General features: G+C 31.9%; 7 protein-coding genes and 1 long non-coding RNA gene across 10 annotated transcripts in view; all 8 read right to left on the bottom strand.

Moving 5' to 3' along the window:
- LOC110626160 (proline-rich receptor-like protein kinase PERK1) overlaps positions 1 to 2410 on the bottom strand; it is a 2699-nt gene extending 289 nt beyond the window's left edge. The window contains exons 1-9 of one of the 2 annotated variants that reach the window (XM_021771931.2): positions 2230 to 2410; positions 2019 to 2078; positions 1834 to 1893; positions 1292 to 1627; positions 1089 to 1193; positions 940 to 1010; positions 746 to 819; positions 488 to 647; positions 114 to 296 (exon numbers count right to left, since the gene is read on the bottom strand). In XM_021771931.2, the coding sequence (XP_021627623.1) occupies positions 114 to 296; positions 488 to 647; positions 746 to 819; positions 940 to 1010; positions 1089 to 1193; positions 1292 to 1627; positions 1834 to 1893; positions 2019 to 2078; positions 2230 to 2296 (1116 nt within the window). In that variant the 5' untranslated portion in view covers positions 2297 to 2410. The remainder of the gene's footprint in view (positions 1 to 113; positions 297 to 487; positions 648 to 745; positions 820 to 939; positions 1011 to 1088; positions 1194 to 1291; positions 1628 to 1833; positions 1894 to 2018; positions 2079 to 2229) is intronic. The other variant, XM_021771932.2, reaches the window with a different exon arrangement.
- A 17610-nt stretch (positions 2411 to 20020) lies between these two features.
- Positions 20021 to 23196, bottom strand: LOC110626213 (putative serine/threonine-protein kinase). 2 transcript variants are annotated; one of them, XM_021771996.2, is made up of 9 exons: positions 23048 to 23196; positions 22743 to 22775; positions 21696 to 22016; positions 21503 to 21607; positions 21342 to 21418; positions 21026 to 21102; positions 20769 to 20928; positions 20462 to 20644; positions 20021 to 20299 (listed from the first exon to the last, which is right to left on the bottom strand). In XM_021771996.2, exons 1-9 carry the CDS (start codon positions 23112 to 23114, stop codon positions 20174 to 20176), a joined length of 1149 nt encoding a protein of 382 aa, XP_021627688.1. In that variant the 5' UTR covers positions 23115 to 23196; the 3' UTR covers positions 20021 to 20173. The 2 variants fall into 2 exon arrangements, with proteins under 2 accessions (XP_021627688.1, XP_021627690.1); XM_021771998.2 differs by lacking the exon at positions 22743 to 22775 and having other exon boundaries at positions 23048 to 23193.
- A 3255-nt stretch (positions 23197 to 26451) lies between these two features.
- Positions 26452 to 36907, bottom strand: LOC110626262 (proline-rich receptor-like protein kinase PERK13). Its single transcript, XM_021772069.2, has 15 exons — positions 36670 to 36907; positions 36175 to 36552; positions 36001 to 36084; positions 35810 to 35880; positions 35378 to 35457; positions 34979 to 35114; positions 34580 to 34735; positions 34321 to 34411; positions 33502 to 34017; positions 33317 to 33409; positions 33150 to 33220; positions 27681 to 27742; positions 27468 to 27594; positions 27217 to 27375; positions 26452 to 26684 (listed from the first exon to the last, which is right to left on the bottom strand). Exons 1-15 carry the CDS (start codon positions 36719 to 36721, stop codon positions 26634 to 26636), a joined length of 2127 nt encoding a protein of 708 aa, XP_021627761.1. The 5' UTR covers positions 36722 to 36907; the 3' UTR covers positions 26452 to 26633.
- On the bottom strand, positions 29253 to 30633 carry LOC122725060 (myosin-10-like). Its single transcript, XM_043961523.1, has 2 exons — positions 30548 to 30633; positions 29253 to 30466 (listed from the first exon to the last, which is right to left on the bottom strand). The coding sequence occupies exons 1-2, from the start codon at positions 30557 to 30559 to the stop codon at positions 29306 to 29308; spliced, it is 1173 nt and encodes a 390-aa protein (XP_043817458.1). The 5' UTR covers positions 30560 to 30633; the 3' UTR covers positions 29253 to 29305.
- A 711-nt stretch (positions 36908 to 37618) lies between the features above and the next one.
- Positions 37619 to 43577, bottom strand: LOC110627073 (calcium/calmodulin-regulated receptor-like kinase 1). The gene is made up of 15 exons (XM_021773307.2): positions 43408 to 43577; positions 42907 to 43290; positions 42741 to 42824; positions 42533 to 42603; positions 42310 to 42389; positions 42000 to 42135; positions 41591 to 41746; positions 41388 to 41460; positions 40338 to 40709; positions 40139 to 40234; positions 39988 to 40058; positions 39475 to 39536; positions 39168 to 39294; positions 38608 to 38763; positions 37619 to 37878 (listed from the first exon to the last, which is right to left on the bottom strand). Exons 1-15 carry the CDS (start codon positions 43445 to 43447, stop codon positions 37798 to 37800), a joined length of 1989 nt encoding a protein of 662 aa, XP_021628999.1. The 5' UTR covers positions 43448 to 43577; the 3' UTR covers positions 37619 to 37797.
- Positions 43578 to 51931: 8354 nt separating this feature from the next.
- LOC110626359 (proline-rich receptor-like protein kinase PERK3) lies at positions 51932 to 55993 on the bottom strand. The gene is made up of 9 exons (XM_021772201.2): positions 55784 to 55993; positions 55292 to 55672; positions 55118 to 55201; positions 54911 to 54981; positions 54481 to 54560; positions 53352 to 53484; positions 52955 to 53110; positions 52743 to 52821; positions 51932 to 52221 (listed from the first exon to the last, which is right to left on the bottom strand). Exons 1-9 carry the CDS (start codon positions 55833 to 55835, stop codon positions 52016 to 52018), a joined length of 1242 nt encoding a protein of 413 aa, XP_021627893.1. The 5' UTR covers positions 55836 to 55993; the 3' UTR covers positions 51932 to 52015.
- A 1689-nt stretch (positions 55994 to 57682) lies between these two features.
- Positions 57683 to 59700, bottom strand: LOC110627181. The gene is made up of 3 exons (XR_002489847.2): positions 59542 to 59700; positions 59239 to 59271; positions 57683 to 58397 (listed from the first exon to the last, which is right to left on the bottom strand). It is a non-coding gene; the product is annotated as an uncharacterized LOC110627181 (long non-coding RNA).
- A 1226-nt stretch (positions 59701 to 60926) lies between these two features.
- On the bottom strand, positions 60927 to 67689 carry LOC110626283 (proline-rich receptor-like protein kinase PERK2). Its single transcript, XM_021772103.2, has 15 exons — positions 67494 to 67689; positions 66993 to 67376; positions 66826 to 66909; positions 66610 to 66680; positions 66387 to 66466; positions 66077 to 66212; positions 65663 to 65830; positions 65449 to 65521; positions 63974 to 64489; positions 62632 to 62712; positions 62466 to 62536; positions 62256 to 62317; positions 62049 to 62169; positions 61797 to 61955; positions 60927 to 61268 (listed from the first exon to the last, which is right to left on the bottom strand). Exons 1-15 carry the CDS (start codon positions 67531 to 67533, stop codon positions 61218 to 61220), a joined length of 2097 nt encoding a protein of 698 aa, XP_021627795.1. The 5' UTR covers positions 67534 to 67689; the 3' UTR covers positions 60927 to 61217.
- Between the last annotated feature and the right edge of the window lie 2986 nt (positions 67690 to 70675).

Genomic DNA, 70675 nt, shown 5'->3' with positions numbered 1-70675 from the left:
ACATACAAAATTATCAAATATTTTTATATATATACACTAAATTTTTAAATTATATGTAAATATTTTATTCACGAAAACATCCAAAAATAACTGATTTATTTTTGTGAATTTACCTGACTCATTTGTGGCCGTAACTTTACTGGTTTATATACACAAGCAACAACACAATAAATCATTCGGATCATATCATCTTTCTCATAATTGTTCTGTAATTTGGAATCAAAAAGATCTTTGCAATTTTCTGAATCCAAATCTTGGTTGTCTGCATCCAATATTTGTTTCACTAGAGGCATGGCCTGTGAATAATCCAAATAGATGTACGAAGGTCAGTTGTCAATACAAAATATTAAATTCTCACTTCAGTTTTTATAAAAATTAAAATTTTTGATTTTCGATTGTTGAAAAGATATAAAAATTTAAATGGTATTCAAATAATATTGAATTCGTAAAGGAAATTTTTGTTAATTAAAAAAAAAAAATTAAGTACCCAAATAGCTAAGCGAATATATTCCTTGCGTTGCTTTTCAAAAACGGCTAATTTCCCAGTAATTAGCTCAAGAAGCACAAGACCGAAGGAGAAGACATCGGACTTGTCGGTGAGCTTTCTATTTTGGCCATCTTTGTTGTAATACTCAGGGGGGACATAACTGCACTTAGAGAAAGTATTCATCAGATGAGGACAACCTATTTGATGAATTTTCTCTGACAAAGAAAATTTAGCGAACAAATATGATACGAATCTTACGGAGTTCCCCTTGGATCAGTGGAAACGGGAGTTGCTGAATCTGTAAAATCTTTGGAAATTCCAAAATCTCCAATCTGAAGAGTAAAAAGTCGATGGAAGTAATTTATTTTGTCATTCAAATTAATATAACATAAATTAACAATTTTTATAAATATATAATATGATATATAGTAAAAATAATTATATTATCATACCTTAGGATTAAATTTATCATCAATGAGAATATTTTCACTTTTAATATTTCGGTGAATGATTCTAGGCGTACCTAAGATATAAAATTAAAGTGTGTAAAAAATAAAGAGCATAAAATTCAATATATAAAAAAAATGAAGTTAAAACTTACAGTCTTCATGCAAATATGCCAATCCTTTTGCAGTATCCAAAGCAATTTTCATTCTGGTTGGCCAATCAATCGGGACGCTCACCGTTTCCTGCTGTCTTCTTCCCACTTGTGTAACCAAACAAGATGGCTTAATCATTTAATTCTCATGATAAATAAATTATAAATCCAAGGAGAAAGCGTGTGATAGTTTGAAAAGTACTCACCGTACAGATGAGATTTCAAAGAATTGTTGGAAACGAACTCATAAACAAGCAATCGATCAGCTTTTTCGCTGCAGTATCCGACGATCTCGACAATATTCCGGTGACGAATGCGGCCAATGGTTTTAACCTCATCCTCGAAGTGAAGTTGAGCCATTTGCTCTATCTCAGGATCTGAATGATGTTTAAGCCTCTTAACTGCAACTTGTTTACCATTAGGAAGTGTTCCTTTATAAACTTGACCAGAACCACCCTGCCCAACACGGTTGTTGTTGGAGAAATCACCTGTTGCTTTTGCTAGCTCTTCAAAGCTATACTTGGGAACACCTGGATCAAATGCTTACCCAAGTACACACATGAATTATTTTTAGTATTATAAGGTTTGTTTGTTGATTTTGTTGCTGTGCAATTTAGTGAATTAGAAATTATTTAGATAGATGCACAATATCAGAAATTAACAGAAGACATATCAAACGTAAATTCCACACATAAGCGAGATGTTTGAAATTTGATATAATATGTTTAGCAATTAACTTGTTGCATACCTTTCTCTCTGCTGTCATCATCAGTTGCTTGTATTGGAATAGCTGTTTCCTCTGTTTTAACTAATAGGAAATAAAAGAGAATCAATAAGAACTCTTGTCTTTTTTCTTTTAATACTTTTAAGTCAATAATTTGCCACTAAAAGTCAAGCAAAAATAAGATGTTAAGCAATTCCCTTGTTACATACCTTCCCCTCTGCCGTCATCATCAGTTTCTGGTACTGGAATTGGTTTTTCCTCCGGTTTTGCTAATTGAAAACAAAAGAGAATCAAATGAGAAGTCCTTTGAGTTCTTTCCCATAACAAACAAATCTTAATCATATAACGGTGACACCCAAATTAAAGCTTGCTGTTTATCTAACAATCATTCATATATAGATATGAGAAGAAAAGAAATACCTCCACTGTTTTGGCCATTAGCGTTTCCTTTCTTATTCCATAACCCGCAAAAGTAAGATCCAAACATGGCTGCCCACTAGGTTTCTTTCTGAATTCTGATACACAGCCCTCGGATGAGAGAGAGAGAGAGAGACAGAGTCAAGCTGGAAAATGAAAAGCCAGGGGTCTTTGGTGTCATTAGAAGGTCGGAATATATATATATATATATATAAGAAAATATTAAAGGAAACTAATTAATTAGTTTCATCCTACTATAAAAATTAAAATTAATTATTTCTAGTTGAATTATTTTAGCCAAAATTAACTGAATAAAATAGAGAAGAAAACTTGAGCAAGCAATCTCCAGACAGCACCCAGGCTGTCATGGCATTATTAAGAAGGTTGAATTATTAATCCATTGAGGAAGTTTTAGTCTTGGTCTGTGTATTATAAAATCGACGTATCAAAATTAATTAATCGATGATGAGTTCCAATTACAGATTAATAAATGAAGAAACTACGAAGTAGTTAGTCTGACTTTGTTAACCAATAATACGAGGGTCAATTTTTAAAATCTTGGTCATATTTAATATAGAAAACGCGTAGAAATAATTAAAATAATTTATTGGTGAAAAATTTATAAGAGAAAGAAAAAAAAATTTTAATATAACTGTTTTACAGATATAATAAATATAATTTCATAGTAAAATTCATATAAAATTGACCAAGATCATCTGTTGAATTTTTAATTCTATAATTTTACTCAATTCTAATAGCAGCAGTTAACTCTTAATTAATTTATTTTATTAAAATTGATTTTGTTTATTAGTGGTTATACTCTAAATTTTTAATTTTATTCTAAATTTTCATAAAATAATAAATCTATTCTCATTTAATTGATGATAATTTTGTCATTTAAAAAATTTATAGTAACGCAAACAAGATTTCGATTAACTTTTAAGAAATGGTAAACGATGTTTTGCTAAATCACATGTATCACAAGGTATAGAATTAGCTAAATCACATGTATCACAAGGTATGGAATTAGGGGTGAGCAAATTTAAACTAAAAAAATTGATCAAACTGAATTAATTTAAAAAATTAATTTGATTTTTTTATATATTTTATTTCGATTTGGTTTTTAATTTTAAAAATTTCAATTATTTCAGTTTGGTTCGGTTTTGATTAAAAAAAATTAAAAAAATTAAATTAAACCGATTAGTGATAATAGTATATTATTTTTAATAATATATAGAGAGATTAGATCATATTAATATTAAAATATTCTAATTAAATTTTAAAATACTAAAAATAAAGTGTAAAAAATAAAAAATTTATTAAAAATTCAAACCGATTAAACCGAATCAGACAGATTCAATTCAATTCAGTTTTTAATCAAAATCAGTTCGGTTTGATTTTTATAAATACCAAAATTTTAATTTTCGGTTTATTTAGTTCGGTTCGGTTCAAATGCGCACCCCTAGAACCGTAGATGACACTCATTAGAAAAGAAATGCACATTGATCTCAGATTCACTTGTAAGCTAATTAATTCAGAGAGAAGGTTATGGTTGAAGGTAGGAACAAACAATACCTTGTGCAGTGTTAGTGAAGGACTTAGATGACTATCTCCGGTCTTGCTTGCCAATTGACTTGATCCACTAGGTAGTTGGATAGAACAAGGTTTGAGTAAAGATTTTAAAGAGGTGAAAAGTGTGTGATTGGAACATATGAAAATGTTGCACCTATATCAATAAGTCAAGTTCTTATTCTATATTATTCTTGCAAGAACCATTATAATAAGAGATATTACTTGCGAATCTAGAGAATTCTACACGATTAGCCCCATTCACGGACTTGCCTTTCAGAATACTTATTAGCTTCTGTTGGATTAAGCTTGTCAGTTGTGCATTATTGGTTTTAGGTCTTTTAACAACTTCACTTGCTTTTACTTCAGATCCATCATCATTGTGAGTTAGGGCATTTGCAGCTTGCATATTCTTCTTCTGTTTGAACCATTCAGGATAGCAGATCAACTTGAAGCATGACTCCCTAACCTGGCTATTGTTATTGAAGATAGGTATTGCACTTTCATTTCCATTCTCCTTCTTTGTGATCTGAGCATTTGCCAATATTGTCTAGCCATTATTCACTCCTCCTATCAAGCTGTGAATTTCCCTTTATTTTTCAACTCTCGGCACCAGGAGTGAGCAGTATTCGATTCAACTAAAAAAAATTGATTAAATCGAATTAATTTAAAAATTCAGTTCGGTCTTTTATTCATTTCGGTTTAGTTCGATTTTTAATTTTAAAAATTTCGATTACTTCAGTTCGATTCAGTTTTGATAAAAAAAAATTGAAAAAATTAAACTGAACCGATTAACGATAATAATATGTTATTTTCAATAATATAGAGAAATTAGATCATATTAAAATTAAAATATTTTAATTAAATTTTAAAATATTAAAAGTAAAGTGTAAAAAATAAAAAAATTATTAAAAATTGAAATCAATAAAACTGACCGAATCAAATCAAATCAGACCGGTCGGTTTGATTTAATTTCTGATCAAAATTGATTCGGTTTGATTTTTATAAATACTAAAATTTTAATTTTTGATTTATTCGATTTGATTCGATTTTAAACCGAACCGATCGAATGCTCTAGAATAAGTTTTATTAATAGAAGTAAGAGAATCTGGTTCTTCACATGATCATAGATTGATGGATGTCGAATCCATCAATTAAAACGGATTCTCCTTTTATTGATTTAATAGAATTTATAGATAGAACGAATGAGTATCGATTCTATCGAAATCTTAAAATTGTTTAATTTAAATGCCAAGTAAAAAAAGAAAGAAAGAATTGTTTAAAAGTGAAAAAAGAAGAAAGTTTTCTATTAGAGAAATTAATTTTAAGAAAAATTAAAGAAAATAATGAAATTGGAATGATAAAATAAATAAATAATTTTAAAAAATTCAGACAAAAGTAGTCAGAGTTAGAAGTTTGCAGTTGATCACTGATTAAAAAGATGATTCATTTAATTGTTTAGTATTTGGTTATAGTGTTTATACAAGCAATCCCACCAATTCTTTCTCAAAATTAAATTAATTTGCTTAAATTAATTTCTAATTAATTAATAAGTCTATCCAGTGCTTAAATTAATTCCTAATTAATTAATAAGTCTGTCAAGCGTGAAACATAATCAATAATTGCAAGCGAATTATTTAAACCAAATCAATTAATTTCTTAATATAAATAAATATGCTAATTACTACTTGTGTTAATCCAATTAAATAATTACGTATTTATTTAGATTAATTAGCAATATATTGTCTTTTTAAAAAATTCAATAGATCTTTTGAATTCCTAAAAGACAAACCAGAGGTGGTGTTCTTTATAAACAGAAAAAAAAATGAAAATAAAAATTAATATGAATATAAATTAAAAACAAAATCTCACAATATAAATAAATCTCAACTTGATTAACTTTCAATTGAAAAAATATGTTTAGTCAGTAAGAATCATAACAAAATTAAAAAATAAATAAAAGAAAATAAAGAAAGGATTCGGCTAGAAGAAGAACCGAAAGGAGAGAATGAGAGATGAGATATATTTTCCACTTCTAAAACAGTCTTTTTATAGGATTTTTCTAAACAAAAAAAAATAATTATTCAAAATTTAAAAAGAAAAAGGTAAAATAAATCTACTACTCCTATAATTATTATCCTAATCCCGATCTGATTATATTTGTAACCATCTCAAATAGGTTTGAACTCTGTATAGCTGGCAAAATAGAAATCTTGCAATTTATTCGTTAAGTTTAGGTCACAGCATTGGATAAGACTGTACCTTCCAGATAAAAATAGCTCGAAAACAGTATCTTTTAGTTCTTTTTTACACTTTCAGCTCAAAATCTGTGCAAAATCAAAATCAAAGTAAAAAATCAATTGTTTATATTAAAATTATAGCAAAATTATGAAATTTAATATAAAAAAAATAGTGAGTTTTGCAACTCATCATAGATGTTGTCGGGTCCCATTAAGAACTGAATCACCTTGTCCCCTTTGTCAATTTCTACTTATTCCTTTGCAGCTCCACCATTGCATGTAGGACATAGCCATAAACGTGACATTTCGTCTCATAATTTCTTTAGTTTTATAAAATTCACCATAACAATCATATTTCCTTGATTAAGCGTGTTCATTTCCTCTTGATTTAGTACATCAGTAGTCCATTGCTTTTACAAAGCCGATGTGCCAATTTATTCCGTAGATCCTTGGCACTATGCGCATAGAAAAGCCTCCATAATTTCTTTGGAAATTGAGTTAAGAATGCATGAGGTTACCATACTATTAACTTTGGCTTATTTCTTAAATTTAAGTGAATATCCATTGGGTATTTTACACTTTTCAGTTATGAAACCTAACTTGTCTTTGGCTTTCAAAGTAATTAACATTAATCTACTCCAAGCTAAATAGTTGTCAACTGTTAAGTGAGCACTCATCAAATTCATACCAAGATTATTAGAACTTTGGAAGGTTAGTTTGATTTCTCTCCTTGTCCGCTTGACTACTACTTTATCCAGCCATTCTATGTGATCGTTTGCTTAGAGCGAGAGGATTTCATTGATTGAGTAAAACTGAGGAAAATCATACAGAGTACATATTCTCTATCACTAACTATTCACATATATATACAAGAGAAAGGCTCCCAAATGATCCATTTCTAGCTTATTTGCTCTTTCCCACAATCTTAACCACCTGTGGTTGACCGATATAATAACCTTGCAACAACCCTCGTGAATCATTCTTGCATGCTTGACATATTAAATTGTTGTCAGTGAAGTGCACCATTTCTAGCTTACTTGCTAGTAGAGCTTTTAGATCTGATCAATCAGACTCAAGAATCAAGTCATTTAACCGTTCAAAGCCTAATCTAGTTCAAGGAGGATAAAGATCTATTGATACCGAGTTTTGCACCTTCTGTGGTAAGAAAAAACACACAATTGACACTTGCTACAAAAAGCATGGTTATCCACTAGGTTTTAAATTCAGAACCGATTCTCCTATTGCAAATAATGTTGTTTTTGAAGATCTATTGAATGCAGCCATTGAATCTGTTCAAAGTGGTCCAAATACTCCAAATTTTATTCTTTCTCAAGATCAGTACCATAGCTTAATGAACCTATTTAAGGTCTCACAACTCAATACTTATGTAGCTTCATCAAGCTCATCACCTTCTCAGTCACAGCCTGCCTCCACCAATCTGGTTTCTTCATTTGATTCTCCATCAACAGGTACTCATTTCTCTTTGGCCTGTACTCATGGACATAATGAGTGGATTCTGGACACTTGGGCTACAGATCATACTACCTTTTCATTGACTAGCTTCAAATCCTACAAGACTATTTATCCTATCTTTGTTACTTTGTCAAATGGTACTAAAGTTTCATCTACCATATTAGGCACAGTGGAGTTCTTAATAGATCTCAGTCTTGATGATGTTCTTTATATTCCAACATTTCAATTTAATCTTTTGTCAATCACAAAGCTCACAAGATCTTCTCCCTGTTGTTTCATCTTTCATAAACATACTTGCTTTATATAGAATCTGCACGCATGGAAGATAATTGGTACAGCTGAGGTAAACAATGTGCTTTATACACTGCAACATCAGGTTAACATGCAACTTTTATGTCATCTTTATCTACCTTTGACATTTAGCATCAAAGATTTGGTTATCCTTCCACTGTCAGACTTCAAACTCTGCAAAAGCACTTACGTGGTTTTTTTGTTATAAGAAATAATCACTGTGATGTATGTCATTTTGCCAAACAAAGAAACTCTCATTTCCTATTAGCACCAGTAAAACTTCGAAGCCATTCGAACTAATTCATGTTGACATTTAAGGGCCCTTTTCTATTTCATCCATTCACAATCACAAATATTTCTTAACAATAGTGGATGACTATACAAGGTACACTTGGTTGCATTTGTTACAAGCTAAATCCCAAGTAAGGCAGTCTCTGCAAGGATTTTTTTTTCTATGGTTGAAACTCAGTTCTCATTACTGTCAAAATTGTGAGAAGTGATAACGTACCTGAGTTTGATATGCCCACTTTCTATGCAGCTAAAAGCACTATTCATCAGACTTCTTGCATTGAAATTCCTAAGCAAAATGCCATTGTTGAAAGGAATCATCAATATATCCTAAATATTGCAAGAGCTCTTCTCTTCCAATCTAATCTTTGTAAGTCCTACTGGTGTTATACTGTTGTATATGCAGTTCATCTCATCAATAGATTACCTTCCCCTATCATTTATAATAAGACACCTTATGAAATGTTGTTTAGAGTCTTTGACTCTTTTTGCTTTGCCACCACAATCACTGCTCAAAGAACTAAATTTGATCTTAGAGCTAGGAAGTGCATCTTCCTAGGCTTGAAGCAAGGCACTAACGGGTATATATTGTTGGATGTTCTTAACAGAAACATTTTTCTTTCCAGAAATGTAGTCTTTTATGAGAATATTTTCCCTCTTCATGTTCATTCCCAGTCTTTTCCCACTCTCTCTCTTTCTTCCTCAGGACACTTCTATTCCAAATGTAGATACTTATCCTTCCACCCTTCCCACCTCTACTCCTCCAATAGAATCGACTTCTTTACCTAGGCAGTCTACAAGACTTAGAAAGTCTCCAACTTATTTGCAAGATTATCATTGCAATTTATTTATCGACCATAACTGTTACTAAATCTCCAATTTCAGATACTCCTTATCCTTTAAGTTCTTTCATATCCTATGCTCATTTACCTTCTTCTCATGAACATTTTTCTCTTACCATCTCTGCTTCTTCTGAACCCAAAACCTATCATCAAGCTGTGAAACATGACTGTTGGAAATTAGCAATGCAGGCCTAAATCCAAGCTCTTGAGGAGAATTCTACATGGTAGATCACTGACTTACCACTTGGAAAGACTCCTATTGGCTACAAATGGGTCTTTAAAGTGAAATATAAAATTGATGACTATTGAAAGGTATAAAACACGTTTGGTTGCTAGGGGATACACTCAGTAAGGAGGGGATTACTTTGATACCTTCTCACCTGTGGCAAAAATGACAACTGTTAGAATACTTTTAGCCCTGGCTGCCATTCATAATTGGACTTTAGAATAGCTTGATGCCAATAATGCATTTCTTCATGAAGACCTCAACGAAGAAGTCTACATGCTTCTTCTCCCAAGATTCAAAACAGCCAATCCAAATAAGGTATGTAAGCTCCAAAAGTCCCTATATGGACTCAAACAAGCCAATAGACAATAGTTCTCCAAATTATCTCATGCTCTCATGTCTTTTAGTTATAAGCAATCTACTTTAGATCATTCTCTATTTGTGAAACAATCTGGTTCTTAAGTCACTGTCATCTTAGTATATGTAGGTAATCTCATCCTTGCTGGAACCAATCCCACAGAAATTCAATTTGTTAAGTCCTTCCTTGACACCAAATTCAAGATCAAGGACTTGGGGGAACTTAAGTTTTTCTTGGGGCTTGAAGTTTCTAGAACTCCAGTAGGCATTATACTTAATGAAATGAAATATGCTCTAGATATTCTCGTTGATACTGGATATTTGGAGGCCAAACCTGTTACAACTCCTATGGATCATAAAGCCAAGTTAAGTAAAGACACAGGAGATGTCTTAACTGATGCTCACAGTACAGACAACTCATTGGTAGATTGTTATATTTAACTTCAACTAGGCCTGATATTTCCTTTGCCATACAACAACTTAGTCAATTCATGGATAAGCCCTTTTCTGTACATCTTCAGGTTGCACACAGAGTCCTTCGATACATCAAAGGATCTCCTGGAACTAGTGTCTTCTTTCCAGCCAACTCCACTGCTCAGTTTAAAGCTTTTCAGTGATTCAGACTGGGCAGGCTGTGTGGATTCTCACAAATCTGTAATTGGCTTTTGCATTTATCTTAGTTCTTCCTTAATTAGTTAGAAAGCTAAGAAGCAAACTGCTGTATCTCATTTTTCCTCAAAAACTGAATACAGAGCTTTGGCTAGCACTACTTGTGAGCTGCAATGGTTGTCCTATCTATTAAAAGATATGTGTGTGCCTCATTATCACCCTGCATTATTATACTGTGATAACAAATCTACTCTTCAGATAACTGCCAACCCGACTTTTCATGAACGTACCAAACACATAGAGATTGATTGCCATATTGTACGAGAAAAGATACATGCTGGACTGATCAAGCTACTTCCTGTTCCTTCCTCTTCTTAGTTAGCTGATATTTGTAATAAGCCCTTAGCTACTGCTCCTTTTCTAGACATTCTGCTCAAGCTGGGTCTTGTCAATATCTACTCTCCAGCTTGCGGGGGGATATCAAATCATATAGAGGAAAATTGCACCAAAATTAGTTCCAGTTAGTTAAACAAAAGTTGGGCTGGCATTTATATTAGTTTCACGTGGTATTCTATAACCAAGACTGTTAAGGCAGTTACTTGCTCAAAAGTCTATTTATACTGAGCTTGAATGTATGTTGTACATATGAAAATAATATGAAGCAAAGCTTATCTTCTCCTTTCTTGTTAGTCATCTTTGTGCAAGCTGCAACAACAGTGATAACTTAGCTGTTTTAGCTGAACTAGCTTATTAGAATTGCGTGCAACTAAGATACTCCAAGGATTAATCAAATTCTATTGAGCTCGACTCATAATGATCATTTATTAAAGAATAACTCTGGTTATCAAATGATTGAAGAGTCGGGAGCAATGTATTTACGTAGACTCATTATTGCTTAATCTAGCAAAACCACCCATCAGAGTCATTGTTAACTATTGGTCAGTCATTGTTAACTATTGGTCATTAAGGTATATTCTCAAAATACTGATATGAACAACTGTGGCAATAGATGCATGGTTTAGTAGTATGCAATTTGTCTACTATTAATAGATAAAATGATTTATTTCACTTTTAGCATCTATCTCCCAAATGCGCCCTAAATATTTTAAAATATGCTCTTAGAATGTAATATTTTAAAGTATTTATATGCTCCTCATAGTCGGGTTGACAAGGCTTTTGGAGTTAATTCCAATAGGACTAGAATCTATTATAATTTATATTTCTTGAATAAATGAAAATTGAATTTAAAGCACAGCTGAATAAATAGCCGATTACACTCTGTATATGCACCGAATAGATAACACCTTGATGACAGGTGATTTATTTTCAGCATAATATATATATTTGTACTGTCTTTGGGACAGCGCTTGATATACAGACAGCCTTTGGGGCGTATGTCAGGTGGTCACCCTTTGGGGTAGCTCTGCACATGTGTATGACCAGTATTTTATTAGCTTTTAGGCCAAATTTGTCATCATAGAGCCTAAGATGCCAGCATTGCTTTCAGGCTGTCATTATTTTATCACACTTGAGATGCTAGCATTATCTATAGGGAACATATTATGAGTGTATGCAGATTCTATTTTTCACAGTTCATTTTATATTAATTGGATTAAACTGTATTTATTCAGCTGACTTATTTTAGCTAAATATTTGGTACTATTAAGTACCTAAACTTTATCTTTTCCCCTTTGTTCTTTATTTATCCGCTCACTGAGTATTTTGTACTCACCCTTATACTTTTATTATTTCAGTTTCTTTTCGGTGATCCGGTCAGCAGTCCGCATCTCCTAGTTTGACTTTCCTTGCACATCGTCCACTCAGAGTCTAGAGGAGGTCGGACCAATCCTAGGTCTTTTGTCATATCTTTTTGTAATTTTGAAAGATCATGTATAGATTGTACATTCTAGTGAGGAACGTATTTTGTTTAATGTAAATATATTATGAATTGACTAGAACAACCATCAGTTTTCTCTTATATGTTTAATATTTTAAAACTTATAGCAGGTTATATATATTTATATGCCTAATATTAGAGGGAACTCTGTCAGTTTTTTGAGTCATATTCATTTCTACAGATTAGAGAATGGGTGTGAAAATTTTTGGTATCAGAGCTTAGGTTATAGATTCTGTAGACTTTTCTCGAGTCAGTATTCTTAATTATATCCTGATAATTCTTTTCGTATTTTTCGTTTGTAGGACAATGCCGCCCAGAGTAGGTAATAGAAATCGGGGCCGTGGTGTTCGTACAGCTAGATTAGCTGATATTGGTCGACCTCATAGGGATCCTACAGTTACACCTCCACCTCTAGAAGGGGTGGCAGATCATATTTTACTTGAGAGCGGAGAAGGGCATGGAGATTTTGCTTCTCATGGTGTTGAATCAAGAACATATCCAACATCACCATCACCCCCTTCAGCACCTACAGTTGCACCTCGTGTTGCACCTGCAGTTCCACCTTTTGTTTCACCTGTAGCACCAGCCAATCCTTTTCAGATCAATGCAGACCTGGGTGCTTTTGTGGCACAAGTAGTTACAGCAGTTATTATAGCTAAACCTAGAGATCCGTGGGAGATAGTGGATCGTGCTAGACATTTGGGGGCTTATGATTTTGAGGGTTCTTCTGATGCTGACATTGCAGATAAATGGTTAAAGAAAGTGATAAAAGTGTTTGAATTAATGAAGTTGACTGATCCAGATAAGGTAGATAATGTACATGGATTGCTTCAAGGTAAGGCTGATGGTTGGTTTAATGGCATTCGTCGCAGACATGGAGTTAGACTGACTTGGGATCAATTTATATATGAATTTTGCCAGGAGTATTTATCAGAAAGTTACAGAAAGGGAAAACAGGATGCATTTTTCAGGTTGTTTCAAGGAAGCCTCTCAATAAGAGAGTATGTTGACAAGTTTGAAGACCTCTATTGCTTCGTTTCAGACATACTGCCTTCTGAGGAAGCTAAATGTGACAGATTCAGACAGGGTCTACATGTCAATATTAGATCATCTATGACTTGGTTCAGAGGAAATAATTTTAGAGAATTGGTGGAAGCAACCTTGAACGTTGAGAAAGTTAAGCAAAAAGAGAGAGTATGAGCAGAGGATGAGTAGGAAGCATATGCAGGGTTCACAGGGGTTCAGAGAGAGACCAGCTAAGAGAGGGAACAGTTCATTTCAGTCCAAAACTGAATACAGTGGTAGTGGTAGAGGTTCTTTTGTCAATACATAGTAGCAAGTTACTCGACCACAGTTTAGTCAGAGTTCAGTAGCACAACCGGTGGGTAGTTCCTTTGGGGCACATAAACGTGGACAAGGATAAGGATATAATTTTGGGTTTGAACAAAGGAAGAGACATTTTCCTCAATGTATCACCTGTGGTAAATATCATGCTGGGGAGTGCAGAAAATTTGATAGGGGTTGTTTTGAATGTGGTTCTTCGGGGCATTTTAAGAAAGATTATCCATTGCTGATAACTAAAGACAGTGGTTCTCAGCAAGGATCAGTGGCGCCTCAGAAGCTAAAGTATGGTAGGACACAATCACAGGGTGTACCTACGGCACAAGTTGGGCCTAGCTCAAGCAGAGCCAGTGGTGCTACTTCATCTTCTCAGACTAGACCAATGATGCAACCTGGTAGACCTCGCACTCAAGCCAGAGTCTTTGCTATGACACAGCAGGAGGCACGAGCATCTCCAGAGGTGGTGACTGGTATGTTAACCATTTTTAATAAAGATACACATTCTTATAGATCCTGGTTCTACTCACTCTTTCATATCTCAATCATTCTCTGAGTATGCTGATAGAGAATTAAAACCTTTAGATGGTGGATTAGATGTGAGTACTCCAGTTGGGGATTCTGTTGTATGTGAATATGTGTATAGGGATTGTGTTGTTAAGTTGGGCAACCATGAGCTGTTAGTGGATCTGATGCCTTTGTGTCTACAAGATCTGGATGTTATCCTAGGTATGGATTGGTTATCCCGTCATCATGCCACAGTAGATTGCTTTGAGAAATTAGTGGTATTTAATAGTCCAGAAGGGTCCAAGTTCACTTTCTTTGGGGAGAGGCGTTTACTTCCTTCTTATGTGATTTCCACCATGACCACTAGGAAGATGCTTCGGAAGGGTTGTCAAGCGCATTTAGCCTATGTGGTGGACAGTAACCTTGAAGGACCTAAATTGGAGGATATACCAATAGTGAGTGAGTTTCCTGATGTATTTCCTGAAGAACTTCCTGGGTTGCCTCTAGATAGAGAGATTGAATTCTCTATTGATTTAAATCTAGGTACAACTCCTATTTCTATGGCACCATACAGAATGGCCCCAGTAGAATTAAAAGAGTTAAAAGCACAATTGCAAGAGTTACTTGATAAAGGTTTCATAAGACCCAGTGTTTCACCTTGGGGAGCCCCGGTGCTATTTGTGAAGAAGAAGGATGGTTCCTTAAGGTTGTGTATTGACTACAGACAATTGAATCGAGTCACTGTGCGAAATAAGTATCCTTTACCCCGCATTGATGATCTTTTTGATCAGCTCCAAGGTGCTAAAGTATTCTCTAAGGTTGATTTGCGGTCTGGGTATCATCAATTGAAGATCAAGGAGTCTGAAATACCCAAGACAGCCTTTAGAACTCGTTACGGGCATTATGAGTTCCTCGTTATGTCTTTTGGGTTAACTAATGCATCCGCTGCTTTTATGGATCTCATGAATAGGGTGTTTAAGCCCTACTTGGATAGCTTTGTTATTGTGTTTATTGATGACATCTTAGTATATTCCCGTAGCAAGGAAGAGCATGAGATGCATTTACGGATAGTACTGCAAATTTTAAGGAATAAGCAACAATATGCTAAATTGAGCAAATGTGAGTTCTGGCTTGATCGGGTGGTTTTCTTGGGACATGTTATCTCAGTAGATGGAGTTTTGGTTGATCCTAAGAAGATTGAAGCAGTAGTCAATTGGGACCCTCCAACTAATGTTACAGAGGTTAGAAGTTTTCTGGGCTTAGCAGGGTATTATCGTCGCTTTGTTCAGGATTTCTCCATCATTGCAGCACCATTGACTAAACTCCTTCGAAAGAATGCAAAATTTGAATGGACAGATGAATGTCAAGAGAGTTTTGAGAAGCTTAAAACATGTCTCACATCAGCCCCAGTTCTTACCCTACCCTCAGGTACAGATGGATTTATGGTGTATAGTGATGCTTCTCATAAGGGTTTAGGCTGTGTACTCATGCAACATGGGAAGGTGATAGCTTATGCTTCTAGACAGCTTAGACCACATGAATTAAATTATCCCACCCATGATCTGGAATTAGCTGCAGTTGTGTTTGCATTAAAGACATAGAGGTATTATCTTTATGGCGTGACTTGCCAGATTTTTACAGATCACAAGAGTTTGAAGTATCTTCTCACACAGAAGGAGTTGAATTTAAGGCAGAGACGGTGGATTGAGTTACTTAAGGACTACGACTGTACTATTGAATATCATCCAGGTAAAGCTAATGTGGTAGCTGATGCCCTTAGTCGCAAGTCCTTTAGTAATTTGGCTTATCTCAAAACAGTTCGGCTTCCCTTGTTACTAGAGATCAGATCCTTAAGGGTAGAACTAGCAGTGGATGATGCAGGAGCATTGTTGGCAACTCTCAAAGTTCAACCAGTTTTGATAGAAAAAGTCAAGGAAAGTCAAAATCAAGATGAGCAGTTGAGTAAGATCAGTAATGAGGTAAGAGATGGCACCCGTACTGACTTTTCCCTAAGGGAGGATGAGACTTTAATGTTTGGTGATAGACTATGTGTACCCAGAGTGGAAAGTTTGAAGAAAGAGATTATGGAGGAAGCTCATTGTTCTGCTTACTCTATGCATCCAGGCAGTACAAAAATGTATAGAGATCTTAAGGAAAATTATTGGTGGCCAGGCATGAAGAAAGAAATAGCTGACTTTGTGTCCATATGCTTAGTTTGCCAACAGATTAAAGCAGAACATCAACATCCAACAGGAAACCTGCAACCGCTCTCTATTCCGGAATGGAAGTGGGAACACATTACTATGGATTTTGTTTCTGGGTTACCTCGTACTTCGCACGGATATAATGCAGTATGGGTGATAGTTGATAGATTAACCAGGTCAGCACACTTTTTGCCTGTCAGGATGGATTATTCTTTAGACAAATTAGCAGAGATCTATGTCCATGAAATTGTAAGACTCCATGGTGCTTCAATTTCTATTGTTTCAGATAGAGATCCAAGATTCACTTCTCGTTTTTGGCCTAGCTTGAAAAATGCTTTAGGCACCAAGTTGAAGTTTAGCACTTCCTTTCACCCTCAAACTGATGGTCAATCAGAAAGAACTATTCAGACCTTGGAGGATATGCTGAGAGCTTGTGTGATGGAGTTTAAAGGAAGCTGGGATAAGTATGTGCATTTAATGGAGTTTTCTTATAATAATAGTTATCATTCGAGTATCGGCATGGTTCCTTATGAAACTTTGTATGGGAGGAGATGCAGAACACCATTGTGTTGGAATGAGGTAGGGGAAAGACAATTAGAAGGTCCAGAACTAGTACAACACACTACAGATAAAATTCAGATGATCAAAAGTAGATTAAAAGCAGCACAAGACAGACAGAAGAGTTATGCAGATCTGAAGAGAAGGGATATTGAATATAATGTTGGCGACAAGGTATTCCTAAAGATCTCTCCTTGGAAAGGGGTTGTACGTTTTGGCAAACGTGGAAAATTGAGTCCGCGATTCATAGGACCATATGAGATTTTAGAGAGAATTGAACCAGTTGCTTATCGTTTAGCACTACCTCCAGAGCTATCTCAGATTCATGATGTCTTTCATGTATCTATGTTAAGGAGATACAGAAGTGACCCTTCCCACATCCTCCAAAAATAGCCTATCGAGTTGAGGGAAGATTTAACATACGAAGAAGAGCCAGTTGAGATCATTGCGAAAGAAGAGAAGGTTCTAAGGAGCAAAATAATACCCCTGGTTAAAGTTCGATGGAGTAATCACTCTGCTAAAGAAGTTACTTGGGAAAAAGAAGAGAGTATGTGAATTCAATTCCCACATTTATTCCCTTCACCAGATATGTAAAATTTCGAGAACGAAATTTCTTTTAGCAGAAGAGAATTATCACGCCCAGCCCATAAAAATTAAAAAGAAAAAAAAATGAATAAAGAGAAAGGCCCATAATTTACAAATATATATATATAAAATTATTATTAATAAAATAATAAGAATAATTAATAAAATAAAATTAAAAAAAAAAAGAAAAGAGAGCATTAAAAGCTCTGGTTTTGGGAAAGTTCCGTCCCGAAACCAGAGCGAGCTCTCTTCCTCCCGAAGAAAGCAGAAACAGAACAACCTCTGTTATTAAAAAAAAAATTCCTCTTTTAACCCAAATCTCCTTCTGTTCAACCCAATCAACCCATAAACTTCTAAAATTCTCGGCTAGATCCTATTTTAAACCAATATCCTGCTCATGAATTCAATAATTTCTTCCAGAGGCTCCAAAATTGGGTAGGTGAGTTTTATCCCTTTTATTCGAATTATTATGGTATAATTTATTTTCTCTACCATTAAATAGTGATTTTTGGTGATTTGAGAATAAAAAGGGAATAAGTTTTAGTTAGACCCAATTAATGGAATTCTATATTTCTTTTTAGATTGATGATTTTTCATAGATTGTTCTATATAATATTTATAGTTTATTGTGTATTTTTATTGAGATTGTGTATTTTGGGAGGTCTAGCTATGCCAAAATACTGCCGAATTTTTCTTAAAATTATATATATAAATATATTTAAAATTTTGTATTTTACGTTTTATATTTTCATTCTAAAATATTTATTTATTATTTGATATATTATTTTTTTCTTTTTAATTCTAGGAGAGGATCCAGCTTCCGGGATAGATAATAGGGGTACTCGTGCAATCTAGATTATTTTTATCATCAGTACTGATGAGTGGATAAATATATAACATTGATGCACTCCAAGGCTTAGCCTGGTGGAAAGTGCATCCTGTAGCCTTGAAAGGTCTAAGGTTCGACTCCCTATTTCAAAAAAAATATATATATATATAACATTGATATTTTTCTTAAATATATATATTTATATATATTATTTGTTTATTTAAGTTGGGAAAGGATAAAGATAATTTATATTTCTTTAATGAATGAAATTGAATTTAAAGCACAACTGAATAAATAGCCGATTACACTCTGTATATGCACCAAATATATATATATGTACTGTTTTTGGGCCAAAATTGTCATCATAGAGCCTAAGATGCCAGCATTGCTCTCAGGCTGTCATTATTTTATCACACCTGAGATGTCAGCATTATCTACAGGGAACATATTATGAGTGTATGCGGACTCTATTTTTCACAGTTTATTTGTATTAATTGAATTAAATTGTATTTATTCAGCTGACTTATTTTAGCTAAATATTTGGTACTATTAAGTACCTAAACTTTATCTTTTCCCCTTTGTTATTTATTTATCCGCTCACTGAGTATTTTGTACTCACCCTTATACTTTTATTATTTCAGTTTCTTTTCGGTGATCCGGTCAGCAGTCCGCATCTCCTAGTTTGACTTTCCTTGCACATCGTCCACTCAGAGTCTAGAGGAGGTCGGACCAATCCTAGGTCTTTTGTCATATCTTTTTGTAATTTTGAAAGATCATGTATAGATTGTACATTCCAGTGAGGAACATATTTTGTTTAATGTAAATATATTATGAATTGACTAGAACAACCATCAGTTTTCTCTTATATATTTAATATTTTAAAACTTATAGCAGGTTATATACATTTATATGCATAATATTAGGGGGAACTCTGTCAGCTTTTCGAGTCATATCCATCTCTACAGATTAAAGAATGGGTGTGACAATTATTGTTCATATTTTATTATTCCAATATTTATATATACAATTTCGGTTGTTATTATTATTGTTTTGTTATTTGACCAATAGAGCCCATTGTTTATATTTTCAAAGTGATATGTTGTTAGTTTAAATGTTTGAATTTCATAATTGCTTTTATTTAACAACAAGTAACAATTAGTGTAATTCATTAAAAAATTACATGATGTAGCTTGAACTCATCAAACGGTTTGATTTGTTGGTTACAATTGAGTCTCTCTAATTCTTAAAAGGGTTGATAAATTAAATTCAACATATGTTCTTTGGGTTGTTTGTTAACTAGGTTTAATTAGCGAACGTTTTCTAATTAATTTACACCTAATGATAAATTTGTTATATAGAGCGTATTCTATAATTAGAACTAATTTATTATTTCTATAATCAATTTTCAGAATTGAAATCAATTTTAATATTCGACTAGAATTTATCTGTATTGATTTAATTTTTTTTATTATTACTTTATTAAATTATCTTAATTTATTATTTTAAATAAATTTTCATCAAAATCTCGAATTTACTTTTATTGTTTATTTTTTTTCTACTTATTGATCGAAGGTTTTTAGTGTTAATTTTTTTGAATTTGATCATATTCACTCTATACACAATTTATATTTATTGAATTAGAATAGATTATTTTTTATTGCTTCAATCTTGATATTAATTGAATAATTTTATATTAATATTTACGTGTTTTTATATATATATATATTTAAATATAAATGTTCAATTTGAAATTATCAAAAGCTATTAAATTGTTAATTATTTTGTTGGATTCGGCTTATGATTTATCCAAAAAAATTTTCCATACATTTACCAATCATACCTATGTATATATATATATATATATATACATCGATATGTTGCACCTCGAAGGGACCCTCACTAAAAGAAATTATTATCTCTTTGTTTTAAAATAATACTTAATGGATATTATGTATTTTGCCAATATATATATATATATATATGAAAAATTATTCAATATCAATCATTATTAATATTTAAAAAAAGTTCAACACATTCTTATTAACTAATTGATCCCTTAGAAAAGCACGTGCATTTAGCAAGAACACATACTTTTTTGTTACAAGGCCAGGATAATTCATGTATTGGATAGAGCTCAAGAGCTGGAGGTTCCCTGAGCTTGAGGAAATGGAGTGTAAGGTGACCCTCTGTATAGGTACTTGCAATCACTTCTCACCCATATAGTTTTGGGTTCCAGATCTCCATTTAGTACTTTAACTATCTGCATCACAAAATCACATGCAATCACTCTCCCAATTTTTAATCAACAGCAAAATTATCAAATAATTTTCACGTACTTTTTAAATTATATTTCATATATTTTTACTGATAATCACATGCAAAGCATAATCCAAAAATAACTGGTTTGGTTTTGTGAATTTACCTTGCACATATGTGGGCGTAAATTCGCAGGTTTATATACACAAGCAACAGCACAATAAATGAGTCGTTTCATATCATTTTTCTCAAAATTATTCGGTAATTTGGAATCAAAAAGCTCTTTACAATTTTCAGCATCCAAATCTTGATACTCTGCATCCAAAATTTGTTTCAGTAGAGGCACGGCCTGTGAATAATGAAAATAGATGTACAAAGGTCAGTTAAGCATTCCATCAGGGAAAAAAATAATAAAAAACAAAAAACCTTGAATATTGAAAATACAAAATATCATATTATTTATTTTTAAGTACCCAAATAGTTAAGAAAATATATTCCCTGCGTTCCTTCTCAAAAACGGCTAATTTTCCCGTAATTAGTTCTAGAAGCACGACACCGAAAGAAAATACATCAGACTTATCGGTGAGCCTCTTATTTTGGCCATCTTCGGTGCAATGCTCGGGGGCGAGATAACTGCACTTAAAGAAAGCGTTCATCAGATGAGAACTACCAATTCAACGAATTTTCTTTGAAAAAGAAAATTTAGCAAGCAAATAAGAACGAATCTTACTCTGGAGTTCCCTTTGGGATAGTGGAAACGTGAGTTTTTGAATCCGCAAATTCTTTGGAAATTCCAAAATCTCCAATCTAAAGGGAAAAAAATTGATAGAAGTAATTTATTGTTTTATTCAAATTAATTTATAACTAACAAGTTAAATTCAAATTCGAAGTTGATATGAATCTTACAATTTGTATTTTAAAACAGTTAATTGTTATAAATATAAACTTTATTTACATTTTTAATATTAACTTTTGAAATCATAATATAAAATGTTTAGCTGTTGAATTATTTTTCATAAATATCTTCTGTAAATATATCATCCTACCTTAGGATTAAATTCATCATCAAGAAGAATATTGTCACTTTTAATATCTCTGTGGATGATTCTTGGTTTACCTTTGCCTGAGAATGCATAAAATTAAAAAGCATAAAGTGCAATATAGAAAAACTTGAAAAAAAAAAAACTAAATATAGTTAAAAACTCACACTTTTCATGCAAATATGCCAATCCTTCTGCTGTACCCAAAGCAATCTTCATTCTGGTTGGCCAATCGATCGGGGCGGTCACCGTTTTCTGCTGTCTTCTTCCCACTTATGTAACCAAACAAGATGGCTTAATCATTTAATTCTCATGATAAATAAATTATAAATCCAATGAGAAAATTTGAGAAGTACTCACCATAGATATGAGATTTCAAGCAATTGTTGGAAACGAACTCGTAAACAATCAATCGATCAGCTTCTTCGCTGCAGTATCCGACGACCTCCACAATATTCCGGTGACAAGTGCGGCTAATGGTTTTAACCTCATCCTCAAATAGAAGTTCCATTCGCTGTTTCTCAGGATCTGAATTATATTGAAGCCTCTTAATCGCAACTTGTTTACCATTTGGAAGTGTTCCTTTATAAACTTGACCAGAACCGCCCAGTCCAACGCGGTTGTTGTTGGAGAAATCACCTGTTGCCTTTGCTAGCTCTTCAAAGCTGTACTTGTGAACACCTGGATCAAATGCTAATTTTGTTATTCTGCAATTTTGTGGGTTGGGATTAAAATCAAACATAAATTCCACACATACGTAAAAAAATAAATTAAAAAAAAATTACTTAAAATTAAATAAATCGTAAAGAAATAAATATGAGTACTAAAAATTATTTAATTCATAATTCAATAAATAAGTTTTTTTACAAAATATACCCATTCATATGATATAAAAAAAAATTAAATGAAAATATTTTTTTACAAGTAAAAAAATTAATTTAATTATTTGATAATTTAATTTATTTATATATTAATTTTAAAAAATGGTAGAATTTTATAAAATAATTTATTTTAAAAATTTAAAATTAAACGAAAACTAAAAGATGTTAATTTAAATTGAATAGATTGTAGTGTAATTTTAATTATGATTAAGAAGAGAAATTTTTTTAATTTTAAATGGAGATTGAGAGGGTAGAACATGAAATCTTTTCGTTTTAGTCATTTCAAATTTAAAATTTTAAAAGTCTTTCTAATTTAAAATTTCTAAACTATTCAAAAATTAAAATGATTAATTAATCTATCCTAAAATTTAACGGATCATTTCATTCACGGCTTGAATAGATCCGACTAGGTCTACTTTTAAGTCAATAATTCCTTACGAAACTAAAAGATGTAGTATGGCAAATATAAATTTCACACATAATCAAAATTTCAAATAGGATGTTTAGCAATTCACTTGTAACATACCTCCTCTGCTTGGTTCTGGAATGGCATTTTCCTCTGTTTTTAATAATGGAAAACAAAAGAGAATCAAATGAGAAGGTTTTTTTTTTTTCTTTTTAAATATAAGTTTTATTGTCAATAATTAATATCTGAAAAACAAAAATTGATAAATCTTATAAGAAAAATAGATCTATAACATAACAAACAAATCTAGTCATATATGATCATGATACAGTGATTTGGATTTTTATATATTAATATAGATATTAGAAGGTAAGAAATTCCAATAGAGTTGGACTTATCTTACAGTATATGCCCAAAAGATATACCTCCTCTGTTTTGGCAACTGGCGTTTCCTTCGTTATTCTTGAACCAGCGAAAGTAAGACCCAGCCATGGCTGCCCACAAGGTTACGATGACAGAGAGAGAGAGAGTTAGTCAAGGTAGGAAATGAAAAGCCAAGGAGAGAGAGAGTCAGTCATCTATATATATATATATATACACTCTTGTATCGTTTTGTATATAATATTAAAATATAAATATGTAAATATATTTTTAACCTATACGTTTTACATGTGCATAATATTTTTTTAATAAAAAAATATCTTATCTAATTTTGACCGCAATGATAAAAATTATGGTGAATAGTATTTGGTTTATATCGAAAAAATTGGTCGAATTGAATTAATTTAAAATTTTAATTTAATTTTTTATTTATTTTAATTTGTTTTGATTTTTAATTTTAAAATTTTCAATTATTTCAATTTATTTAAATTTTAATAAAAAAAATTAAAAAATTACACTGAACCGATTAATGATAATAATTTATTATCTTTAATAATATAAAAATATTAAATTATATTAAAATTAAAATATTTTAATTAAATTTTAAATTATTAAAAATAAAACATAAAAAATAAAAAATTTATTAAAAATTTAAATCGATCAAATCGAATCGAATAATATTGAATTAAATAAATTCAGTTCAATTTAATTTTTAATTAAAATTAATTCAACTTAATTTTTAAAAATATTTAAATTTTAATTTTCAATCGAATCTACTGAATCACACATAGCGAAAATTAAAGTTTCAAAGTAGGGAGTATTAAAAAAATACAAATTATGCAGAGTCGGTGCAAAGGTTACTATATTGTTAGTTTCTGAACAGTACCCAGGCTGTCAATGAAGGCGGCATTAATTAAGAACGTTGAATTATTAATTAATCCATTTGTGGGGGCCAATCAGCTTTCAGATTGGTCAGTGTATTATAAAATAGGACGTACCAAATTAATTAACTAATGATTTCTTATGTCCCACTTGCATATTAATAAATGAAGAAACAACAAAGTTGTTAGTTTGATCTTAGGATCATTTTTAAAAAGCTGGGTCATTGTTTAATATAGATAATAAATTTGGTCATTTTTAATATTAGAATTAAATTAGAGAGAGTCATTTTAAAATCTTGGTCATTGTTTAATATGGATAATAAGGAGAAATATGATAAGTTATTGGAATTAAATTAATAATAAGCTTGGTCATTTTAATATTGGAATTTAAAAGAGGGTCATTTTTAAAATTTTGGTCATATTTAACAAATATATTTTTATTATTAATATAATAAAATTCATATAAACTAATAAAAGAAGCTAACTCTGAGTTAATTTGTTTTATTAAAAATAAGTATTTCCCTTTAAAAATATTTTTCTCTGTTACTTGATTAGTGCCATAACCTATGGTTGGAGTTGAAATTATTGATTTTGACTTAAAGATTAAAATAATATTAAATATACAATTACATCTCTATAGGATTTATTAGCGTATTAAATTCTTAAAATATAATTAAAATATAATAAATATTACACTCACAATCTGGTGATAAATATATTTAAATAGGCCTCAGTCCTTAGTGGCTCGTGTCCTTAAGGCCCGCTATTTTTCGACACAATCTTTCTTTGAAGCTCCTTTGGGAAGTAACCCTAGTTTTTTGTGGCGCAGCATATGGAAAACTCGGGGTCTAATTCGAGCTGGGGCTTACTGGAGGATTGGGAATGGTTAGTCAGTTTCAGTCTGGGGGCAACCCTGGTTGAGAGAGTTGCCTGAGTCCCTGGTTTCCACAACCCCTCCTTTGAACTGTGCTAGAGTTGTTGTTTCAGATCTCATAATTAACTACAGATGGAACGAGAGTTTAATTGCACAGATGTTCAACGAAAGAGATAGAAGTTGTATTTTGAACATCCCTCTTAGTCTTTCATCGTGTTCTGATACATGGTGCTGGAAATTCGAGTCCAAAGGTCACTATTCGGTTAAGAGTGCATATAGGTTCCTGGTTGATGGCTTTCAACATAGGGAAGGGAGCGAGATATGGAAAAGGTTCTGGAAAGCTAAAGTTCCCCCAAAAGTGCTCAATTTCTGCTGGCGGGCTCTAGTTAATGTTGTCCCTTGCCTCTCGTCACTTCAGTCCAAGAGAGTCCCAGTTGATCCTTCATGCCTGTTGTGTCATGTAGCCCCTGAGAATGTCTTGCATATTCTGATTCAGTACCCTTTTGCCCGCAGCTGCTGGTTAAGCTCGCCATTGGGTTGGCCTGCGCCTTCTGCATCTTCTTTAAATGAGTGGTTTTCTTTAGCCTTTTCTTCTGCTTCTGTGGAAAATGCCTCCCTTATGCTAATGATCTTATGGGCTTTGTGGCAAAATAGGAACAATGTTGTATGGAAGAGTCAGGGTCAGACTGCGAGTGGTGTGTTCTTCATGGCTCTGAATTTTTTGCAGCAATGAAAAGTAGCCCGGGTCGTGTCCTCAGTAAGCACCATTGTCGACCCGGCTCGCCCGATCTGGTCTCCTCCGCCGCACGGTTGGATCAAGGCGAACATTGACGCCTATTTAAGCTTGCAACGAGGTTCGGTAGGTTTCGGTTGTGTAATCCGGAAGGATGATGAGAGTTTTGTGGCTGCTAGAGCAGCATCTTTTTATAGCCAGATGGATGCAAAGTGTGCTGAAACTATAGCATTCCGGGAAGCATTGAGCTGGATTAAAGAGTGTAGATGGGATCGAGTTCTTTTCGAATTGGATGCTCAGGTACTTGTGATGTCAGTTAATTGTGTTTTGTTAGATGATTTATCGTTTTTTGCCCTTTTGGTTCAAGATTGTAAACTGCTTCTATCTAGTTATGAGGAAGCAAAGTGTGTTTTTGTTCATAGATCTGCGAATGATGTCGCTCATATTCTAGCAATATCGGCTCATTCTGAGTCAGGTCAAGGAGTTTGGATTGATATCCCTCATTCTCATATTGTTTCTTTGTTCTCTTTGAATTAATGAAGTTTTCTTGTTATTTTAAAAAAAATAAATATGTGAGATCTTAAATTTTATTTCTCCAATCTTCATTTAAAAAAAAAAGTTTTTTAATTTTAGTTAATAGAATAAGAATTAACCTCATTTTCAATTGTTTTTTGAAAAAGAAATGCTACTGTAGATAGTCCAGCAATTTGGGGTGATATAATTCTCTCAAGGTTCTTATTTGGATTCAAACCTACCAAAACCTTTTATTTTCCTGTTTGAAAACTAAAAATTTATAAGAATTTAATTTAATTTGTATATTTAAAAACATAATAACTAAAATTTTAATTTTATTGACTAAAAAGATTTGATTAAAAAAATTACTTTAAGATAATATGATTTTATAAAAGCTAAATCACTTTTTTACATTCGATTTATTTCAAACGGAACTTTTTAAAAAAAAAATTGCAATAGTCTCCAAGACACATCAATACAAGCAAAATTCAGAAAGTCTTCCAGTTACACTCCTTTGCCACTTCAACTGAGGTCTATCTTTTTATTTCAATGTCCAATCGGCCTTTCAAGGAAGTTTCCAACTTCTATTGAAAAGGAAAAAAATAATTTTCTTTTTCAAACATTTCATCTCAATTCTTGAGATTTTTCCGAGGAATGTTTCCTGCTAGAACTTCAACAACCTGCTTTGCCGAGAAAAGTAATTAGAGAAAGGGAAAAAAAAAAGTACCGGATCTGCCAAGAAATGGAATAGATTAACTTCATTAATAATTCTTACAAAATTTAACTTTTAGCAATTAAGTTTTTTTTTATTCCCCAAATTAGAGTATAATTACAACACATGAATGTTATTAGTTTATCATAATTATTACTATAAAAATAAATTTAAAACAATAGCTATAAATTGTTATCTTATATTTTTAATTATAACTATAAATTAATATTAACAGATTGATGATTATTACATCTACTTTTGTTGTTAAAAATAAAGTAACGGTTTAATTATTTTTTCACAATGAATAAAAAACGCAGCTAAAATTATAATTTTATTAAATATTTAATGAATTTTCTTTATGACAGTTTTAAATTATTATCTTTAACAGTACTAAACTAATAATTTTATAATCATAATAAAAATACTGTTAATGCTTAATTATTTAAAACTCAAATGTATGTGCATAATATAAAATAGAATATGAAGCTTTATGAAATTACCTTACTCATTTCTGGTCGATTTTGTGGATAACGCTCTACACATGCTAAAGCACATTCTATCATTCGATCCATTTCATCCTCGTCAAAGTTTCTCCCCAATTTTTCATCAACAAACTTATAGTTGCCTTTGGGCCAATCATTTTGAATTGCAGGAACAGCCTGAACGTTAAGAATAATAAATAAATAAACCCTTACATACTCAAATCAAGAAGCTCTTTTCATTTGTATTAAAACAGAAAAATAATACGTACCCATTCAATTAAGTTGAAGGAATCATAGGAACTAATATCACTAACAGGTAATTTCCCAGTAATTATCTCCAAAAGAATTACACCGAAGAAATAAACATCTAGCTTTACATATCTTGAAGACATAGAACTGCAGTTGGAGAATTGATCATGTATCTATAAGCTTGAGCAAGCAATGTGACGAAGAGGAAACATAAACAAAAGTTTCATCTTTACCTGCTAGTAATAGAATTTCCAGAATCTTTTAAGAAAAATTTGTCACGTTCATACTCTGCAAACTGATTAAAATGATAATCAAAGTAAATTTATTGCACCATATATTTACAGTTAAGTATAGTTGCATATATTGAATAATAAGCTTAAGAAATTTTTTACATAATAATGTGTGATGACCGCTGGTTTTTGCCACCACGGTTTGGGGCCGGACCCATGACAACAGCCCATTATCTGGAGGCCTTCAAGTCTCCCACATGAACCAGGTCCGGTCCGCTCAGTTTTAAGAGTGAGATCCAGCTATCTTCCTCAAACAGGTCGACCCAATCCCCACGGCCCATTAGACAGATCTGGCTTGGGCTCAGTTTTAATCCAATCTTCGGATCCAACTCAGAATCAGGAAGTGGATCGACCCGTCTGTCTTGTGGGTCCATCTCCATGCGCGCCCGGAGGAAATCAGAGGCCATTATGCATGGGGCAGGAATCTGATATCCTCGTACGATTGTATCAGTATGGCAGAGACAGGTGGCCCAATGAAAGCTGGGCCGTTACACGTCACGGACAGGCAATGGAAACAGATAAATAGAAGAAACATTCTCACCTTGGGGTACTTCTTCTTAGCTAAGATTCACAGACCCATTGTAAAAAACCCTATTTTCTGGATCTCAGATCATCAAGTGGCGCCGTCTGTGGGAACGAAGGAGATCTTTTCATCACCAGAGTTTCACTCTCACAATACCCGTCCAAACTCATATTACAGGCTGGTAAGATTCCGACCTCAAAACTTGATGACTAGCACTGAACCAGTTCGACTAGTCTAGGAGAAGACCCAAGCAGCAAAGGGCCCGGCAGAGACATACTCGAAAACTAAAATTAAAAAGAAAGACAACAAAAGGCCAAAAGTGCCGACCTGGAAGCGCGAACTCGAAAAACCAAGCAACGAAGAAGAACCAAGCTCAGAAAACTCAAAGAATAAAATGAAGATAACAAACCTCTCATGAGCTGAAAGGAAGTTCAACGGCGTGAGCAGATAAGAAACAGAACTGAAAAGAAGAAGATCAACCCTGCTCGAAAGAGGTACATAATCCTTTTTACTTCAGTCGTATAAGGGCTACACGCCCGAGCTCGTACATATACAATAAGGGAAAGAAAGTTGACGATATTAAGTCAGCTGTTAAAAACCAAGCTCATAGTGAAGACCTAAATCCATAAAAAAGTACAGCTTGAAGATCTTAGCCTTAAGGCAAATCCAGCTCGGAGAAAATTTACAGATGAGAACGCCTTTGTGAAATTAAAAAAGATTATAAGTCAGAGACTAAGTCTCTTGCTAAGTTTTCAGCCCTGATTAATTGAGGGGCGAGAAAGGGAAGGCAATGTAGTCAATTCCTTACAAGATTTGTTAGACACTGCCTAAGTGTTCTATTCTCAAATCTCTAAAAATAAACAAGTCAGACTGTTTAAGCAGAACAAGTAGCCCGGTGAGGAGGGAAGAACAAGCCGAGGTAAGAACAACTCAAGTACAAATAAAGCTAGAGAAATAAGTAACAATCAAAATAACTCAAAACGCCAACACAACTCGAAAATTAAATTTCATTAAAAATAAAAGTAATTACAACCTACTTTACAGTCTACTCTACTGAAGGAAAAACAGTCCTTAAAGGACTTACATGTCTGGGGGCATTATCATCTACATTACCCCCTGTACTATCTACATTTACATTACTGTCTATGGGAGGCCCAGCACCTTCTGGCTTAGACTCTTCAGTACCCACAAAAGGCACAATCTCTTCCCCTTGAGGCCCAGCATCTCCATCTCCCAGCTCGGCGCCTACCTCAGAAGGCCCAGCTGCAGTGCGAGGAGCCCCTTTGGGCAAAGGCCTGTCATCCTCCCCATAAAGCACCTCCTCGCCATCAGAGTCTTCCTCTACAGCTCGGAGTTCAGCCAACGGGGTAGAGAGAGCGTATCTGGCTGTCCTCAGACCTCTATTATACCCAGAGATGAACATGCGGAAGCCCCTATTCCATATGGCAGTTTTCATTTCATCAGAGCCTTGGAACTCCGCAAGTCGCTTCTCACAGGCCTCAGCTATCTTGACTTTAAATTCAGAAGAACTTTTATAATCCTGGAGGCGCGCTTCACAGGCCTGATCGATCTCTTTTTTCAGCTCGGGAGACTCTTTATACTCCATCAGACGCCTCTCACACTCTAGCTGGACCCTGTCTTCAACGAGTCTGACATCCTTGAGCAGGGCTGAACATCTATGCTCCATAGTCTCGACCTCATGACAGAGTTTTTGATTGAGAAGTTTAGATTCCTCTGCCGCCGAGGCCAAATCTCTGATGCGATCTGAACTCTTACTCAACTCCTGCTCAAGAACCTCGACCCGAGCTAGTGCCCCCTCCTTCTGGACTTCCACCTTGATAAGACGTGCCCGGACTCCCTCGAAATCAGCCTTCAAGGCCTCATACTGACGCTGGGCCTCGTCCCTTTGATTTAAAGCCTCGTCCTTTTCACGAAGGGCATCTACCGTAGAGGACAGCTGCTTCAGGACTTCTTCACAGCGGACTTCAACAGCAGCTGCCCTATCGTTAGACTCTTTAAGAACCCTTCGAGCGTGAGACAACTCCGCCTCTAGGGACCTAGCATGCTCTCGAGCTGCCGCAAGGTTGCTCCTGGCATCACTGGTTGCAGACAGGTTCTCCTCCAGACGCGCCTCCTCGATCCGACGATCAACAGATTCTAAGAGAGAGAGGTCACGAGCGTCCACCACCATGAAGAGGCCCATCACCTAGTACAAAAAGAGAAAGCTGTCAGAACAAAGAAACAAAGAAAATTGGAATACGAGCAGAAATTGGAACGAACAACTTACCATCAGAAGCATCTCCCTAATCCTATCTCCAAGCTCCCCTCGAGGTAGAGACCGGAAGGCTGTCTACTCCCGTGTGAAGCCAGCCAAATGGCCGGTCAAAGCAAGTAGACGAGAGTCTGAAGCCTCTGTGATTCCCCCGAACATTCGCTCCCGTAAGATCTCCGTTACGACACTCGCTGGAGTTTGATGAGTTATGTTCTCAGCGTTCAAAATGTCGTTGTCAAGAGCAGACAACAGGGGTATCACAAGAACATCCTTCTTCTTTTCGAGAGGGGGGAGAGCGGGAGCTAATCCCTTGGAAGCTTCCTTTCTCTTTCCAATAGGAGAGAGAGCTGGAGCTGATCCCTTGGAAACCCTGGATTTCTTCCGAGCAGGAGCTGGGGCAGACATTTCGGGAGAGGCAGGACGCTTGTCCCCAGCCTTCTCTGTGACTCCTCCGTCATTAGCAGGGCCGGATCCAACATCTCCGGTAAGGGCCTCCTGGACATCTTCGTCTATAAGAATAACCTCCTTACTTTTCCCTGGAGCTTCCTCTTCAGTAATGGGGGCCTCGAACCCCACCTTGGAGACCTCCTCCTCAATAACAGCGGGAACTTCAAGCCCCACATCAGAAGCGTCCACAGGAGGAAGGGCGGGATCCGTCCTCGTCAGCCTGGCTTTCTCAGCCACTTCAGAAATAATTCTTGGAGTCTCTTCTGCCCTCTCAGTAGAAGAGTGTTGAGGTCGGGGGGCTTGAAAGGACTGGTGAGTCGAGTTCGGTTTGCTGCGACTAGAGGGCCGAGACGACTTACTACGTCGGGAGTTTGGCCTAGGAGCTTGTGAGGAGACCGAAGGAGGAGGAGGTCGGGTACCCGATCTGGAAGAAATAACCTCGGCCACCCTTTGAGTAGCCTCCCTTATGGATTGCCCAGCCAGGAGGGCATCCAGAGCAGTGTCCATGCTCTCCCGGGACAGTATGAGATTCTTGGGAGGCTTAATCCGATCCATTTTCACCTCAGAGGCTACAAAATTAAAAATCAAAGCAAATCAGAACAGTTCTCACCAAAGATCGCGTAAGCAAAAACTAACACAGGCAGATAGAATAAGATACCCGCGTCCTTAATATCCCTAAGGTTGGATGCGAACAAGCACTTTTCGATGGCATACTTCCTATCCACAGAAGTCAGTCGAAGGAATCCGACCTGCTCAGTAAGGTCCAACTGGGGCAGGTCGTTGCAACCTAGAGAGACATCCTCCCAGGCAAGATCGAGCTCCCAAGCCAACCCCGTATTCTTCTTCAACTCCACCACCAGAAACCCCTCTACCCAGCCCTTGATGGAGTCTTTATAACCCGTGAAAATGGACAACCCTCCGCGAGGGGCAAAGTAATAAAATTTCTGGCTCACTTTGACTAGCCTGAAGAAGCTGACGAACAGGTGAACCGTGGGTGTAAACCCCCAGCTCAAACACACAGATTCAAAGCAAGACATGAAAAGAACGAAGTTAGGGGTTAGCATTCGAGGGGTGATCACGAAATACTGGAAGACCTTTTTGAAGAAAGGAGAAAAGGGAAAGGACAGACCGTACTCCCTCTGTTTGATAAAGAAAACTAGACTGACGTCCCTTTGAGGGTCGATTAGGCCAGGGGGAGAAGGATTAGGAAGAACGATTCTCTCATTCGGGTAAGGAGCCCGGATGTGATAAAGAGGGGTATCCAGGTATTTCCTAGAGATGAAACTCCTAATGTTAGACTGGGTGATGCTAGACTCCTGGTCGACGACATCGGGGAGACTAGAACTATCCATAGTAAAAGAAGAGGCGTACCTGAAAAGTGATTAGGGCAAATGAGCAGAGGAAAGCAAAGAGAGCAGTAGAACAGAGAAGAGCCAACGTTCTGGGGAGATTGACGGGAAATGAAATTTGAAACAATAAAGAGCCGAAAAGATGTTTTGAATAGTTTTGTCCTTGGGTGGCGCGGTCATGATGACTCTCGGTATTTACTCCCTCTTCAGTCGGGCAATAATTGACGAGGAGGTAAAGGGGCAATTGATGACCGCTGGTTTTCGCCATCACGGTTTGGGGCCGGACCCATGACAACAGCCCATTATCTGGAGGCCTTCAAGTCTCCCACATGAACCAGGTCCGGTCCACTCAGCTTTAAGACCGAGATCCAGCTATCTTCCTCAAACAGGTCGACCCAATCCCCACGGCCCATTAGACAGATCCGGCTTGGGCTCAGTTTTAATCCAATCTTCGGATCCAACTCAGAATCAGGAAGTGGATCGACCCGTCTGTCTTGTGGGTCCATCCATATGCGCGCCCAGAGGAAATCAGAGGCTGTTATGCATGGGGCAGGAATCTGATATCCTTGTACGATCGTATCAGTATGGCAGAGACAGGTGGCCCAATGGAAGTTGGGCCGTTACACGTCACGGATAGGCAATGGAAACAGATAAATAGAAGAAACATTCTCTCCTTGGGGGATTTTCTTCTTAGCTAAGATTCACAAACCCATTGTAAAAAACCCTATTTTCTGGATCTCAGATCATCAATGTCCAATATGAGAAATATTACCACTAATTGATCATTCGAAAATGTTTAAATCTGCCATATATATAATCACCTTTGGTTGAAGAATTTCATCAAGAAAGATGCTATTATCCTTATAATGCTCGTATATATTCCAGGGCTTGTCTGAAAAATATAGAGATCACAAACATTAAGTGAGAAATATCTGGGAAAATCATGCTTTGATATAGCCAAGGCCTAAGCATACAAGGGAAGACTCACATCGATCATGCAGATGTACCAATCCTAATGCGATGCGTAAAGCGATCGCCATTCTGGTTGGCCAATCCAAACGGTATTTCCCTGCCATATTATCTGTTGGGAAAATAAATATCTGATTGGTTTAGAAGTAAATATTATAAAAAAATAAAATATAGACAAGAGTTGCTTAAGATAAAAGTGCATACCTTCTAAATGAGATCTCAAGGAGGACTTATCTGGAAAATACTCGTAAACGAGCAATCTATTGTCTCCTTCATCACAGTATCCAATTAGGTTAACAAGATGTTTATTGTGGACACTGGTGCTGATGTCTTTAATCTTCTTGAATTCATCTTCTTTCCCTCCATGCATGTATATATAGAATTTCTTTACCATCACCCATTCATCATAATTTAGGATACCCTTATAAACTTCACCCAAAAGACCCCCGTTGAGAAGGTTGTTTTCAGCGAAACCTTGAGTCGCAGATCTTAGTTGATGATAAGTAAATCTCCTTGGTTTGTAAACTTGGTTTCTCTCATCAAATGAAGTTTCTCGAATGCTGTTGGAGGAACTATTACTAGTTGCTTCTCTTGGCTGCCGACTGGTGCTTCGACCCTTCCGTACAACGATTTGATTAGTTTCTTGAATGACAGGAGGCTTGGAGCTTGGCTTATTAGTTTCTTGATTGATAGGAGGCTTGAGGCTTGGCTTAAGCTCATCTGCTTCAGAAAACAAAATGGTAAACTAGTGCAGCTCTATAAGGATAAATTATTAAAGGAAAAAAGGATCAAGTACATGAACAGAGGTGGATACTTTTTTTTTACAAAAAGGTGAATTAGTTCAGTTCATGTCATCCCTTCCTCCTTTTAAATAAAGGATTATATGTCATTTAAATAAATTAAAATTTGTTCAGTTTTTTAACATTAAGATGATTCCACTTTATCATTAAGTTATATTTTATCCATAAAAAAAATGAATAACATTTCGAAATAGATATTTTTTATTTTTTATAAGAAATTTACCTTTGTAAGTAGCTTTCAATTGCAATTTGTTGTTGTTCTTCTCATCGCACAGATTTCCTAGAGGCAAAATTTCTTCAAGAGCTAAAAGTATCTACATGGCATATCAATGATAAAAAGATTTATAAGTCAACAATGTGATCTCTCAACGCTTCTGCAAACTCAATTGAATATATTATGTAATCTATATATATATATATATATATATATATAGACAAAGTTTTGAAATATATCAAAATTAAATTATAAAAATAAATTTTACCATTTTCATTGATGGACGATATTTTAGCGGTTGATTTATGCAAGCATTAGCACAAAAAATCATTCTATGCATTTGTTCGTGGTCAAAAGATTGCAATCTTGAATCTACAAAATCTGCATATTCTCCCTCCAAAGCCTTTTGTATTAGAGGTTTTGCCTACAATATCATTAATGAGTTATTTATTAATGGATCATAAATGTATGTTGCATGTACATTTGTATTTAACTTATAGCATATGGGTTGTCCTTTTCTATTTTTTTCATGTGGCTATAGAGAATGATTCATTATTAAATACATCCAACTGAGATTTGAATTCAATTCTTCTTTTAGATTGATTTTTATATCACAATTTTTATATTGTAATTTTTATATTAAACTATTAATAATAAAGAGTCATACCCAAGTAACGATGTCGGTGCTTGCATCAATAATAGAATTTTGTCCAGTAATAAGCTCCAACAACGTAACACCAAAAGAATAAACATCGGATTTATCAGAATATTTTTCCAATTTCGTTGATAATGGGTCTGCATAACTGTAATTAAATCATTACAATTACAATTAAAATTTGTGTTAATAAATCATTACAATTACAATTAAAATTTGTGTTAAGATTTTCTTTAAAAAACTAATATCTTCAAATTAAGAGCCTAATTTCTTTTTTTACTTTTTCTTTTTTTTTTTTAATTTAATTTAATTTTTTAAATTATTTTAAGATTAGATAACGACGACATTGAAAAAAAAAGGCAATAATAGTGAAGTAATTAAATAATAGAAAGAAAGTTTTTTTTTACGTACATATGAGTTCCCAAAGTTGATGATCTGGATACGTGAGTAGCAGCATCCTTAAAGAATAGGGCAAGTCCAAAATCTGAAACCTAAACAAATGATTTAAGTAGATTAGTAAATTTATTATGCCATGCATATGTAATATAAATATTAATTAAAAGGTATAATTATTTTTCACATTTAATTTCACGAATATATATATTTTTTATTTGGAAAATTATACTATTTTCCGTACTCCAATAAGGTTTATTAAGAAAGTAGTAGAGCATGAAAAGAAGATAAGAAGCCTTATTAAGGTTCATTATTAATTAATTACAACAATCAAATTAATGGGTTGATATAATTTTTCAAAAATAAAATTTTGGAATAAAATGATCAAAATTTCAGCATACATCTACGATGATATAAATAAAATTTATATTTATTATCAAACTATCTTACCTTAGGTTCAAAATCATTATCAAGAAGAATATTATCAGGTTTGATATCTAAATGTATAATTTTAGGTTTACCTGAAAATAATATAAAGAAAACACAGAACTGTTAGAAGAAATAAACAAGGTTTAATAAAAACTCACTCCCAAAATTTAAAAGCCTAACAAGCAAAAATATGTTCTCTATTATATACTCACAGTGTTCATGTAAATATTCCAATCCTCTTGCAGAACCTATTGCAATATTCATTCTTTTTTTCCAATCTAAAACATTCTCCTTTCCTACAAAATGATTTGTAATTTGTAAGATTAATTACGAAATATTAATTATACATGAACATGGGCAAAAGAAAGAATGTGCATGGGACTCACTATGTAATGTATATTTCAAGGACTTATTGGGAAAATACTTCAATATCAGTAATCTGTTGGCTCCATCAATGCAGTAACCAACCAGCTTAACAAGATTTTTGTGACTGACTCTATTGACGACCATAATCTCCCTCTCCAAATCTCCTTCAGACTGTATATCTGGAAAATTATTAAGTTTCTTGATAGCACGGATCTTACCATCTAAGATTGCCTTAAAAACTTGACCAAAACCACCTTGACCAAGTTGGTTATTGAGCGAGAAAAGACCAGTTGCCTTTGCTAGTTCACTGTATGAATATGACTTTGGCCCAATACCCTTATAATTGTTAGATGCATAACTTCGACTCTTCTCAGGAGATGAGCCAGATTCATTCCGATCTGTGCGCAGTGACAATCAATAAACAACATGCCTCAAATAGTTTAATGAAACGAAAGTTCCATGAAACTATTACTATTGAACTCGTTACTCAGTTGCAGCTAAAAAAAAATTAATACCTCTAGTTTCACTCTGGCTATCTGCCCTGTTCATCCCCCAGCGAGAGGCCATCGGAAGTCGCAGATCAACTTGCCCAACCACAGTCAGAGGTTTGTTGCAAGTATATATATATAAAATACAGTGCTTATTAAGTGTGAATGCGAATGGTCAGAGATGGAGAGGGAGATGTGCCCATTCAGACCTTCATTTTCCTTAAAAAAAAGAAAATTAACGTTGACGATGAGCGTAGAATGCGCAGCATGTGGCCTCCAGCTCGATATTTTGCAGGGAAAAAATAATATAAATAGATGAAAATTAAGTTTATCAATTTTGCTCCACTTCATTTATCTCTCTTAATTATTCTTTTTTCTCTTTTCTTTTTCAAATTATTAATTTTTTATGAAGGCACTTGATATTTATACATTTTAATGTGTATTCATCTGATGGATTTTACACCTAACATTTTTTTTTAAGAAAAACACCTCAATGATGGAGATATTATTAATATTTTATTATTAATATAATTAATATCTCTATACTTTATATTAAAGTCCAACTCAAGGGTTAGAATACAGATATATTCGAATTCAATAATTGACTAATTAATTTTGTATTGTGGGCAACATAAAATTATAAAAATAAAAAAAATTTAAAATATAAAAATCTTATAAAAGTAAGAAGTTGTTTATTGTTTATTAAGGCAATCGAGAAGGTTAGCTTGATTTCCACTTAAAAATATGAATGAATACACTTACGCTATTGACTCTATCAATGAACAATCATGGCCTTTGAATTTAAGCAAGGTGGAATCTAATTCATCATATGGTGATGATTTTCATTCATTCCTTAATTTAGATACTAACAAGAGGTTTATTTAAGTCATTAAGGTTTTATTATAATTAATAGAATTAACAATATATATGAAATATTACTTTTTATTTAAATAGTAAATTGATACAAAGTATGCTTAGAAAAAAAAAAAAAATTATACAAAGTTATTTATGCTTACAATTAATGGAATAATTTTTATTTTCTCAATTTGATACTGAGTTGCCAATCTGAAATTATCTGATAAAAGATAACTATTACACTCTTTAGCTTTGCTGCAGATATACATATATACTTCATCCCCAGAATCCAAAAATCTTTCATTCTTTTTTTTCATGAAAAAAGAAAAAATTCTTCTCGAGATTTCTCGCAGGAATATTTCCTGCTAGAACTTCGACCACCTGCTTTTCATAAGAAATGGAATAAATAAAGATGAGTCATAGTTCAGAATTTGTTTACAGCAATGGCTATAACTATAATTAATATATTTTTTAAATGTTTAAAAACCAATTAGTAGTTTATATGAGACTTATTAGTTGTAGTTCACATAAGCTCGAATATTAGAATTGTTTTTTACTACTTAATAGTTATTTTAATTTTATTTTTTATTTAGAATATATTATCTTTTAAAATTTTCTTAATAATAATTTTTAAATTAAATTTTTATATCAATAAATTACTTAAAATTATAAGAGATAATAAATAAATTAAAAATATTATAAATAACAATTAAAATATTTATAATATTAATTATTATAGAACAAAAAATTATGTATATGCATGAAAACAATTATATTTTGAAAAATTATGCTTTTAATTACTATATATATTGTATAATAAATTAATAATTTTATATTTATTTCAATAGTATAATAAATTGATATTTGCCAATTACTCATGTGACATATTAATCATATGAATTAGACATAATTTATAAAACATCTAAGATATATCAACTCGACTTATTTGTTAGCTACTCATTACAAAAAATTATCTGCTATTAAATATATTCTAACAGTTAAATTAAATAGGCTGAAATGAGTTCAATTAATTCTGATTTTTAGTTTTAATTGTAAATATTTATTCATATACACATTTCTACAATCCTTTTTAAAAGAATTATTACATACCTGACTCATTTGAGGTCGATATTGTGGACAAGGATTTACACATGCTATAGCACATTCAATCATTTGATCCATTTCATGTTTGTCATAACTCTCAATTCTTGGATCGACAAAACTATAGTCACTTTTGGGCCAATTATTTTTTAGGTGAATCGCCATCTGAATTATAATTAATACATTAAAAAAATCATTGACATATAAAAGAATGTATATATACATACAATACAAAATAATAAAAAATAGACTTCAAGTGATGGATTGATAGATCTGTCGCTAATAATGTAGATTCACAATCGATTCCATTGCTAATCCATTTTTAAATTGTTGACAAGCTTTTCAGTGACTATTTTAATTTGACAATTATATATTGCTAGTTAAAATTAACTTCAGCAATGGAGTTAGCATGTCACTAAATCCTCATTGCTAATATCAACAATGAATTATTTTATCTATTCTGAATTTTGCTACTTGCATTTTAGACTATGGCTAATATCAACAATGAATTATTTGATCTATTTTGAATTTTGCTACTTGCATTTTAGACTATGGGAAGAAATACATACCAATTCGATCAAGTTATAGTCATTAATAGAACTGATGTCATTATGTTGTTGTTTCCCAGTAATAAGCTTCAGAAGAATTATACCCAAAAAATACACATCAAACTTAAGATATGTAGAAGTCGTTGAACTGCAATAGAAGATAAAAGAAAATATAAGAATAATTGTCGACAAATCTTCACTAAAAGTATAAGAATGCTAAGATGTTTTTCTTCCTTAAATGCCAAAAAAAAATTCCTAACATATCAAATATAAGTCATGTAGTTGCAAATAATCTAATCAAGAAACAAAATATAATAATCATTTTTACCTGCTAGAAAGAAGCATTTCAGAATCTTTTAAGAAAAAATTGGTACGTCCATACTCAGCAAACTGATAAAAAAAAGAACCAAATAAATTTATTGCACCATATAGATCAACATCAAACACAATTAGTAAACTTCAATAGTTTCACAATCCAATAATGGCCATATATATTCAACTTGAAACTCAACTATATTGATTTTTTTAATTATTATTTCTATTACTAATTACACATATAAATTAAATATTAATATTTATAAAATTTACCTTTGGTTTGTTATTTTAAAAAAAGTGTGTGCTTTTCTTTCTTTCTTTCTTTCTTTTTATTTTTTGCTAAGTTAACCAAGATGTGTATTTTTTTTTTGAACAGAAACAAGAAGTGTATTTTTAATTACAACAAAAAAGATATAATTACATGTTGAATGATAATTTTACATATAATTGATCACACACAGAATATAATCTCCAAGATTTATATCAATAATTGATCATTGAAAATATTTAAATTTATCATAACTACCTTTGGTTCAAGATTATCATCAAGAAATACGCAATCATCCAGGTAATGCTCGTAGGTATTCAAAGGTTTATCTGGAAATACAGACATCATAAATAAAATGTAAAAAAAAAAAAAAAACTAGAAACAAATAATGGTTCAGTTTAAGACTCACATAATTCGTGGAGATGTACTAATCCTTTTGCGATGCTTAAAGCTATGCCCTTGATGGTTGGCCATTCCATTATTGATGTACTCATTATTTTTGTCCCTGTATTATATACGCATCTAGTTAAAAATCCGGCCAAAAAATAATAAAATAAGGTTTTTGATAAATGTAGAATTTGCAAGTTATTTAATTATAAAGAGCATACCGAGTAAACGAAATCTTAAAGAGGATCGAAACCTAAAACACTCATAAACAAGCAGATTATTATCTCTTTCATTGCAGTATCCAACCAGGTTAACAAGATTTTCGTGATGAACACTACTGCTGATGCCTTTAATCTTCTTGAATTCATCTTCTTTTTCGAGATGAAATTTCTTGATTATCACTTGTCCGACATCATTTAGGGATGCCATATATACTTCACCCATAATACCCCTGTAAAGAAGGTTGCTTTCGGAGAAATCTTTAGTTGCAGAACTTAGTTGTTTATAAGTAAATCTCCTTGGTTTGTAAACTTCATTTGATGATCTATTAGTTTCTGGAATGATCGGAGGCTTGGGGCTTGGCTTAGGCTCATCTGCTTCCGGAAAAAGAAGGGTAAATTAGTGTAACTCAACAAGGAGAAATTATTAAATACATGAACTGAGGTGGATACTTTTTATTTTTTTAAAAAATGAATTAAGTTCATATCATTCCATCTCCTTTTAAATAAAGGAATTATATGCCAATCAGATTTAAATAAAAATCAAAATCTGTTCTAATATTAAGGGTTTTTTAACATTAAAATGATCTCACTTTATCATCAAGTTATAATTTATATATACAGAGAAAGAAAATAATTATTTAGTCCCTCAGATTTAATAAAATTGACTAGTTAATCCACTAATTTAAAGAACTCATTAAAATATCCCTGAAATATTAAAAAAACCACTAATCAGTTATATGTTAACTTTAGACGTTAAGTGTTTTTACTATTTAGTTTCTATAATATAAATAAAATTTTTTAATTGATCTCTTAATTTTATAAAAATTAAACTAATTAGTTCTTAATTTTAGATTTTTTTAACGCTTAATGACTAAAATTAACGGAGAAATTAATTAGTAGATTTTTTATCTTATGAACGTTTTAATATGTTTTTCAAAATTAAGAGACTAACTAACGAATTTTACTATATTTGATAGACTAAATAATAAGTCTCCTAAAAAATTAATAACACCTTACAAAAGTTATTCCATTTTTTACAAGAAAACAGACCTTCATATGAAGCTCTGGAGTACAATTTGTTGTCATTCTTTAGAGGCAGAATTCCTTCAAGGGCTAGAACTACCTACATGGCACAGCAATGATAAAAAGATTTACAAGTCAACACTTGTAATCTCTAAATGCTTCCATAAAATTTATTGCAAATAACGTGTATTATATATATACCAAAATTAAATTATATAAACAGAATTTACCCTTTTCATTGATGGACGGAATTTTGGAGGTAGATTTATGCAAGCATTAACACAAAAAATAATTCGATGCATTTCTTCATGGTCAAAGGATTGTAACCTGGAATCTACAAAATCCGCATATTCACCTTTCAAAACTTTTTCAATTAAAGAGTTTGCCTGCAAAAAATCCATTAAAAATTATTTATTAATGGATATAAATACATGTTGCCTGTAAATTTATATTTAACATATAGCATATGTTTTTGTCTTCTTTGTTTTTTTTAAATGTTGCTAGAAAGAAAGTTTCATTATTTTATCTCCATACATCCAATTGTGATTTGTTGAATCCATTCTTTTAAAGATCAATTCTTATATCAAAAGCTAAAAACACAATTTTATATTAAATTGTTACAATTTAATAGATTCATACCCAAGTAATAATATTGACGCCGTTTTGATTTATGGGTTTTCTCCCACTAATCAACTCCAAAAGTGTAACACCAAAAGAATAAACATCAGATTTATCAGAGTGTTTTCCCAATTGTGTTGTCAATGGATCTGCATAGCTGCAATTCAATCATACAATTAAACTTAATATCTTCACAATTAATGTTCATATTAAGATTTCCTGTAAGAAAATAATATCTTTAAATTAAGGAGCTCTAAGAGTAGATATCATGATGGCACTGAAAACAATAGACAGTTATTAAATGATAGAAAGAAATTTGTATCTTACATACATTTGGGTTCCTCTAATTGATGATCTTGAGACATGAGAAGCAGCATCCGAAAAAAATAGGGAAAGTCCAAAATCTGAAACCTATGCAATCAAATTAATGGGTTCACATTATTTTTCAATATTATTTAAAAATAAAAATTTTGATATTCAATGGTAAAGGTTCCACTATAGTTATATGATGATAAGAATAAAATTTTTATTTATTATCAAATTATATATCATACCTTAGATTCAAAGTTATCATCAAGAAGAATATTATCTGCCTTAACATCTAAATGTATGATTTTAGGTTCACCTGAAAAAAAAAAAAAAAACATATATATAAAAAGGGAGAACAAAACTTTCAGAGGAAATAAATTATTAGCACAAATAAGGAAAAAAAAATAAAATTCATTCTCAAAAAAGCCTACTATGCTATTAATATATACTCACAATCTTCATGTAAATATTGCAATCCTTTTGCAGAACCTATGGCGATTTTCATTCTCTTTTTCCAGTCCAAAACATTTTCCTTTCCTACAGTACCATTTGTAATTTATAAGATTAATTATGTTATATTAATTAGTTATATGAACATAAAATAAAGGTTTGGACTCACCATGTAATTTAGATCTCAAGGACCCATTAGAAAAATACTCTAAAATAAGCAATCTGTTGGCTCCATCAATGCAGTAACCAACTAGCTTAACAAGATTTTTGTGACTGACTCTATTGACGACCTCAATCTCGTTCTCCAACTTTCCTTCGGCCTGTTCATCTACAAAATTATTGAGTTTCTTGATAGCATAGGTCTCACCGTTTAAGGATGTCTTAAAGACTTGACCAAAACCACCTTGACCAATTTGGTAATTCAGCGAAAAATGACGAGTTGCCTTTGCTAAATCACTGTATGAATATGATTTTGGCCCAATAACCTTAGAATTATCAGATGCATATGCATTACTTGGACTCTTCTCAGGAGATGAGTCAGATTCATTCGGATCTGTACTTAGTGACCATACAATAAACAACATGCTTCAATAAGTTATATGAAATGAAAGTTCCATAACAATATTACTATTTGAACTCATTAAACAGTTTTAGCTAGAACGACTAATACCTCTAGTTTCATTCCGGCGATCTCCCCACGGTGAAGCCATCAGAAGTTGCAGACTTATTCAACCACAACCAATGGTTTCTTGCAAGTATATATATATACAGTTCTTATATTAAAGTGTGAATGTGAAAGATCAGAGATAGAGAAGGAGATGTAGGAAAGATAAAGGAAGGACAGCTGGTAACATTAGCGTTCAGACCTTCGTTTTTCTTAAAAAAAGAATTATAACGTTGACGTTGAACGTAGAATGTGCAGCATGTGGCCTCCAGCTCCAGTCAATGACATTTTGTGTAATGGATATAAATTTAATTGTTATTGAGTTGTTTCCTATTCTAAACAAAAAATAATAGTCATATTTTCATTGTGACATCTAAATAATTGACTTTTTTTTAGAATAACAATTGACTTTAATACTTGAGTGTCACTCTTACGAATTAGATAAGCTATGAATAATAATAAAAATGTGTATCTATTATATATATTTATTGATAATGTTATGTTTTTTTTTAAAAAAATAGTAATTTAATATTTATCTTTCCATCAATCAAGTGATCAAATAAGTTTTTTATATAAAAATCAAGATTAATGAATTTAACTATATAATTAAAAAATGCTATTCTTATCCTTTCCACCCTTTCATCTTTTAAGAAAGTAAATAATTTTAATAAACCTAATTACTTCATTGAGATTGAGGTTTTGGTATATACTTTATAATTCCTTTTATTTCAGTGGAAAATCAAAAAGAAAATTCAATTTAAAAATAATATAAATAGATGAAAATTAAGATGTAAGTGAAGTTTATCAATTTTGCTTTTCCACTTCGTTTATCTCTCTTAATTTCCTTTTTTTTTATTTTTTTTTTCAAATTATTAAATTTTTAAAATGGCACTCACTACTGATATATTTTTGTGTGCATATTCATGAATGACTTTTAAAATGCGTTTTACTTCTAACTTACAATTTTTTCAAGAAAAAACCTCAATTATTCAATTAGTAAATTATATAATTAAGATTTCTTTATACTTTATATTAAAATCCAACTTAAGGGTTAAAGAGATATTCGAATTCAATAATTGACCAATTAATTTTGTGATATGGGCAACATATATTTATAAAAAAAATTAAAATATAAAAAGTCAAATGACAATAACAAGTTGTTTATTGTTTATCAAGGCAATAGAGAAGGTTGGCTTGTTTTCTACCTAAGAGATATGAATGCATATACTTACGCTAGTGGCTCCATCAATGAGCAATCATGGTCTTTGAATTTAAATACTATTAACCCTTTTTCCAAAGTCAACAATATTTTTGAGTTCAATTATTTAAACTGAAATTAATTGAATAAAAAAAGAAAACTTGAGCAAGTAATCTCCACACAGCAGCAGGCTGTCACAGAAGATGGTTGAATTATTAATTAGCCAATAATATGAGGGTCATTTTTAAATAGCTTGGTCATTATTTAATAAAGAGAATGCGTAGAAATATACTAATAAGTTATTGGAATTCAATAATAAGTTCCGTCATATTTTTGTGTAAAAGTTTAAATAATGGATTTTAGAATTTGTTGATAATTTTATAAATTTATAAAATTATTGTGGTAGAAATTTAATAATCAGTTAGTAATTTATTGATACTTCCGAACAAACTATTAAAATTATTAATAAAATTTAAATCTATTAATAGTTTGTAAATAGATTACCAATAAATTTTAAAATTTATTAATAATTCTTATTATTAAATTAATAAATAGAAAAGGTATTTTTATCTTTCAATAAATTTAAAATTAAATCTTAAAATTTGAGTATTACTTTTTTAAAATGTACTGTTTTTCATTCATCAATAAATTTATTAATGAATTTTAAATATAATCTTACTTAAAATTTGAGTGTTACTTTTTTAAAATCTACTATTTTTCATTCACCAATAAATTTATTAATAAATTTTAAATATTTTAATAATTTTTAAAGGATAATGAAGAGAATGCAAGATAATAATAGTTTAGTTGATATATATTGTTTTGTTTTATTCTTTGCTGTCTTATGGGCATAATTGTCCTTTTACAATCTGAGCACCTGTTACGCTCCACGTGAGGAGTATATAAGCTCCTCTAAAACTAAGTTTCGGGATTATTTTACTCTTGTAAAAACTCATTACATCTTGAATAAAAGGATAAAGGCATGCTTCTCCTTCTTTCTCTTCATGGTATCAGAGCGGATTAGGGTTTGCACCTTTCCCTGTCTCTTCCGTTCATCCTCGCCATTCCTTTTTTAAAACAACCTTTACCGAAAAGAGCCGGCTTACACTCCAGGTGAACGCCATCACCAGTCCTACACCGAATCTGGCTTGCATGACAAGCAGATCTCGTTAATCTTTCCGTTTTCCTTCAAGACGGCCTCAACTCAGTCAGATCTACAAACTTACACCACGATCTGTGGCTAAAACGGACAAATCTTGTCGATCATGGCAGAACGAGGGAATACCAGTAAAGAAGGCAAAATCACGGAGGCGAAGGACAAAATCCAGATCGGAACTCAGAATCTTGGAGATCCTCTGACTCTCCAGTCTTCGGACCATCCAGGTATGGTTTTAGTATATGCTCCTCTGATAGGGACAAATTTTAGGTCTTGGTGTAGAGCCATTAGGATAGCCCTAGGAGCCAAACAGAAACTGGAATTTATAGAAGGCACCGTTACAATACCTGATAAAGGATCTGATTCCTATGAACAATGGAAGCGATGTGACTTTATGGTCACATCCTGGATTCTAAATTCTATATCCAGAGAGTTAGTCGATGGCTTCATTTACACAGCCTCACCTAGGGATCTCTGGCTTGAAATTACCGAAAGATTCGGTGAGTGTAATGGAACCATGATCTATGAGTTGCGTAGGAAAATATCCTTGATATCTCAAGACAATGCCTCTGCATCTGTCTATTTCACTAAATTGAAAGGGTTTTGGGATGAATTGGGATCAATGGAGACCCTTCCTCCATGCACCTGTGGAGCATCAAAGGCAATTGATGAAATTAACAATAGAAATAGGCTAATGCAATTTCTTATGGGCTTGAGTGATGCCTACGGAACAGTAAGAGATCAGATCCTGGGGATGGATCCTCTGCCCTCTGTAAATAAAGCCTATTCTATGGTACTGAAATTTGAGTCTCAGAAGGATATTCTGGGAAACATTAATGGGAACACTGAACCTCTAGCCTTGATGAATAGGACATATAAACAATATCAAGGAAAACAAAGGGGACCTGGCCCAAAAAGGGGGCATTGCTCCTACTGTGACATGGATGGACATGTCAGAGAGGGCTGTTTCAAGTTGATAGGCTACCCTGAGTGGTTTAAAACGAAAATTAAGAATAATGGACAGCCCTCTAAAGCAAATAGAAACATAGGACATGAACGAAAGGTTGTGGCAGCTGTTGAGGGCACCCCACATAAAAGGGACACACCTCTTGACATGCCTAACACATCTACTCAGATAAATGACCTCAATATCATGATGAACTCCTTACAACAGGAGGTAAGCAAACTGATGAAAGAAAAGGCTGTGCTCACAGCAAATACTCATCAATTTGACTACAACAATGAATATCATTCAGACTCAGATCCAGCTATCTTTGCAGGTACTTCTAACTCTAAGTCTATGGCTTGTGCATTTATTCATAAGCACTATAATTGGATTCTTGACACTGGTGCCACTGACCACATGTCTTCGAATCAATCATTCTTTAATGAGTTAGAGCTATTAAATAAGCAAGTTTTAGTTTACTTACCTGATGGGAATACTATGAAAGTTTGCTACACTGGTTCTATCACACTTTCAGATTGTATGCACCTGAAAAATGCTTTATTTGTTCCAAAGTTCAATTATAATCTTCTTTCTGTTAGCAAATTAATCAAAGATTGTAAGCTAAGCTGTTTTTTTCTTCCTTCCTGTTGTATTATTCAGGACCTAATGACTAAGAAAGTGGTTGCTGTGGGCAAAGAAGAAGCAGGATTATACAGATTGAATCAGATGAGTTTTATGCCCATTGAAATTGATAAACAATTAGTTGCTATTCTGAATACTATGCCTGGATTACATTCCTTTGTAAATACCATGCTTTCTACACATTCTATAAATAAAGAAAGCCAATCTTCTCGAACTGAATCTTGTATGTATGCTAGTAATATTGTTGATTGGCATGATAGACTAGGGCATGCATCCCTTGGGAAACTCAAACATATTGATGTGCTTAAACACACTAAGGGTACTCCTTTACAGTGCCAAACCTGTTCCCAAGCCAAGCAGGCCAGGTTACCCTTTTCCCTTAGTACCACTGTTGCTAAGGAACCTTTTGATCTCCTCCACATAGATATTTGGGGCCCTTATAACATAGAAAGTGTCACAGGAGCAAAATACTTTCTCACTTTAGTTGATGACAATACCAGGGCCACCTGGACCTTCTTAATGCGCCTTAAAAGTCAAACTGTTCATATCTTATCTACATTTCTGAATATGGTGCAAACTCACTTCAATGCCTCTGTCAAGACAATAAGGACAAATAACGGATGTGAATTTCTTAGTAATGATTGCTCTAGACTATTAAATCAAAAGGGCATAATACATCAAAGATCTTGTCCTCACACTCCTCAACAAAATGGAGTGGTTGAGAGAAAGCACAGACATCTTTTAGACATGGCTAGAGCTCTCAAAATACACTCTCATGTCCCACACACTTTTTGGTCTGAATGTGTCCTTACTGCCACCTATCTAATAAACAGACTTCCTATGGCCCAATTTGGTTGGCAGAGCCCTTATGAGCGTCTCTATGGGAAAGCCCCTGATTATTTCCATCTAAAAAAATTTGGATGCCTTTGTTTTGCCACCAAAACAAACACTCACAAAGACAAATTTGGTACCAAGTCCATTAAGGCAGCCTTTATTAGTTATGCCAGTAATCACAAAGCTTACAAACTCTATGATCTAGCTACTGGTGCTATCTTTGTTAGCCGTGATGTTGTGTTCTATGAACACATTTTTCCCTTTAGCACACAATCTCTGCAACCCCCTGTGGTGCTGCCTATTCCCATACCTGATTCAGAGCCTATCACATCTATATCCTCACCTTCTCAGCCTTCTCCTGATCTCTCTGGCCTCCGAAGGTCTTCCAGAGCCATTAAACCACCAGCGTGGCTGGATGACTTTGTTGCCACGGCAATCACCACTGTCCATCCTCCCATTTCCACCATTCACCTTTCACCTTCATATCAAACATATGTCCTGAACATTTCTCACATTCCAGAACCTGCCACCTACATTCAGGCATCGCAAAATACTGATTGGGTTAATGCAATGCAACATGAATTGCATGCCCTCGAACAGAATAACACCTGGATCCTTACAACCCTTCCTAAAGGCAAGAAAGCCATAGGTTGTAAATGGGTCTATAAGGTCAAATGTAAACCAAATGGTGACATTGATAGATTCAAAGCCCGGTTGGTCGCCAAGGGTTACAATCAAATTGAAGGTCTTGATTATAAAGATCGGTTTTCTCCTGTTGCCAAATTGGCTACAGTTCGTATTCTCATAGCCCTTGCTACTCATAAACAATGGCCTGTGTTTCAACTTGACATAAACAATGCTTTCTTACATGGCACCTTAGATGAGGAAGTCTATATGCTTCCACCACAGGGTTATGATAAAGCTCTGCCCGGGCAAGTCTGCCTCCTCCAGAAGTCCTTATATGGACTTAAACAGGCTTCTCGGCAATAGAATCTTGAGTTTACAAGTTTTTTACAGACACTAGGTTTCACCCAATCTGCCCATGACTACTGCCTGTTTGTTAAATGCACTACTGACTATTTTTTGGCCTTGTTAATATATGTGGATGACATTCTTCTTACTGGTACCTCTACTGTTGCTATGACTGAGGTTAAAAATGCTTTACATTCCAAGTTCACCATTAAAGACTTGGGGTTTCTGAAATACTTTCTTGGCCTAGAAGTGGCCAGATCATCTACTGCTACTCTTTTAAGCCAAACCAAGTATATTTCTGACATTTTGAGGGATGCTGGTATGCACTCATGCAAACCAGCCTCCTTTCCCTTGCCTAAAGGGCTGCATCTCTCTCTGGACACAGGAGATATTCTTCCTGAACCCCATGCTTACAGACGTCTAATTGGGAGGTTGCTATATGTTAATCTTACACGGCCTGACCTCAGTTATGCTGTCCAACATCTGAGCCAGTTCATGCATCAACCCCGCAAGCCTCATTGGGAGGCTGCCATGCATGTCCTTCGCTACTTGAAAGGCACTATACATCAAGGGCTATGCTTTCCTGTTACTGCCACCATGCCTCTCACAGCTTACTGTGATTCTGATTGGGCCTCCTGCCCCTTTTCGCGCAAATCTCTCACTGGATTCTGCATTTTTTTTGGATCCTCATTGGTTTCTTGGAAAACCAAGAAACAACCCACTGTCTCAAAATCATTCGCTGAGGCGGAATATCGTGCTATGGCAAGTACTATTTGTGAATTATTGTGGATTTCTTATATTCTTCAAGACTTGCAGGTGCCTACTCAGCTGCCAATCCCTCTCCACTGTGACAATCAGGCTGCCTTGCATATCGCTGCTAACCCGGTGTTTCATGAACGTACAAAACACATTTCGATTGACTGCCACATTGTCCGTGAGCAGCTTCAGCGGGGCTTCATTCACCCTTCGCATGTTTCCACCACTGCTCAACTTGCAGACTTGCTCACCAAGCCTTTATCTTCTGATCAGCATCACCACCTTTGTTCCAAGTTGCCCCTGGTCTCCATCCCAGTTCCAACTTGCAGGAGGCGTGAAGAGAATGCAAGATAATCATAGTTTAGTTGATATATATTGTTTTGTTTTATTCTTTGCTGTCTTATGGGCATAATTGTCCTTTTACAATCTGAGCACCTGTTACGCTCCACGTGAGGAGTATATAAGCTCCTCTAAAACTAAGTTTCGGGATTATCTTACTCTTGTAAAAACTCATTACATCTTGAATAAAAGGAAAAAGGCATGCTTCTCCTTCTTTCTCTTCAAAAACACATTTTCTTTAAAATATTTATAATCCATTAATAATTTGATTTATAAATATTAACACTTCTCCTTTTCCTTTTGTCATCCATCCATATATTATTTTTTATTTTTTCATTTTCCTTTTTTTTTTCATTTTTTTCATTTTTTATTATTTTCTTTTATTTTAACTTTCTAATCTCATAATCTTTTTTCTCTTATTATTATTATTTTTTTATCATTTCTCATTCTTCTATTATCCTTTTTTTTCTCTTATTCTCTTCATCTGTTCTTATTTTCTTCATTTTGCTCTATAATTTTTCTTTCTATAACTTTTTTCATTTTCTTTTCTTTCATTATTTTTCTTCCTTTTTTATGTCTCATTTTTTTATTTTTATATAATTCTTATTCATATTAATTTCTCTAATTTTAGTTTTTTCTATTATTTTTTTATCTATCTTTTTCTTTTCTATTATTTTCTCTTCATTCATTTTTTTTCTCTAATCATTTATTTCCTTTTCCCTCACTTCTTTAATTATCTTTTCCCTCTTCTTTTATTCTTTTCTATTCTCCATAATTTTTCTTTTTAATCATTTTCTTAGTTTTTTCTCCTTTTTCTTTTTCTTTTTAATAATTTTCTCTCATTTTATACCATTTACTTTTCTACTATTTCTACTTTCTCTCATTTTTTTAATTTTTCATACTTTATTTTATCATCTACACTTTCTTTCTAAATATATTTATATTTTTAATAAATATTAAACATAAATTATGTTATTTATATGGCTTGAATTTTAAGTATACTTTATTTATGCACCATATTATAACTCAACATGAAAAGTTCTAGACTACAACCCAAATTAGATAAGATATGGAAATCTATGTTGATAAATTCAGTAGTACATAGCGCTAACAAATTTGAAATTTGTTGGTAAAATCTTAACAACCAGACTTTTAAAAAATGAATGGTACTATTTGATAAAGAACTCCGTCTGTAATTTTTATCAATATTGTTTGACTAAGACGATATGAAAAAAACGAATGGTTAAAAGTGGAAAAGTCTTATCGAAATTCTTAAAAAAGTGACAAGTGAGTCTCAAATAGCCAAAACCTATTTATAATAGAAAAAATTCTAATATGCAAAATTATAAAAATATTTAAAAAAATAATTAAAATGAAAAATTGACCACTTGAATTTTGTGACCAGGCCTGTTACCCTAATCACACTTTTAAAAGTCATGCGTTTCGAAATTCCTTTTCTAAAAAGCTATCGTGGGTCTCCATCCGACGTCGATTAAAAGTTAGGTCCAATCCAAGTATGTCATAAAATTTAAAATTAGTTGCTTCGTCTTATATCCACCAACGGATTTATCAATGAAAAGAATTGTTGATACTCCAAATTTGATATTGGACTTAAGTAAAAGAGGCTATTTTTTAAAGTTAGGTCATATCCAATAGAGAGAATGTGTAGAAATGTAATAAGTTATGGTTTTAAAAAAAAAAAAAAAGAGAGGCTTAAAATGATAAGGAGGACCTGGTCTATAAAAAATAAGAAAGAGAAAGGTTTAAGGTTTTATGAAATGCAACAGTTTTCTCCTCTGTCCAAAACGGGCTTTTCATATATCATCTCATCATCAAATGAAGTTTCTTGAATGATGTTGGAGGAACCATTGCTAGTTGCTTCTGTTGGTCGACGTCGCCTGGCAAGTCGAATATTTCGTGTACTATTATTATTAGTTCCTTGAATGATTGGAGGCTTGGGACTTGGCTTAGGCTCATCTGCTTGCCAAAAAAAAGAAAAAGGGTAAATTAGTGCAGCTCTGTAAGGAGAATTATTAACGGAAAAAAGCAAAATCTGAGGCAGAAACATTTTTTTTAAAGGTGAAATAAGTTCATATCATTCCTTCCTCTTTTTAAATAAAGGAATTATAGCCAATCAGATTTAATAGTCGATTACGTATTCTCTCAATGTTTCCACAAAATTAATTGAAAATAGTCCGTAAAATAGAGAGAATTTTGAAATGTACCAGAATTAAATTATGTGAATGAATTTTAAGGTAAATGTTTCATCATTGTTAAAATTATATTTCATTAATATGCTATTAGATTTGGTTAAAAACTAATTTGTTATAAATTTCAAATTAAAAAAAAAAATTATATTTTTACAGTTGAAAATCAACATTTGTTTCTTGATATTAAGATAAGACACAAATTAAATCAAAATTTAGACATCAATTAGATCAAACTTTCGAATAAATATACATATAATTTATAATAAATTAATATAAAAGAATATGTACCTTCATGTGTAATACTCCATTGCAATTTGTGTTTGTATAATTTCTCTGGAGGTAATTTTCCTTCAAGAACTAATCGTATCTGTTTACAAGTTAACTATGTAATCTTTCGAGATATATGCTTTCATAAAATTAATTGAAAATATATAATGTGTAATATATATATATAGTTTTGAATATATTAAAATTAAGTTAATTGTATGAATAAATTTTACCTTTTCCATTGTTGGACGAGAGTTTGGTAATTGATTTAGACAAGAATTAATACAAGAAATCATTCTATGCATCTCTTCCTGGTCGAAGGATTGTAATTTGGAATCTACCAAATTCACATATCTTCCATCTATGGCGTTCTCAATTAAAGGATTTGCCTAAAAGACATTGATTAAAAAATTATTTATTAATGGATAATAAATGCATTAGACTCAAATCTAAATAGAATATCTAAATTCAAAAGTTTTATTTTTTTCAATTGAATGTTTAAAAAATTATTTATTAATGGATAATAAATGCATTAGACTCAAATCTAAATAGAATATCTAAATTCAAAAGTTTTATTTTTTTTTCAATTGAATGTTTAAAATAAAATCTTTAATGCAAATAGAGTCATACCCAAGTAATAATGTCAATTCCATTATATATGGGTTTTCTTCCGGTGATCAACTCTAAAAGTGTAACACCAAAAGAATAAATATCAGATTTGTCTGAGTATTTTCCCATTTTTGTTGTAAATGGATCTTCATAACTGCAGTAAAATCATCACAATTAAATTTCATATTAAGGTACTTACCAAAAAAAAAGAGAGATTTATTATTTAGTCTTTGAGTATTGTTATTATTAATAAGTCAATCTCTGTATTTTTAGAAACCTATTAAAACTTCTTTATCTTTTTTCTCTGTTAACGAAATAGTTCTTCCGTCAACGAAATAGTCATTCCGTCCTCTTTTCCATTAAAAATAGATAAAGAATGAGAGAAAAAACTTTTAAAATACAATTTTGCTTTCAAATAAAACCCCTTATTTAGTTCTTGGATATTGTTATTATTAACAAGTTAGTCCCTATATTTTTAGAAATCTATTAAAACGTTCTTATCTTTTCTCATATCCATTAAAACGTCTTTATCGTTTCTTTCCGTCAATAAAATAGTCCCTCCTCCTCCTCCTCCTCCTCAAAGAAGAATAAAAAAAGAAGAAGATGATGATGAAGGAGAAGAAAAAGAAGAAGAAAAAGAAGAAGAAGAAGAAGAAGAAGAAAAAGAAGGAGAAGAAGATGATGATGATGAAGAAGAAGAAGAAGAAGAAGAATCGTCTCCTCCTCTTTAAAGAATAAGAATAAAAAAAAATCGAAGAAGAAGAAATAGAAGAACCAAAGAAGAAGAAGAGGAGGAAGAATTAATGAAGAAGAAGGAAGAGGAAAAGAAGGGAGATAATTTGGTTTTTTGATATATTTTTAACAGCAGAAATAAAGACATTTTAATAGATTTCTGAAAATACGAGAACTGACTTGTTAATAATTGCAATATTGAGGTACTAAATTATAAATTTCTAAAAAAAATCATGTTAAAATTTTCTTTAACGAACTAAGATCTTCAAGTCCTAATTTCTTTTCGTGGGTTTTTTTTGGTCTGTTTTAAATTTTATTTTATTTTTAAACTAGTCTAAGAGTAGATAATAATGGCAACGAAAGAGTTAAACAATAATAGCGATGCAATTAAATGATAAAAAAGAAATTTATATCTTACACATGGGTTCCCATAACTGACGATTTGGATATGTGAGTAGCACCGTCCGTAAAAAATTGAGCAAGTCCAAAATCTGTTATCTAAACAAATGATTTGAGAAGATTAATAAGTTTATTACTTTTTTAATTTGATAAATTACACTATTTTCCCTACTTCAATAAGGTTTATTAAGAAAACTTTAAATCATGAAAAAAAAAAGATAAGAAACCTACTAAGATTGATTTATTAATTTTTTTATAAGATATATGGCCAAACCAAAAAGTTAGAACCAAAATTTATTAATTAATTACAACAATCAAATTATATAATTAATGAGTTCACATAATTTTTCAATACTGTTTAAAAATAAAATTTTGGTATTTAATGATATTTTTTTTGTTAGAGAACAGTAATATAAATAAAATATTTATTAATTATAAAATTAACTCACCTTAGGTTCAAAATTTTCGTCGAGAAGAATATTATCTGGTTTAATATCTAAATGTATAATCTTAGGTTTACCTGAAAAAAATATAAAAAAAAGAATATAAAATTTTGAGAGAAAATAAATTATCAACATAAATAAAAATAAATAAATAAATTTACACTCAAAAGCTAAAATCCTGCCATATAAGAATATGTAGTAGTATATACTCACAATTTTCATGTAAATATTCTAACCCTCTTGCAGAACCTATGGCGATCTTCATTCTTGTCTCCCAGTCCAAAACATTATCACTTCCTATAATACCATTTATAATTTGTAAGATTAATTATGTCATATTGATTAGTTAGATGAACATAAAAGTAAAAGAAAGGATATGGGACTCACCATGTAATTTAAATCTCAAGGATCCATTTGGAAAATACTTTAAGATGAGCAATCTATTGGCTCCATCAATACAGTAACCAACCAGTTCAACGAGGTTTCTGTGGCTGATGCTTTTGATGACCATAATCTCCCTCTCCAAACTTCCTTCAGATTGTACATCCAGAAAATCAAGTTTCTTGATAGCACGAATCTCACCATCTAAGACTGCCTTAAAAACATGACCAAAACCACCTCGACCAATTAGGTTATTAAGCGAGAAATGACCAGTTACCCTTGCTAATTCACTGTATGAATATGGCTTTGGCCCAATATCATTATAATTGACAGATGCAGATGTATGACTTGGTCTCTTCTCAGGAGATGAGCCAGATTCATTTGGATCTGTGCTCAGTGACAATCAATAGACAACATGCCCCAATGAGTTAGATGAAATGAAATCTCCATGAACTATTACTATTTGGTACAACAGTTTCAGCTAAAAACAAGTAATACCTCTAGTTTCCATCCGGCGATCTGCCCCGTTCATCCCCAAGCGAGAGGCCATCGGAACTTGCAGACTTATGCAACCACGACCAGAGGTTTGTTGCAAGTATAAATATAATACAGTTCTTATAGAGTGTGAATGGGAATGGTCAGAGATAGAGAGTAAGTAGGAAGGATGAAGGAAGACAGTAGGTAACTTTAGCTCAATGAGTTTCTCTTTATTCTAACTTTAACTCAATAATTGACCAATCAATTTCGTGTAGTGGCCAACAATGAAAATAAAATAAAAATATAAAAGTCTTACAAAAATAACAAGTTGTGTATTGTTTATTAAGGCATAAGGTTAACGTGATTTCCACTTAGACGTATGAATGGATACACTTATGCTAAGACTCTATCCATGAACAATCATGGCCTTCAAATTTAATTAGTATTTTAACCCTTTTTCAAAAGTCAACGATCTGGAAGGTGAACCTAATTCATATGATTGTGATTTTTTAATTATTCATTCTTTAATTTACATAATAACAAATGGTTTATTTAATTCGTTCAGGTTTTGTTATAATTGATAAAGAGAATCTGTAACATTAATTAAACTTCCTAAATGAGGTGATGATTTCTCTCAGTCTATATATGTTCTAATTGTATTAATGAAAGCCAATAATTGTGCTACCAGTTCAATCTCCCATTGCTACAATATCCTTCTCCATTGTTAACCATATTTATACGTGTGTGTGTATATATATCTTATCCACAGCAAATTTCAGATCCATACCCAGATGCAAATAAATTCAGTTGAATGCAAAAACTGAAGAACCTAGGATGATAGGTTCCAATTAAAATTAAAAAAAATACATATTTTAAGTTAACTAATATTTCACTTATTAATATAATAAATTTTTATATTTATTTTTACCACATTTAAATACAATTCTATACTTATTTTTTATATAATTTTTATTTGGTAGATATTAATTTTAAAATATCTAACTTTTATTAATTTTTTTTATTTCTAAAGTAGAATTGGAGTTTATTTTGAAGATTTTGAACATTTTGGAGATCAAAAGTCAAAACTTCTCATGGCCAACCAAAATTCACAAATAGGCCATGAGGAGCAATGAATAGAAAAAAAAATGAGGTCAAAATGTCTCACAACCTTGTCGTGAGACATGTTTTTTGCCTAAATGGACAGTAGTTTTCACCACTAGTGATAGCGGTTGTCGAAATCGTAAAAAATAAATCTATTAATAATCACCAAAAAGAACTGTAGATAGTGGCAATAGGATCGAAACACAGAGATTTGACACTAAAGACTTTCCTAACAATGACCGGGGCAAATCAACTAACAAAAATAAAATAAAGGGGGTTGTTTTTTATGATGATGATCTAAGATTAATACTAAAGTAGTAAAGAGAGCAATAATTAAAAGATGGGTAAATCAATAATAAAAAGACTCTAATTGAAGTATATGATCCATTTCAGTTTAGAATTGATCATTGACGCTTGGATACTTCTATTTATATTAATAAATTAGTTTAGGTTGTGGAAGACGCTTCCCACAACCAAATTCCTCATTAGTTTTAATTTGATTAGGAAATGTTCGTTAATCAAACACTAGTTAACAAATTGCCAAGGAACGTCTTTAGAGTTTTTCACTTTTCAACTGTTAACTGCATTAAAAAATAGAGAAACCTAATTCTAATGTCAACCGCGTGGTTAAGTTAGATCATGCAACCAATTGTTACTTGTGTTCAAATAATCTAAGCAATTACAGACCTAAATTATTTAAACTAACAATATATTACCTATAATTAAAAGCAATGGGCCCTTATTGATTCTAATAGCAAGGCAATAATAGACATGAAGAACAAGTTGCATAAATCTTGAAAAATAAAAGTTTTAACAATGGAGTTTCAAATCTCCCAATTCATAACAAACTGAAATTTCTCCAACTTCAACTAGAGATAAAAGTTTTTAGCCACTCATGGTGGATAAAGAACACATAAAAGAGAAAAAGAAGAAGAAAATGAGAGCGAGAGGTGTTGTCGAAGCTTCTGCCCAAAATTCTGATATTTTTTTGCTGTTGGTTGCTGCCCTTTTTTATAGGTGAGAAGTCTTAATCCTTCTTGGAGTTGGAATCTTATTTAGACTTGGTCTTTGATGGTCTTTTTTTTATTTCTTCTTTATCTTATATTCTAGCATGAATAGATCTCATTTGGTGTAGGACTCCTTTTGGTGCAGTTTATGTGGTGTCATAGGATTGGTCTTGGTGTATTTGAAGTAGGATAGGACTCTAAGACGTTTGAATCTTTGGATTTTTGCTTTTCCGTGCTTCTGTATTTTCTTGCTGAGGACCGTTGATTTAGACAGTGATTTGAGCAAATCCCTCGCCCAAATCATTTCTGCGTGTTTCCTCCGGGTTTCAGTTTCAACTTTTCTTAAGGTGATTTGGCCAACGATCCGGGCAAATCAACATAGGCATATCAAGTCTTGTAGGTTAGCTTCCTCTTCTTGTAGCTGCCTTTGGCATTCTTTGAGGCTTGATTTGGTCAAATCGCTTCGGCCAAATCAGTTTTCTAGCATTTCAAGCTATTTTTCTCCAAGTTTCCATTTTTCTCCTTTTCTGCAAAAATATTGTAAAAATATAAATTAAGGTAAGAAAATACATATTTAAATAGTAATAATAATAAGAAAAATGTCGCTAAATTATACTTGATCAACTGGGCCGAGACAAAGTCTCCTCAGGCACGGCCTAGTCGTGAGACACTATAAGAATATAATTTTCCTCTTATTTTGACTCTAAAACCCTAGGTTAAACATCAAAACATTATAAAAATCCCATTTTTTCTCATTCATAAGGGGGAGTCACCTTAGAATTTAATTGATCATTTCAATTCAATTCACGGCTTGAATAAATCTGGTTAAGAGTGAGCAGTATTGAATTCAAATCGAAAAAATTAACCGAACTGAATTAATTTAAAAATTAAGTTAAATTTTTTATTTATTTCAATTCGAATTTTAATTTTAAAAATTTTAGTTATTTCAATTCGGTTTGATTTTGATAAAAAAAAATTAAAATAATCAAACTGAACTGATTGATGGTAATAATATATTATTTTTAATAATATAAAGAGATTAGATTATAGATTAAAATATTTCAATTAAATTTTAAAATATTAAAAAACGGCGTAAAAAATAAAAAAATTTATTAAAAACTAAAACTCATTAAATTAAATTGAATCAAATCGATTCGATTTGATTTAATTTTTGATTAAAATCAATTCGGTTTGATTATTAAAATACTCATATTTCAATTTTCCATTTATTCCGTTCCATAGATCTAGCTAGGTCTACTTTTAAGTCAATAATTCCTTACGAAACTAAAAGATGTAGTACGGCAAATATAAATTTCACACATAATCGAAATTTCAAATAGGATGTTTAGCAATTCACTTGTAACATACCTCCTCTGCTTGGTTCTGGAATTGCATTTTCCTCTGTTTTTAATAATTGAAAACAAAAGAGAATCAAATGAGAAGGGCTTTCTTTTTTTATTTTTAAATATAAGTTTTATTGTCAATAATTAATATCTGAAAAACAAAAATTGATAAATCAAATAAGAAAAATAGGTCTATAACATAACAAACAAATCTAATCATATATGATCATGATACAGTGATTTGGATTTTTATATATTAATATAGATATTAGAAGGTAAGAAATTCCAACAGAGTTGGATTTATCTTACAGTATAAGCAAAGATATACCTCCTCTGTTTTGGTCATTGGCGTTTCCTTCGTTATTCTTGAACCAGCGAAAGTAAGACCCAGCCATGGCTGCCCACAAGGTTACGATGAGAGAGAGAGAGAGAGAGTCAGTCAAGGTAGGAAATGAAAAGCCAAGGAGAGAGAGAGTCAGTCATATATATATATATATTCTTGTATCGTTTTGTATATAATATTAAAATATAAATATATAAATATATATTTAACCTATATGTTTTACATGGGCATAATATTTTTTTAATAAAAACATATGTTATCTAATTTTGACAGCATGGCAAAGATGATAGTGATTCGCATGCAGCTTAAATGGAAAAAATTAATTAATTTAATTTTTTATTTATTTTGATTTGATTTAATTTTTAATTTTAAAAATTTTAATTATTTCAATTCAGTTTAATTTTAATAAAAAAAATAAAAAAAAATTAAACTGAACCGATTAAGGATAATAATATATTATTTTTAATAATATAAATATATTAAATTATATTAAAATAAAAATAATTTAATTAAATTTTAAAATATAAAAAATAAAAATTATTAAAAATTTAACTGATGAAATTGAATTGAATAAAATTAAATTAAATGAATTCAATTTAATTTAATTTTTAATTAAAATTAATTTAATTTAACTTTGAAAAATATATTTTTTTTTTAAAATAAAATTTTTAAAAATATTTAAATTTTAATTTTCGATGGATTTAATTTTTAAAATCGAATAGATTGAATGAGGACTGATAGCGAAAATTAAAGTTTCAAAGTAGGGAGTATTAAAAAAATACAAATTATGCAGAGTCGGTGCAATCTAAGATTACTATATTGTTAGTTTCTGAACAGTACCCAGGCTGTCAGTGAAGGCGGCATTAATTAAGAAGGTTGAATTATTAATTAATCCATTTGTGGGGGCCAATCAGCTTTCAGATTGGTCAGTGTATTATAAAATAGGACGTACTAAATTAATTAACTAATGATTTTTTTATGTCCCACTTGCATATTAATAAATGAAGAAACTACAAAGTTGTTAGTTTGATCTTAGGGTCATTGTTTAATATAGATAATAAATTTGGTCATTTTTAATATTAGAATTAAATTAGAGAGAGTCATTTTAAAATCTTGGTCATTGTTTAATATGGATAATAACGACAAATATGATAAGTTATTGGAATTAAATTAATAATAAGAAGTAACCTCATTTTCAATTGTTTTGAAAAAGAAATGCTACTGTAGATAGTCCAGCAATTTGGCGGTGGTGATATAATTCTCTCAAGGTTCTTATTTGGATTCAAACCTTCCAAAACCTTTTATTTTCCTGTTTGAAAACTAAAAATTTAGAAGAATTTAATTTAATTTGTATATTTAGAAACATAATAACTAAAATTTTAATTTTATTAACTAAAAAGAGTTAATTAAAAAAATTACTCTAAGCTAAATCACTTTTTTACATTCGATTTATTTCAAACGGAACTTTTTTTTTTTTTTTAAATTGCAATAGTCTCCAAGACACATCAATACAAGCAAAATTCAGAAAGTCTTCCAGTTACACTCCTTTGCCATTTCAACTGAGGTCTATCTTTTATTTCAATGTCCAATCGGCCTTTCAAGGAAGTTTCCAACTTCTATTGAAAAGGAAAAAAATAATTTTCTTTTTCAAACATTTCATCTCAATTCTTGAGATTTTTCCGAGGAATGTTTCCTGCTAGAACTTCAACAACCTGCTTTACCGAGAAAAGTAATTAGAAAAAGGGAAACAAAAGAGTACTGATCTGCTAATAAATGGAATAAAATAACTTCATCAATAATTCTTACAAAATTTAACTTTTAGCAATTGAGTTTTTTTTTCTTCCCAAAATTAGAGTATGATTCCAACACATGAATGTTATTAGTTTATTATAATTACTATTAGAAAAATAAATTTAATACAATAATTATAAATTATTGTTTTATATATTTAAAAATAATTATAAATTAATAATAACAGTTTAACAACTATTATATTTACATTGTTGTTAAAAATAAAGTAATAATTTAATTATTTTTTTAATTAAAATTATAATTTTATCGAATGAATTTTTTTATAATAATTTTAAATTATTATCTTAGCCATTAAGATAATAATTTTACGATCGTAATAAAAATATTATTATCTAAATACTAAAATATATCGATTGAATCGTTTAAAAAACGAACTCACATGTATATATGCATAATATAAAATAGAATGTAAAGCTTTATGAAATTACCTTGCTCATTTCTGGTCGATTTTGTGGATAACGCTCTACACATGCTAAAGTACATTCTATCATTCTATCCATTTCATCCTCGTCAAAGTTTCTCCCCAATTTTTCATCAACAAACTTATAGTTGCCTTGGGGCCAATCATTTTGAATTGTAGGAACAGCCTGAACGTTAAGAATAATAAATAAATAAACCCTTACATACTCAAATCAAGAAGCTCTTTTCATTTGTATTAAAACAAAAAAATTAATACGTACCCATTCAATTAAGTTGAAGGAATCATAGGAACGAAGATCAGGTAATTTCCCAGTAATCATCTCCAAAAGAATTACACCAAAGAAATAAACATCTAGCTTTACATATCTTGAAGACATAGAACTGCAGTTGGAGAATTGATCATGTATCTATAAGCTTGAGCAAACAATATGACGAAGAGAAAACATAAACAAAAGTTTCATCTTTACCTTCTAGGAATAGAATTTCCAGAATCTTTTGAGAAAAATTTGTCACGTTTATACTCTGCAAACTGATTAAAATGATAATCAAAGTAAATTTATTGCACCATATATTTACAGTTAAGTATAGTTGCATATTGAATAATAAGCTTAAGAAATTTTTTACATAATACTAATTGATCATTCGAAAATGTTTAAATCTGCCATATATATAATCACCTTTGGTTGAAAATTTTCATCAAGAAAGATGCTATTATCCTTATAATGCTCGTATATATTCCAGGGCTTGTCTGAGAAATATAGAGATCACAAATATTAAGGGAGAAAATCTGGAAAAATCAAGCTTTGATATAGCCAAGGCCTAAGCATACAAGCGAAGACTCACATAAGTCATGCAGATTTACCAATCCTCTTCCGATGCGTATAGCGATCTCCATTCTGGTTGGCCAATCCAAACTGCCATTCCCTGCCATATTATCCGTTCGGAAAAAATTAGGGATTATTTCTAGAAATCGTAAAAAAAATAAAAAATACAAAATTTTAATTTGGTTCGACTAGCTGAATGCCAGCCTACGTTTATAGATAGCAATAAAATACTTTTTCACTATATGCGAATAATATTATGTACAAATATTATAATAATTATTTGAGTAATTCCTATAATATTTTCCATAATATTTGTATATTCCTCTCATATAAATATGAAGACTCATGTTATTACCACTAAGTGTTTAAGCAACTTTCACTAAAGGAACACTCTTTTCAATCTCAGATAGAAAATACCACTCCCACATACCCACTATTTAAGTCACCCTAATGCAATAAACAACCTTCTAAATCCCTTAGAAAAAATGCCCCAAAGTAAATACTACTCTCACATATAATCAGTATTTAAGTCATTTCACTAAATCAAATAACACTCTAAATCTCATAAATAAAGTATTCTAATAATAAATCTTACTCTCGCATACTCAATGTTTAAGTCATCCCACTGAAGCAACTACTCTAAATCTGGAGGAAAAAATACCCATAGCTCCCAACAGCTCACCTCACTGTGACCTCGGGTTCAAGGGAAATTTTTTCACATCACACTTGGAACTGATGGCCTTCATCCCTTCTTTCGATATGGCTATTAAATGGGCCATTGAATGAAGTAATGGCCGTTGACGTTTGCAACTTTTTTTGTTTTAAGGACTGTTGGAGGTATCCATTTAACATGTAAAGCCGGTATTCGGACTCGATTCATTATGGACTAAAAATACATGTAAGTGGATTACTCCATAAAAAAATTAAATGAAATCCAATTTTCTATGTTCTAGGTCCAGGTTCAAATAAGAATTTTTCATTTAACATTGTTGAATCCTACATTGGTTTGGGATAGAGGTAATATGCCGCTTATAAGGATTTTCAGAATTAGATTTTGGGGTGAATTAGACTTACCCAAAACTTAACATGGTTTATAGTCTTCTCATTCAATATTGAGTCTTACATAAATATTTCACTCCCCAATTTAGTCCTGTACATGGAGATTGTGTTGAATCTGATAATGATTTGAGATATAGGGATAATGTGCCACTTATATGGGTTTTGGACACTCTTCTCAGTGAACTAATTTTTGGAATGAGTTAGGTCTGATCCAAAATTTAATAAACATTATCTTTATAAAGCCATAAATCCTATAGTAACACACACATTTATTGATGAGTTGCTTAAGATAAAGGGCTTACCATCTAAATGAGATCTCAAGGAGGACTTGGCTGGAAAATACTCGTAAACGAGCAACCTTTTGTCTCCTTCATCACAGTATCCAATCAGGTTAACAACATTTTTATCATGGACACTAGTGCTGATGTCTTTAATCTTCTTGAATTCATCTTCTTTCCCTTCACACATGTATATATAGAGTTTCTTCACTATCACCGTTTCATCATAATTTAGGATACTCTTATAAACTTTACCCAAAGGACCCCCGTTAAGAAGGTTGTTTTTAGCGAAACCTCGAGTCGCAGATGTTAGTTCAAAATAAGTAAATCTCCTCGGTTTGTAAACTTGAGTCTTCTCTTCAAATGAAGTTTCTCCAATGTTGTTGGAGGAACCATTACTAGTTGCTTCTGTTGGTTGTCGACTGGTGCTTCGACCATTCCGTACAACGATTTGATTAGTTTCTTGAATGACAGGAGGCTTGGAGCTTGGCTTATTAGTTTCTTGATTGATAGGAGGCTTGAGGCTTGGCTTAACCTCATCTGCTTCAGGAAAAAAAAAAAAAAGGATCAAGTACATGAACAGAGGTGGATATATTTTTTTTACAAAAAGGTGAATTAATTAAATCCCTTCCTCCTTTTAAATAAAGGATTATATGTCATTTAAATAAATTAAAAATTATTCCAATATTAGGATTTTTTTAACATTAAGATGATCCAACTTTATCATTAAGTTATATTTATTAGTTGTTTATAAGTAAATCTCCTTGGTTTGTAAACTTGATTTGATGATCTATTAGTTTCTGGAATGAACGAAGGCTTGGGGCTTGGCTTAGGCTTATCTGCTTCCGGAAAAAGAAGGGTAAATTAGTGCAACTCAACAGGGAGAAATTATAAATACATGAACAGAGGTGGATACTTTTTTTTTTTTTTTTCAAAAAAAAGATGAATTAAGTTCATATCATTCCATCTCCTTTTAAATAAAGGAATTATATGCCAATCAGATTTAAATAAAAATCAAATTTTGTTCTAATATTAGGGGTTTTTTTAACATTAAAATGATCTCACTTTATCATTAAGTTAAATTTATATATAAAGAGAAGAAAAAATAATTATTTAGTCCCTCAAATATAATAATGAAATTCATTAAACTCATTAAAATATTTTTAAAATATTAAAAAATCTACTAATTAGTCATTTGTTAACTTTAAATATTAAGTGTTTTTATTATTTAGTCTCTATAATATCAATAAAATTTATTAATTGATATCTTAATTTTATATATATTAAGTTAATTAGTCTCTAATTTTAGATTTTTTTTTCATATTTAATGACTAAAATTAACGATAAAATTAATTAGTAGACTTTTTAATGTCTCATGAAAGTTTTAATATATTTTTTAAAATTAAGATACTAACTAATAAATTTTACTAAATAGTAAGTCTTCTAAAAAAATAATAATACTTTGCAAAAGTTATTCCATTTTTTATAAGAAAACAGACCTTTATATGAAACTCCGGAGTACAATTTGTTGTCATTCTTCAGAGGCAGAATTCCTTCAAGAGCTAGAGCTACCTACATGGCATAGCAATGATAAAAAGATTTACAAGTCAACTGTGTAATCTCTAAATGCTTCCATAAATTTTTTTGCAAATAACATGTATTTTATATATATATATATATATATCAAAATTAAATTATGTGAACAGAATTTACCCTTTTCATTGATGGACGGGATTCTAGAGGTAGATTTATGCAAGCATTAACACAAAAAATAATTCGATGCATTTCTTCGTAATCAAAGGGTTGGTCAAAGGATTGTAACCTGGAATCTACAAAATCCCCATATTCACCTTTCAAAGCTTTTTCAATTAAAGAGTTTGCCTGCAAAATATTGATTAAAAATTATTTATTAATGGATATAAATACATGTTGCGTGTAAATTTATATTTAACATATAGCATATGTTTTTGTCTTTTTTTAGATGTTGCTAGAGAGAAAGTTTCATTATTTTATCTTAATACATCCAATTGTGATTTTCTCTATCCATTTTTTTTAAAAATCAATTCTTATATCAAAGCTAAAAACACAAATTTTATATTAAATTGTTAAAGTTTAATAGATTCGTACCCAAATAACAATACTAACGCCTTTTTGATCTATGGGTTTTCTCCCACTAATCAACTCCAAAAGTGTAACACCAAAAGAATAAACATCAGATTTATCAGAGTGCTTTCCCAATTGGGTTGTCAATGGATCTGCATAGCTGCAATTCAATCATACAATTCAACTTAATATCTTCACAATTAATGTTCATATTAAGATTTCCTATAAGAAAATAATATCTTTAAATTAAGGAGCTCTAAGAGAAGATATCATGATGGCACTGAAAACAATAGACAGTTATTAAATGATAGAAAGAAATTTGTATCTTACATACATTTGGGTTCCTCTAATTGATGATCTTGAGACATGAGAAGCAGCATCCGAAAAAAATAGGGAAAGTCCAAAATCTGAAACCTAAGCAATCAAATTAATGGGTTCACATTATTTTTCAATATTATTCAAAAATAAAAATTTTGGTATTCAATGATCAAGGTTACACTATACTTATATGATGATATAAAATTTTTTTTTATTTATTATCAAATTATATAACATACCTTAGGTTCAAAGTTATCATCAAGAAGAATATTATCTGCCTTAACATCTAAATGTATGATTTTAGGTTCACCTGAAAAAATATATATATAAAAAAGGAGAACAAAACTTTGAGAGGAAATAAATTATTAGCACAAATAAAGAAAAAAATTAAAATTCATTCTAAAAAAGCCTAAAAGCCTACTAAGAACGAATATATTCTATTAATATATACTCACAGTCTTCATGTAAATATTGCAATCCTTTTGCAGAACCTATGGCGATTTTCATTCTCTTTTTCCAGTCCAAAACATTTTCATTTCCTACAATACCATTTATAATTTATAAGATTAATTATGTTATATTAATTAGTCATATGAACATAAAATAAAGGTGTGGGACTCACCATGTAATTTAGATCTCAAGGACCCATTGGAAAAATACTTTAAAATAAGCAATCTGTTGGCTCCATCAATGCAGTAACCAGCTAGCTTAACAAGATTTTTGTGACTGACTCTATTAACGACCTTAATCTCGTTCTCCAACTTTCCTTCGGGCTGTACATCTACAAAATTATTGAGTTTCTTGATAGCACGGATCTTACCATTTAAGGATGCCTTAAAAACTTGACCAAAACCACCTTGACCAATTTGGTAATTGAGCGAAAAATGACCAGTTGCCTGTGCTAATTCACTGTATGAATATGATTTTGGCCCAATAACCTTAGAATTATCAGATGCATAAGCATGACTTGGACTCTTCTCAGGAAATGGATCAGACTCATTCGGATCTGTGCTTAGTGACCATACAATAAACAACATGCTTCAATAAGTTACATGAAATGAAAGTTCCATAACAATATTACTATTTGAACTCATTAAACAGTTTTAGCTAGAACGATTAGTACCTCCAGTTTCATTCCGGCGATCTTCCCACCGTGAAGCCATCAGAAGTTGCAGACTTATTCAACCACAACCAATGATTTCTTGCAAGTATATATATAATACAGTTCTTATATTAAAGTGTGAATGTGAAAGATCAGAGATAGAGAAGGAGATGTAGGAAGGATGATGGAAGACAGTAGGTAACTTTAGCATTCAGACCTTCGTTATCCTTTAAAATATATATATATATATATATATAATGTTGACGTTGAGCGTAGAATAGGCAGCATGTGGTGTCCAGCTCCAGTCAATGTCATTTTGTGCAATGCATATAAATTTATTAATGAGTTTCTTTTTATTAATGCGCAGCATGCGGGTTTTATTAATAGCTCAAAAACAAATCACATATCTGATATAATTTTTTTTTTTTAAATAAGAATTAGAGGAATAGAATCTGAAATCTCTTAAATTTACTTAAATGAATTTACCATCAGATTAAATGAAGTCTGAAAATAGATATAATTTTTATTAATAGCTCAAAAATATTAATTATTTTAATATATTAATAATAACTAGTCCTATAAAAACTGTTATTTTCTGCATGTTAAAATTTGTTTAAAAAATTATTAAGGTTCAACTCAAGGTTTGGAGAGAAATGTTCGAATTCAAATACTTTATTGTTTATTAAAATTAAATATTAAATCTTATAACACTAGCAAGTTGCTTATTGTTTATTAAGGTAATGGAGAATATTGGCTTGATTTTCACCTAGAATATGAATGTATACACTTACGCTAATGACTTTTATCAATGAACCATCGTGGCCTTTGAATTCAAATACTATTAACTTTTTTTTTCAATGATTGTGACTTTTTTTTTCGACGATGTGGAAGGCGAACCTAATTCATATGATTATGATTTTTTAATTATCCATTCTTTAATTTACATACTAACAAATGTTTTATTTAATTCGTTCAGATTTTTTTATAATTGATAAAGAGAATCTGTAACATTAATTAAACTTTCTAAATGAGATGATGATTTCTCTCAGTATATGGTCTAATTGTATTAATGGAAGCCAATAATTGTGCTACCAGTTCAATCTCCCATTGCTACAATATCATTCTCCATTGTTGTAACCATATTTATATGTGTGTATATGTATATCTTGTCCACAACAAATTTCAGATCCATACCCAGATGCAAATAAATTCAGTTGAATGCAAAAACTGAAGAACCTAGGCAATCAAAATTAAAAAATATATATTTTAAGTTAACTAATATTTCACTTTTTTAATATAATAATTTTTATATTTATTTTTACCACATTTAAATACAATTCTATAGTTATTTCTTATGTTTTTTATACAATTTTTATTTGATAGATATTAATTTTCAAATATCTAACTTTTATTAATTTTCTTTATTTCTAAATAAAATTGGAGTTTATTTTGAAGATTTTGGAGATCAAGAGATAAGACTTCTCATGACTAGGCCATGAAAATCAACAAAAATTCACAAACAGGCTATGAGGAGCAATGAATAGAAGAATGAGGTCAAAATATCTCACGGTCTGATCGTGAGACATACTTTTGTCCCTAAATGGACAGTGGTTCTCACCGCTAGGTTGAGAGAAAGACTCCTTACACGCACGGCCTAGTCCTGAGACACTATAAAGATATCATTTTCTTCTTATTTTAACTCCAAAACCCTAAGTTAAACATCAAAACACTATAAAAATTCCATTTTTTCTCATTCACAAGGGGAGTCACCTTAAAAGTCTCCTACAACTCATTTTTCAACAATCATTCTCTATAATAAGAGAGAAAAAGGGTGTTTCATGGAAAGAGGGGCAATTGGTTTAAAAGATTGAGCTTGCTTTCCTCTATTAGAGTTTTTCTTTCTTCTCCCTTAGACTCTATTTTATTAATATTATTTTGTATTTTGTTATAGAGATATAACTATATCGGTAGTCCCTCCTACAATGGTCGAATCTTTAGGTTCGATACTAGATTATTCTCTTTGACGAACTTGCCTCCTTACGGGAATTTGGCAACATATCACTTTGGTGATTGCCTTGACTTTTCCCTTGACGAACTTGTCGCCTTGTATTTTGACTTTGGAGGCTTTAGTTTCTTTGTTACTTGTTTTGTGCTAATGATGTTTTATGAGTGTATTTTAATCTAGATGAGAAGACTAAAGTTACCAATATATAACTAAAATATAAGTGTTTTAATAGATGAACTTGTATGTTTAAATAAATGTTACTTGACTTATATTCCCGTCTGCTTTAACAACTTGCATTGATGAGATTTGGTACTATGATGCCATCATAACAAACTGCATGGCAATCGGTTGTTGATGAGGGAGTAAAAATTGCTTAAGGGGAGCAATTAATTGCCTGAAAGGGCGCTCTTTCGTCACCTAAATGAGCAATTGATTACTTGAAGGGGTTCTTATATCACCTGGAGGGCGCTCTTATGTCGCCTAATGACGCTCTTATACCGCTTAAGTGGGCAATTGATTGCCTAAAAGGGCACTCTTACATCGTCTAAGTGCGCTCTTATGTAGCTTAAGTGAGCAATTGATATCTGAAAGGGCGCTATTACATCGTCTAAGTGGGCAATTGATTTTTTGAAAGAACGTTCTTACGTTGCCTAAGGGGTGCTCTTATATTATCTAAAGGAGCTCTTACGTCGCCTAAATGGGCAATTAATTGTCTAAAATGGTACTCTTACGTCGTCTAAGTGGGCAATTAATTGTCTGAGAAGACGCTCTTACGTCGCCTAAGTGGGCAATCGATTGTCTGAAAGAGCGCTCTTACGTCGCCTAAGTAGGCAATCGATTGCCTAAAAATTCTGTAATAAGTTTCGTCATATTTTCCTTAAAAAATCTGTTGAGTTACTCGGTCTATTTTCATCCGATAATTATATTAACGAATTTACTAATCGATTTTAAAATTAATTAATAATTTTTAATATAAAAATTTTGTGTAAAATTTAAATTTGTTAATCTTATTTAATAGATTTTAATTAGAATATGTTGATAATTTATAAATATAAAATAATTGGTGTTAAAATTTAATAATTAACTTAAAATTAATTAATAAATATGTTATAATTTATTAATAGATTTTAATTTATTGATGCATTTGGAAAACTATTGAAATTATTAATAGATTTTAAATCTATTAGTAATTTACTAA

Source organism: Manihot esculenta, chromosome 11, assembly GCF_001659605.2.
Source record: "Manihot esculenta cultivar AM560-2 chromosome 11, M.esculenta_v8, whole genome shotgun sequence".
NCBI lineage: Eukaryota > Viridiplantae > Streptophyta > Magnoliopsida > Malpighiales > Euphorbiaceae > Manihot > Manihot esculenta.
The sequence above is the reverse complement of the archived record's forward strand: the minus strand, read 5'-3'. Positions and strand labels throughout refer to the sequence as shown.

Coding starts and splice junctions, on each gene's coding strand:
- LOC110626213 (XM_021771996.2), bottom strand. CDS start 23,114: ATGGCTGGGTCTTACTTTCGCTGGTTCAAGAATAACGAAGGAAACGCC. Junction 21,608..21,695: donor CTTGAAATCTCATATCTATG/GTGAGTACTTCT, acceptor TGGTTACATAAG/TGGGAAGAAGACAGCAGAAA. Junction 20,300..20,461: donor TACGCCCACATATGTGCAAG/GTAAATTCACAA, acceptor TTTGTGATGCAG/ATAGTTAAAGTACTAAATGG.
- LOC110626262 (XM_021772069.2), bottom strand. CDS start 36,721: ATGGCCTCTCGCTGGGGGATGAACAGGGCAGATAGCCAGAGTGAAACT. Junction 35,458..35,809: donor ATAATGATTTTGAACCTAAG/GTAAGATAGTTT, acceptor TCATTTGTTTAG/GTTTCAGATTTTGGACTTGC. Junction 34,736..34,978: donor GCACCGACATCGTTACTTGG/GTATGACTCTTT, acceptor ATGATATTGTAG/GCAAAACCTCTAATACAAAA.
- LOC110627073 (XM_021773307.2), bottom strand. CDS start 43,447: ATGGCTTCACCGTGGGGAGATCGCCGGAATGAAACTAGAG. Junction 42,390..42,532: donor ATGATAACTTTGAATCTAAG/GTATGATATATA, acceptor TTGATTGCATAG/GTTTCAGATTTTGGACTTTC. Junction 41,747..41,999: donor GCGTCAATATTATTACTTGG/GTATGAATCTAT, acceptor GATTTTTTGCAG/GCAAACTCTTTAATTGAAAA.
- LOC110626359 (XM_021772201.2), bottom strand. CDS start 55,835: ATGGCCTCTCGCTTGGGGATGAACGGGGCAGATCGCCGGATGGAAACT. Junction 55,673..55,783: donor TCGCCGGATGGAAACTAGAG/GTATTACTTGTT, acceptor CACTGAGCACAG/ATCCAAATGAATCTGGCTCA. Junction 55,202..55,291: donor CTTGAGATTTAAATTACATG/GTGAGTCCCATA, acceptor ATGGTATTATAG/GAAGTGATAATGTTTTGGAC.
- LOC110626283 (XM_021772103.2), bottom strand. CDS start 67,533: ATGGCTTCACGGTGGGAAGATCGCCGGAATGAAACTGGAG. Junction 66,910..66,992: donor CTTGAGATCTAAATTACATG/GTGAGTCCCACA, acceptor ATGGTATTGTAG/GAAATGAAAATGTTTTGGAC. Junction 65,831..66,076: donor GCGTTAGTATTGTTATTTGG/GTACGAATCTAT, acceptor AATATTTTGCAG/GCAAACTCTTTAATTGAAAA.